This window comes from Lepisosteus oculatus, chromosome 9 (genome assembly GCF_040954835.1).
Source record: "Lepisosteus oculatus isolate fLepOcu1 chromosome 9, fLepOcu1.hap2, whole genome shotgun sequence".
Taxonomy (NCBI): Eukaryota; Metazoa; Chordata; class Actinopteri; order Semionotiformes; family Lepisosteidae; genus Lepisosteus; species Lepisosteus oculatus.
The window spans coordinates 17,294,261-17,356,376 of record NC_090704.1 but is presented as its reverse complement, the minus strand read 5'-3'; the positions used below and the strand labels follow the sequence as shown (position 1 = coordinate 17,356,376).

Below are 62,116 nucleotides of genomic sequence, written 5' to 3'. Positions count from 1 at the left end.
CTAGTGTACTGAAAGGTAGCTCTTCTTATGTACCATAGCAAATAAATACTGTATATGCCAGAAAATTTTAAATTTATTATATACTGCAGCGAACGACCCTGCGGCTCTGGAGGCTGCAGACAGAGTACTCAGTTTAAACAAAAGGGGTTTATTGCCCTTTAGATTACAGTATGTGTGCTAGTCACTAGGGGAGAGAGAGTGGTGTCCCGCAGTCTCCGGTAGCAATACATGGCGAAATAGAAGATTTATATAATATGATACATGTGTACTGTATACAGATGCAGTCAGGGTCAAGGTTGAGAGGGAAAAGGGAAAATCCAATACAGGTGGGAGCGGAATGCTACACTACATAAATGTGAACACTAGGTGGAGATGTACGATTTCTGTCGTTCTTATATAGTTCCAGTAATAATAATAATAATAATAATAATAATAATAATAATAATAATAATAATAATAATAATTGCTTACACTTAATTTTGCTTCTTTTCAGCCATTCTTTTTGGATCATTGTCTTGCTGCATGACCCAACTACATTTCAGCTTCAGCTTACGGACAGATGACTGGACATTCTCCTTAAGAATTTTCTAATACAAAGCAGAATTCACGGTTCCTTCAATTATGGCAAGTAATCCAGGTCCTGAGGCAGCAAGGCATCCCCACTCCATCACACTACCGACACCATGTTTGACTGTTGGTATGACGTTCTTACTGTGGAATATTGTGTTTGCTTTACGCCAGACATAATGGGACCCATGTCATCCAAAAAGTTCCACTTTTGACTTATCTGTCCATAGAACACTCTCCCAAAAGGCTTGGGGATCATCCAGGTGCTTCTTGGCAAATGAGAGACAAGCATTTATGTTCTTCTTGGTTAGCAGTGGTTTCTGCCTTGCTGCTTTCCCATGAAGCCCATTTTTGCCCAGTCTCTTTCTAATTGTGGAGTGATGAAAACTGACCTTAGCTGAGGCAAGAGAAGCCAGCAGTTCTTTGAATGTTTTTTTAGGATCCTTTGTGATTTCCTGAATGATTTTACACTGCGCCTTTGGAGAAATTTTGGCAGGCTAGCCACTCCTAAGAAGATTCACAACTGTTCCAAGTGTTCTCCATTTGGAGTTTACGGCTCTCACTGTGAGTCCCAGAGACTTTGTAACCCTTTCCACACTGATAGATATCAACAACTTTTTTCTGATTTCTTCAGGAATTTCCTGTGGTCGTGGCATAAGGTGCTTGTTGAATCTTTGTGCTGGCAACTTGACTCTGTTAGTAAGGGTCAAAATAAGTGAGGTTTATATTGAGCAGGGCTGGCTGTAATCAAGCCTGGCTGTATTCAATCAGCTGACTCTAAATTATCATTTTAATTGGGTTGATTTAACTAAGGGGGCAAGTACTTTTTCACACAGTGCCAGTTGGTGTAGGATAACTTCAGTGTCAAAAATGTGCAATAATAGAGGAAATCAATAAGGGGGCAAATACGGCACCGTACCTACACACTACATACTTATGCACTTCCATTTTACTCATTTAATGTATTGGTACTGTGTTTGCAATCTTATTCTTTTGGCATCTATTGAGTCAATCTTTAATGTGAATTGCAGGTTGTGAATGCTTATCACCTGAGAGTTCCTGTAACAGGAAATTAAAGCCTTCAGCTTTATCAGGTGGACAATCGCAGTTACCTGTTGGACTTTAAGAGCATTGACGGTAAGGAAAACAAAGGTACTGCTCATCTTCAGCTATGTCATGCTAATAAATCACACTGGAGACATGTTTATACACAAAGTAGTATGGCATTTGCAGTGCTTCACATACTTCTGAATATTATCTTAGCTATGTCCCTCTGTGCAGCTCAACCAGAAAGGCACTTAAGCTGTAGACTGAGTGTTTTCACTTGTCCACAAGGGATTTCACAGCCCGAATAACTCTGAGGGAAGTGTGGGATTAGTCAGTCGGGGTTCTCGGCTCTTGGTGGAACAGCACCTCCTGTAGCTTGAGTGCAGGAATGCAGTGCTGTCAGCGAGGGATGATCCTCTCTCTAATTGGCACCGAACCTCCTGAACTGTGGTGCCTGTGACATTAAAACACAAGTGGCTCGAAGCTGAGCAGGTCAGCTGACATTTCTTCCCCTCTGCATGTGCAAGAATGGTAACTGTGAGCTGACACTTGGAAAAGCACAATTCGCCATTCAAATTCATTTAGGATTAATAATAATAATAATAATAATAATTGGTTACACTTATATAGCGCTTTTCTGGACACTCCACTCAAAGCGCTTTACAGGTAATGGGGACTCCCCTCCACCACCACCAATGTGCAGCATCCACCAGTAGAAGGTAAAATGTCCAACAGCCCAACTGCTTCCAAAATACTAAGATAACACAACAGAAGTCAACAATAGGTTCTTGTTTGTCTGTTGAAGATTGAATTGATTCTCAGTGTTGTTTAGCAAAAAATCATAATCACTTTCAACATCCACTTATCCAGTTTAGGGTCACAGATATACCCTGGATGGAACATCAGTCTATCACAGAGGACACAAAGATGCAGAGCTATTTTCACACCATTTTTTATAGAACAATCAGTTTATTATTAATTTGATTAAATTAGTTAAAGGACAAGATTTGTACTAATGTGCTCTTCTGATTTGTTACCTCTATTGTAAATTGTTTTGTGATGTCCTAACAGGAAAGGCACAATATAAAAATTATTAAATTGTGCATTTTAATTAAAACTTTCCAAATGAAACTAAAAATTAACTTAGGCTGTGAGCAGGTCAGCTCTGTGTAATATCTGAGGTACTGTTTACTCTGAGAGGCAGAGAGATGTGACCTTAACTGAAATTTTACAGCCACCTTGCCACTTGAAGAAGCAGGAGAAGGTCCTGTCCACCAGCTAGATTGAAGACTTCATTTGAGTCTTGTCAGAAGTACTGTATACTGCTGTGCAGCATTGTTTGTAAATTTCTGGTAACTGTACTTCTATCATTATCATTATTCATTTTTGTTAGTAATGTTGATGCTGTTGTCCATGTGTTCAAGTACATATATTATAGTAAATTCAGTACAATTTGGTCCAAGTACAGTTAAAGTTATCCATAGACAGACATCTTGTAAAATGCTACGATGACCTGGTCTAAATTGATTCACCTTTAATATCTAGTAAAGTATTCACCACATTGCACAGAAATTAAATTAATATGTTAATTGATTAGTTGGAAGGTACAAACAAGTAAGAAAATTCATAGTTTATTGTCCAACCAAGGTTATTTTATGCTTGTATTTTTAAAACTTTCTAAAAATACACCATTACCCTGACATTGATAATGTTAAGTATTTGTACAAATGTATTTTTAGTAGGTGATCCGCAGGTGAAATAGCTACTACCGAACAAGGTAAATGGGCTAAATGGACTGTTCTTATTAGCCACTATCCAGGTATTGATTTTTATGTTTGCTTATTGCAAATGTTATTGTCCCCATTTAATCACAAAGCATTTGTAGCATTTATTTTACTTTACTTGCAATGATTACTTTACAACAAACAAAAATGGATAAATCTGTTTAAATATATCATTAGAAAAGATGTTTTGCTGAATAATTCACCTGAGTGCTTACCATCTTACATTCTTTTCCTCTTGTGAAACAGCTTATTGGAAAAGAAAGATAATCCACAACAAATTCCTCTTAAATGAGTGTGGTTAATTTCTTAGAAGTCTGTTTTTTCTTTTCATGATCTTTTTTTTAAACTTAATTTCCATACCTGTTAACTTAAACTTAATTTTAGTTGAATTTTGATGTTTTCATTGATGCAATGCAAGAAGTAATATATCAAAGATTACTTGCATGTGTCGGATGTAAAACTTATTGTTGACATTAGATGGCACCTTTGTCCTACTTGTAAATTGGAGCCCACATTGCTAAATAAACTAAAGTGCCAAACTTAACACAGTACAGCACTGTGTTATTCTGATAAACTATTTAAATGCATAGAAAAACATGTGCTGAAGCAGTATTTACTTTCTTAAGTAAGTACTTTTTGATTGTATTAAGCTATTTATGTCAGTAACAGTGTTCCAGTGAATAAGAGAGTAAAGAACATAACACTTCTTAGAAAAAGAAGTTCCTCTGTCTAAAATTATTCCTACAGTATGTGACAGGCAGCACATATCCTTTATTCTATTGAAGTTTACATAAGGTTTGCAAATGACAGGGGCCCATTGACCTTGTTTCGTTTTTTAAAAGATAAGTGACACAAGGTTCCCTTCCAGTTGTTTATTGAAAGAAGCTTAGGTACCAGCTTTGACAACAAGGCTGGGGAGCTGGTTCCATAGTTCTGAAAAATAAGGTTTTCAATCAGACAGAATGTAACTATTACCTCATGGGAAAATGCCAAGTCACATACAAAGTTATCCAATTGGATCTTAAGACCTTCTTTTTCTGCATGGTTGAGCTATTTTTGCTTTATCACTGCTTTACTTCCATGTTTTGCTCAGAGTTGTGAATTCTATTAGACACAGCAGAAATCGTATGCAAAAAGCTGGCTCACCCCTCTACTGGGCTGCTGAGTTGCTCCTTTCTTTCCATACCTTAGCATGGAATTAGCATCTCCTTCTGCCCTTACTGTGGTTGCTGCGATCAGAGTGATTGTAGCAGTGTCTCTGATTTTTCTTGTACATACTGCAAAGGTCTCTGGTATTCCTGTAAGTTTCTTTAGTGCTGAGACTGCTTTGCTTTGTTTTAATGTCCCTCTCTTTTATTTCTTCAGTACCATGTGAGTACTAAGGGAACTTTTTAGATCCATAGTTATATGTGCTACATATAGCATTATCCGTGTCCTCCTCTTATCCTCCAGTCCATGGGCTTTCCATCCTCATAATCATTGGAGATACAAACTCCTGGCTGAGGGTGGTCTTGACTTTTACCTCTGCTGCCAAAGTCCAGATTATGCCTATAGCATTCTGGTTTCCAAGCATATGTTGCTTTTTTTAAACAAACAAGAAGGAGACAAGTTCACAAGATAGAATATGTTAGTTAGATGTCTGCCATCTGATCACACACCAGTAACCACCCCAGTGGCAAAACTTCAGCTGCTCCCCATTTAGTGAATAAAAGCTCTAAGACACACCAGCTGCCCTGTCCATCAATTTGAAGGATACATGCTTCCTTGTTACCATTGTAGAACATCGTTGGTGCTATTGGTCTCAACAATCCTGTCAACCCTTCATATTTACCAGGCAATGACTTCTGACTCTCCAACTGCTGTGCTCTGATTGGGTTACCAATTCAGTCATAGCATTAATGGTTAAATGTTTCAGAATGCACCCTTTTGGACACCGAAACAGTTCTTTGTGTCCTTTATGTTGTGGACACCAGGTGTAGCGACATTCAAACACTACTTTTTAAGTGGTTTATCAATGTTATCCATGTGGTTTTTGAGAATTGTTTCTTTTGCTATTCTGGTGGCCTGTGGGCTTACCTTGCTAAGACTTTATGGACTTTATCTGTCACGGATGTCCAAAGGGACTAACCGTGGGGAGTAGGAGAGCAGGAAAAGACCCATATGCGTAGCGGCGAGACGGGAAAAAGGCTCAGGCTCATTAGTGCAAAGAGTTCAGGAATGCCGTATAGAAACCTATGCCCTCAGGGAGCGGACGTGGGGCACCCTGGTGCTAGGCGGGTCTCAGGACATCCGAACGTCAATGCTGAGCGAGGACAGAGTGCAAGACCCGGAAATATATAGCCCAAGGGAAAGAGAGGGACCGGAAGGACAGCAGACCAGGGACAGGACAGAGAAGGAGGGCCCTCTGGCTGCAGAGGGCGTGACATTATCTTTAGCCTGGGCCTTCTGTCATGGGACATCTATTGAAGACTTCTGCCTACGTGTGACGTTGGTTATGCCTCCATATATATCCACTTCTGTTGAATAAATGTGACAGTTGCGGTCCAACTCCCTCTGGGACTTAGGGCCTTGTATTCTGTAACGAAATTTCTTTTTGAAAAATTTTCACCATGGGCAATAGTTCCTTGGGTTTTTATTCTGACACCAAATCAAATCAAATCAAAGTTTATTTATCAAATGCACAACAATACAACATGCAGCAGTGGTTGCTGGCAATAAAATGTCTTTTCTACGTGTTCAGTGGGGGGGGGGGGGGGGGTAAAAATCACAAAATTTACAAAGGTTAAAAATGGTTACATAATAATAATACATAATAGTACAATAGAAATTGAATAAAATAAACTCAGACAATACTCAATATGAATAGAGCTGCTATGTGTCCATGGTGTATGCAATCTATGTACAGTATGTGTATGTCCAAGTAGTGCAGTATGATGAATAGAATGAAAACTGTATGTCCATGTAGCCATTACAGGTGATTTGCTAAAGGAGCTGCAGGTGTCACGATCGCAAACCCCTCCTCTTAAGGGCGCTCCAGCCCTTCAGTGTTTTCTCCCATTACCTGCACTTGTTCCCTATTTCCGTTCCCCCTTAAAAGCCAGACGCAGACTTTACTCCTGGTTCCTCATTGAATTCCGTTTCATGAGAGCCCGGGGTCCTGCTGCGTCTGGCTCCGTTATGCTTTTAACTTTCTGTTCCTGATTCCCCTCGCCGGTTCCGACCCGGTTCCTGTTCCCCCTGGATGGATCGCCTGGCCATGGACTTCTACCTTTGTTTCTGATTACCCGTTTGGATTTCCTATATGGATTGTTTGCCCCGGACCCACTTCCCCTGGACACCTGCACTCCTTGGACATGCCCTCTTGTCTACATCCCTTCTCCTGCATGATTTTATTCCTACTGTGTCTTCACCAAGATCTTCACCAGATCGTGTCGTCTGCATAGGGCCCGGAAAGAACTGCTGCCTGACAGCAGGTTGGCTATTTACCAGCCTTATTGCCTGGAGGTAGAAGCTGTCCCGTAATCTGTTGGACCTTGACTGAATGTTTCGGTAATGTTTAGCGGACAGTAGTAGGGAAAACAGTTTGTGACTGGGATGACTGGGGTCCTTGAGAATGGACCAGGACATCTTCAGACATCTAGCAGAGTAGATGTCACGGGTGTTTGGTAGCTCACAGCCGGTAATGAGCTGCACTGACTTCACCACCCTCTGCAGTACTTTGCGATCCTGGGCAGAGCAGTTCCCATTCCAGGCAGTGATGCAACCAGTCAGGATGCTCTCAAAAGTGCACCTGTAGAAGCTGGCCTGGATATGTGATGGCATGCCATACCAAACGTCTTTTGCCTGTGGAGAAAGAATAGGCGCTGCCGTGCTGTTTTGACCATGATGTTGGTGTGGTGGGTCCAGGTTAAGTCCTCTGTAATGTTAACTCCCAGGAACTTAAAACTGCTGACCCTCTTCACTGCAGTCCCATTGATATAGGCATCACCATGCCATGATTATGGGTCTAGAGGAGCATTGCTGTCTTGTAGGCTGATCTTGTTAGGTCTCAGAAGTTAAGCAAGAATGAAACTGGTCTGTAATGTGGTGATACAGCCCTAAGGAAAAAGACATTGCTGTTGTAAGTGGTTTTGTTTGTACACAAGTTGTTGACACTCTTCCCTCTGGACCAGAATTTCCAAATCCCAATGCTCTGCTGTGGTGACCAATACCCTAGTGTTGCTACTGACAGCACTGTGCTGTACCAGCTACAATCCTTCAGATGAGATATTAACCTAACATCCTGCCTAATTGGTCATCAGTGATTTGATGATGTCAGTGTTAATGCTGAGTCCTAAGTAAATTCAGTGTTTATACAATCTAGTATTCATAAATTCTCCCTCAGTGAAGTAGCTTCTCACTTTCTGACCTAATTTGCTAGGTAGTGCACAGTGGCTGCATTTGTCACCCAAATGTGTACTTAACTCCAGTGGTAGATGTGTATCCTCCTATATGTCAAGTGCCTTGGAATCTATTGGGCTAGAAAGTGTTGTTGCTATGATAATGATGATGACAACAGTAACCTTGCATTTTGTTTGAATGCTCTCTTAAAATTTAATGAACCAGGGTTCCCCAAACAACCGTGGTGTTAGACTTTACTATGACTATGCACCATAATATAAATGTAGCTCAGTATGCATAACTGAGGTGCTAAATTCTTTTACCCTGAGAATGACACTGAACTCAATATTCACCATATAACTTACATGTTAACAGCTTTTCTCCTTGCAGGCTAGAAAAGACAGAAATTATTTTTCTTTTGTGTTTGAGACCTAAACAAATATATTTATTCAGAAGATATATTAATTCGTTATTAATCAGAAAAAATAGTTCTAGAACAATTAGAATAGTTGTGTTCAGGAAAAAAGCAGAAAAACGTAAGTCCCAATGTTATACTGTATGTATGGCTAATAAGGCAAAAAAACAGCCGCAGGTACTCACTTTCAAAGTATTTTAGTATAAAAATAATTATTATTATTAATAATTGCTTACACTTAGCAGCCATAGTGCGCCAGAACGCTCACCACACATCAGCTATCAGTGGGTGTTTTCAAAACATTTTATTTTTTACATACAATATGTCACAGTTTAAGTTCCCTATATTCTGATAACAGATTTGAAAAAGTTATAATTAATAAAAATATGCATGCTCTTTTAAATTTAAATACGAACGTTTTAAAAAGTAGAATTTATTTTCTGCTATCTATAGAAATAGTTTTCATCATTAAAAAATAACATGGTATTGATGACTGAACCGCATCCGCATTTTGGCCGCTGGGAGTGCTGTTACAGTATATAATCCCATGAAAACTTGGAATTTCTTCTCCAAGTTGGACTCCTTGTAAATGTGGAGGCAATTACTAAAGGGGGCCGAGTTAGTTTTGGGTTACTAAGTGCGGGGGGGAAGTAGGAGGAAGAAGGATTCATAAAACAGAAGGCGATCAGCATGCAGTTCAGAGTGCTCCGCTCGGTTCAAACCATTTGTACGGACGAGAGTTGCACAGAATCCCCCATTCATTATAATCTAGAAGTAGTCCACTTTTTTCTTGTTTCTTACAGCGACGGGGACGTATCGAAGAAGCCTGCAACAGCTCAAGCTTCTTAGGTTTCTTCATTTTTTCTTAAAACGGGACATTGGTGTTGAATAAAATAAGGAGCTTAAACAAACGGAAAACACATCGGTCCATAACTAAGGTAAACTTTGCTGGTAGAAGTACAGTTACTGTAAGTTAGAGAGTTTTTTAGAACTTCACACGACGAGTTTTCGTTGTTGAAAAGTAGATTTAGGGCTGACTCGCTGTACACATACTAGAGTGCGATTCCCGTATTTTTGTCTTGGATTTTAAATAAAGAGAAAGTTTTCTCAAATGCAAAACTACATGTACGAAAAAGCAATGGCACCAGAGACCAGGAACGGAGGAACAGCTACGTTAAATAATAACAATAACGGCAAAGACAACAGCAAGAGGAAATTGCTAATCTGCATGGACATCTTCTGTTTGATTTTGGGTGAGTATAACATTAGTGTTGTCATGTATTTTGAAAAAAAAATACTGTTAATATGCCACAATTTTAGTTTGGATTTCGCGTATACAGTACAGGAAAAACCCATTCAGAACAATAATACAGTACTGTAAATTAAGTTTGTCGTGTTATGATTTTTTTGTTTGTTTAAAGTAAATCCTATGTTATAATACGACTCTCAAACACAAGTGATCGTAAAATAGTGAGTTGACATTTATATATTTAATACTAGTTTTTCCAAAAGTGAATTTAAAATGCATCATTTGTTATGATTGGACGTGTTAAAGCTCAACTCTTGTGTGAGACTTTTTAAGTAATTTGTTAGGAATTTAGTTGTAGTTGCACTGCTGAAAGGACTGCTATAGTATTTTTTTAACGAGGTTGCACAAATGTGTGTTGTCTAGGTAAATTTGTCAAACTAAAGTAAGGTAGTTTGGCTAGTGTTAATATAGGTTATAAACTCAAGACATTACTGATGCATTACTACATCAGAGGTGAACTGTATGCAGAACACATCTTAACAATTGTGTTTCTGGAGATTCTTGGGATCACTATTTCTGGAGATTCTTGGGATCACTATTTTATTTGATGGAATCCGAATGTTTACGCAGATAAACGGCGGCAGTTTTGAGCACTTCAAATTAGCATGGTCTGGGGTAAATTTCTCTAGTTTATCAGAACTAACAGAAGTATACCGCCGTTTAATTTTATCTATCCTGTAGCCTAAGAGGTGCCATCTCCGTCCGGCATTCTGACGGCGAGTTACATTAAACATGACTTTTTTTTTAGTCGATAGCTCGATTTTCATTATATCCCCAGCCTCAAGCTATCTTATTATGAAGAAAATTACTTTCCACTCTTAACTCATGATATCATGTTTCAGGTGGTTGAAGAGATTATTTTTATTTAGTTCAAAGAACTAAAAAATATCATTTTAATTGACGTGATTTCGGGTTAGGCTCATTGTATTCGGAATGTTTGTATTATCAAAAACACGAGTTAACTCAGATGTTTGAAAATGCCTAATTTGTGCATTTAGTGGAGTTTCTTACATAGATAGCTTTAACACAAAATAGACATGATTTCATAATTAACGTTGATTGTGCGTTGTTAGGTTTCGCTAAAAAAAAGCTCGATTTCTTTTTTTGGTAATATTTTGTTCATATGTTCAGAGTAATAGCGTGTAATCAACAGTTTGCTTGGTGACCATTATTGAAAACCTTATCCCCCATACCGTAGCACTACCTTCAGGTTACATATTTAGTCTTCAAGTTCTAAAATATATGTCTCTTTTAAGTTGAGTCAGCACAACTCACATAATGTTTAATTTACCTTTTCTTTATAGGAAATTACCTTTAATTTATAGGAAGCTTTTTTAGCATTTAAATGAGGCACAGTTGCCTTTTCATTCAGGTTAATGTATAGTATGATAGCGCTACTAGCTAGTTGTAGTTGTCCTTATTTGTTGCATAGTAATACATTACATACACTGAGCATGTGAACAACAACGTTGTTGGTAATTGTGCTTGTGATTAATGATTGGCTTTGAAAAAGTAATCCATGACTACTATCCAATTTACACTGTACAAATTGTGGAAGAACAACCTAATTTGAATTGATACAATAAAAGCCTAAGAGTACCTAAACATGTGTAGTACTGTAGTGTGGACTCGAAAATATTATTATTCCTAAACACTTATTTGATTAAATCTACCTTTACGTAGATTAACTCATGGTTGACATTTTCCATATGTCCAGTCTTCATACCCAAGCACCAGGCACTCTATGATTAAGATAGTGCTAATGACAGTAACACTGAATAATTCAAGGCCAAGAGCTGATGACAGCTTCATTCTCTGCAGATAACTCATCACATATGAGCAATCCAGTTACTCTTTCACTTAAACCTATAGAAAAGCACAAGTAAAGTGACAGAAGCAATTTTTTTTATTTGTATTGAATTAAAAAGTAGGTGTGTAATTGTAACGGGTGAGTCAAATCTATTGAATTCAGCTTCAAGCTCTACAAAATGCCTCACATATATTTTTTCTCACTCACTTTAAAAATCATTTCCATTTCAGGAATTTGTTTTTAAGGTCATGGAACTTTATAAGTGAGCAGGTGTAGCTGTGGACATGTTGAAAGCTTACCCAATGTGTTTTCAGGTTAACATGATCTAAATCCCTTCATTTGATTGGCATTCAGATAACTGGTGTAGTGTTTAAAAAAGCTACCAGGTGGTTATAAAAGCATGAGATATCCCACATTAGAAACATATTTTTCTTTTGCTAGAAAATGTAATTTGAAAGCCCATCTGTTCATTTCATAGACCTTGTCTAAGGTGTTATTTTAATAGTGTTTATATGTGTGTCTAAGGTGCTTGTGCAAAGCAAATTGGAATATTTCAAGAAATTCTAGGTTGATATTAGATTCTTATTTTTTCCTAATAATTGAAAAGAATGTGATGTAAATCATACATCAAAGTAAAAAAAAAAGTATGCAACTATGCTCAACATGGAGAATCTGTCTTGTTTTGTAATATTCACTGGAAAAAAAGCACTCTGGGTTATTTGGGTAATAATCCTATATTATGACCAATACAGTTGAAGAGCAATTGATTTTAATTTGTTTTATGTAGTGAGATCAAAATACTGCCCTGTCCAAGATACTGCCTGAATGTTTCATCTCTTTATATAAGCTGGGCATCTGGTCCTCATTACTGAGAGCTGATGTTTCATAATGCAGAAAGTTACAGCTTTCTGCTTAAGTTCTTTTGTGAGGGGGGCACTGCAGAATGACATATTAGTTTATTTTGCCAGTTTTTTGTTTTGTAGCAGCTGAGCGAGTGTTTCTGAAATCACTGTGCAATTTAAAGAAGTATATACCTTTTAGCATATCTTTAATTTCCCAATAGAATATTGTTACAGTTTTAAAAAAGGCCATGTTTTGAAGGAACCTTAACTGATAAATCTCACCTTAAATGACAAAGTGCTCATCTGTTTTCATAACACTTCACAGTAGGCAATTCATAACACCATAGGCAATTTCGTATTGTCTACTAAATTTAACAAAATTTAAATTTGTTAAATTAGGTAGAGTTTACAATTAAACTTTAAAGTGTGTTTATAAAATCTGCTGGAAAGCAGACTATTTCAGACTTTAGTTAAATTATCTGGTAAATGATAAAGCCAACACAAGGCCAACAGGCAAAAATTTAATATTTTTCAAGAATGAGGTTATGTGAGGTTAAATGAGGTTAAATATTTCAGCTGGGAAAAGTGTTTTTTTTTATATATCGGGTTGGAATGTGTAATACAGTGAAATTATGTAGTGACATAATGAGTATTATTTGGCATCTTTGATCTCTGCGGACAAGATGTTCAGGATACACAGCATTATTGCTGTTGCCTCTTATTAAATTATTGTTTATGTTAGTTTGGTACTCTGTTATGTTCTTCATTAATTTTAACATAAATCTCTGCTGAATAACACTTTTTGAAATCTGTTACATTGGCTTCATTTGTAAAAGCATAATGGGACATGAGCTTCTACAAAGAAGTGAGATAAGCTTATGCAAAAAACAGTACAAAACTGGCATTAAACTAGTGGGAAGGTAAGGTCTGTGATTGTGGCCTCTGCTCCATACAGGATGTTTGTGACGGAAAGATGATCTCATAGGTCTAATTACAAAAGACTTTTCAGGAAACAGCAATTCTATAATTGACATTCACCTATGAAACATTTGTCTGGATAAAGAAAGGCACTAGAACAAAGAACCTGGAAAGCATTCAAGGTTAGTCTCTTAAAACTGGACAGTGACTCTGCCTCACAGCTTAAAGTGAGACTGCAAAGGAACAACTAATAGGTCTTCTCCTGGATTTAACCTATTACTTGTTCCTTTGCAGTCTATGCATGCTGACGCACCTACCCACCTGAACTACTTAAAGTGAGACTGTCCACCCAACCTTGATTATATATATATATTTTTACGTTTAGCATTAATCCTTTTAAAACATCTGAGATATCAGAAGCCTGTGCTTATCATTTGCAGAACTCAGATGTCTTTTGGGTGAAATCCAAATAATATTTTTTAGTTAACAGTTCTCCAGCAGATATTAAAGTTGAAATCGGTTTTGAAGCAGCTGCATTTACAGCGCAGGTTTTCGTTGGAATAAAATCATGTGAATAGGGTATGAGGTGAACTGAAGAAAAATGAAAATAGCTTTCTGTCACATAAGAGCATAACACATCCAGCTTAACTCTCTTCAAATTGTGTGCTAACTAAAATTCCTGCAAGAAAGTTTCTAAATGGAATTTCCCAGTACAGGTAATATATCAGTGTAGTACGTTATATTGCATTGTGTTTCTATTTATATACTCAATACCGTCACAGTCAAGTACTCTTAGGAAGCAGAAAAGATTAAGAAAAAGCAGAGTACATGGAAATGTCTTAATCAGATCATTTTGTTTTACTTTTCCTTTTTACTTCTGAATGTCTCTGACTGCCCTCAATTCTAAATGTTTTCCAAAATTTCTAACATTCCTTGTCTCCAATGCCAAATAGTACTGTTGATGTGACATCTGGTATAATTTTGAAATGTGTGTATGGGGGGGGTGGGGGGGTGGACTGGGTTAAAACAAGTCTAGTTTGGATTGAGGTGTGGCTCAAAGTGCTCTGAAATGCAATACTGCACTGTCTGACCCACTGCCGTGCCACTCGTGTTTAATTTGTGAATAATTCCCTGGACCCCTGGTGCCCTACATATTTTCAAGTGGGAGTTCAAAGGCCTTGGAAAAAGTTTATTGCTTACTTACAGTAACTGCTTGATTTGTCCACCATGTCTCTTAGTGGGGCTAAATACTGAGCTGTGCATTTGTAAGATGCCTTCTGTACAGAAAATAACTACTTTAGTCTTTTGGCATGAAATAGAGTATTCTTTGTCACTTAGGCTAGCAGTGATATACAGAACACTTAAAATAAATGTTACTGGCAACTGACATTTGGAAATTGATCTTTTGCATGAGGAGAGTTTTTTAAGTATACTCAGACATTGTATTTCTACATAGGTATGGTGACACAAAATAGAAAATGAAAGAAACTTTTTAGCGAAACTGCTATTTGAAATTTTCAGCTAGTATTTTTAATGTAAGCTGTAATAAGTAAAGGTTTGAAATACAGTTTTGTGGGGGTTCACTCACAGGTATGAGAGGGAATGTAGAAGTAAAATGATCAGCTATATTTTAAAGGTATTGGTAGCTTTTCTCACTGCCTATTGGAAGATAGAGCTTATGAGCGAGAAGCTTACAGTAATCACTACAGAAACTGCAGTGGTGGGAAATTTGGTTTCATAGCAGATAGTAAAATAAGTATTGCCATTCCTTTCAGGTATGGTAACCAGCCTATGCCTAAACTTCAATTCTCTCAGAAAGTCATGGACACAGAACTTTATGCGGCCTTACTTATAAACTTGTGTTTTGTGTGTATATTCAAGTGGCAGTGTAGTGTTGATAGCTACATTTTAAAAAAGTTTTCCATAAGGCATTTATCCAATAAACTGCATGGAAACTACAACAGCTTTACTGTGTTTTCTCCAGTGTACCGATCTTGAGACATTGTGTTTGTTCTTATGTTAAGGATTAAATGGGTAGAGTTCCTTTATTCACAAAGTTAGCTGGTAATGACTGTACTCAATAATATGGCTGTGTTCACATGCATTACATAAACAGCGTGTTGGTTTAAAATTCCTTTTGGTTTTGTGGCTGGCTACAAAATGACTAAATTATATACCTATGAGGTTTCTGAGGGATAAAGTTACTTAACATGCTAATTATAAGGGGGCATATACAGTAGTCTTACAGAATTCCTGTATTCTTCCTGGTATTTTGACTTGTTGTGTATTTTGCTTGCATAGTGTGTGGTGTGGTGTTTGGTTAAGTATGTGTCCCACGGTGCTCCTTTGTATTGAGTCAGCAAAGGAATGGGCACCAGGAGCAAGAGAGCAGGCTGTCAGATGAAATAGTTTTCGTGATAAAAAACAGTTACATGCCTGTTTGTTAGGGATTTGAATACTTAATTACTGAGGTCCCCTTTTATGGTATAAGAGGGTTAGTTTGCCTGCTAAAGGCTTGAAATGTGGAGCAGTGGGCCCGAATGCTATTGCATCCAAGAGCTGCTTATTTGCAGCTCTCCTGTGACGTCCTATAACTCTTGCTAATGGAAAAGAGGAAAGAGACTGTCAGCTTTCAGGAAAAACCTGGCAGTCCCAGGAAAGACCATGGGTTTGTTTGTTTCCATAGGCAAGGTCAAATATACTATATATACTGTATATGTAAAGTGTACCACAGCTATGACTATAATTATTTAAACTATAAAGTTGGAAATGTGGATTTTAATTTAAAATGAACTCTAAATTTTTCCATGTAGAAAAAATGTACATGCCAGAACTGAATTTATTATTATAAATACTGTTGTAATTGTGATGTTAATATTAAGGTGTTTTTTGTCAATTACTGTATTTGATATTGACATTCTTAAACCTTTCTTAATAATACTGTGGATTCAAACAGTGTACTATAATATCCTAAATCTGCTGAATGCTTTTCGTAAACTTTCACTTTATGATTGCTTAAAAACAGACACTGAATCCTTTTTACAAAAAAATGCATTTCACCTAGGAATTATAGTGCTTTCTGTTAGATGTTGCGATTAAACGTCACTGACCTCTGATCACTGACCCATGCTCAATGTCTGCTTTTTATTAACAAAGAGGTTCTGGATGCCCAGTGCTCCTTGTCTTTGCTTTTGTGCTGATTCCATCTATAATGTTCCATACAAGGGACTCTCCCAGGTAGGTCCACAGTCCTTGACTGATTAGTTTGTATCTGAGAAAGAGCTTTCCACAAACATTTCCCTTAGAAAGGCATCCCTAAATTGACAGTGGTGGCAAAGCCAAGTGTGGATTTCACAGTGAATAAGAGCAGAATTGGAAATTCCATGTATATCAAAGGTAAATATTTTACTATGGCAGGAAAACAAGTGATTTCTGTTTCAGAGCAGTTTGATACTTTTCTGAATTATTGAGCCTTGCATATATCCTTGCAAATTTACTCAAAATCAGAGTAACACAAATACAATATCAAATGCTTGATGTTTACATTCTAGAGCTCAACTAACCCATGAGACATAGTCAATGAGTGAAAAACATTATGCAGTAATTATAATTAATTAGTAATTATAATAATTAAAGGAATTGTATATAAATGAATCTTTGCACACTCTGCACATAAATCTCAGATTGTTCCAAGACAAGTAAATATAATCAGTGAACCCTTCAGTTCTACTGTATATCATCATATTCTTTCTTCAAACTAACTGGTAAAACAGAACATAGTCAGTGGCCCATACTCCCTTTTAATCAAGGTCTGTTTTCTTGCATTACTTGACTCAGCATCCTTTCAATCAGTCCACTGTCTCGTCCTGTTTGGATCCCAGGGGTGTCATTCTGTATCCTCAACAATAGCTTATAGAGGCGGAGAGAGGCTCGCTGACAGGCACAATGCCTCCTTTTGTGGCGTCAGAAGGCCCTGAATGACTTTCATTTGCAAGTGCAAATGGTCCCATGTGGCTTTGCTGGTGTTGCTGTACTTAAAACCTTTGTCCTGAGCTGCACTTTTCTGTGCTGTTTCTCTGTTGGTAACATATGTACTAGTCCACGTTTGATTCCTGCGAGTTTTGGAATCCCCTTGTTACAGCAGCATAAATTAGTTAAGCTTTTTTAGAAAATTCCTATTGGTAAGTGTGGTGGCATCACGAATAAAATAAGAGTAGTAAATATTGAGTTTTAATTTCGTTTTACACAAGCAACACATGTTTAAACCCTTTTGGTTGTATACACTCTTTGCCTGTTATTGCCTTTGAAACCATGTTTTTGCATGTTTCTGTGCTGCACCACTTGACGACTACACTTGACGGGTCACCCCAGTAATTGCATTTCCCTTACTCTATAATGGTCCCAATTAGGTTAGCAGTGCTTCAGACAATGGGACCCATCAACAGTTTCCACACACATAAAGGCAGGACATCCCTTGCCGGCAAAAGTTTTTCTTGCTTTAGTAGCCTGGGTGTGTCTGCATGATCACAGCCCCAGACATGATCAGTCAACAGTTTTTAGGGTTGCTGGCTAAACTGTGGTTCAAGGGAGTTTACCACAAGAAGGAAATGGTGGAAGTATTTAAGAGATTGCTTCCCACCTTAATAAAGATCACAGTCCCTGTGTGAGCAGTTTCAAGACTCCCACTGCTGTCCATTTTGCAGTTTTGCAGAGTTTTTCCTCTTCGTTTTGCACAATAAAGCCTTAATTGGGACCTGCAGGTCACAGGGGATCAGGCACATGAGACATGTTTACTAAGGAATATTTATAAGGCATAATCATCGCTAGTTGCGTAGTGCTTTTAAATTAGATGTCGTTATTTTGGCAGTGTATAGTATCTAATGTATGTAGTAGCAATGTATAGTATGATGTGTATATAAGCTGTTCTTTCTAGTGCTGGAGCCTTTTCAGTCTGCTTAACAAATCCCATTATGGATATATTACTGATTTAACTGTTTTTAAGTAGTGTCTCAGATGTCCTTCTTTTTAGGAAATTATTTATAAGCGAGATGGTGTGACTAAAATATAAGTTATAAAAAATATTTTAAGCGTTCTTTGTTGAAAAACAGTGTCCGTAGTGATCATTCTTCCTTCAGTACAAATTAGTTCTCATATGCATTACAAAATAAACAGGGGAAAACATGTAGAAATTTCCATTGATAATATTTAAGCCCCCAAAAAAGAGAGAAATTGTTAAAATTGATAAATATGTCTTTGTTTTTTTATTGTAATGGATTGAAAAAGAAATGAAGGGGTCTTGGAAGAGAAGCTTTTCATTCATTGTGATAAGGAATCTATTTTAATATTACTTTCCTTCTTTGGCATATGAGAATGTGCTTTATAGACTGGAATTTGTTGTTTATTTACTTGTGGAAAAATATTTGTTGAAATGGTGCAGTGTTTCTCTATCCTGGTTGATGTAATACGGAATTTCAGAGTAAGGATCATGCCTACACAAGAAACTACCCATGCCAGTGGAGACAACTTTTACTGCAGTTATAGTTTATCACATTTAATCAGTTAATTGAATATAGTGCCGTTCTTTTAGTTAACCAGAAGCTGATAATATATTTTGGTTAATATAGATTTGCACATCATTTTTGTCATATTTAAATTAGCACATCTTTCAGATAAATAGTTTATAGCTTTCAGCTAAAACAGAAACTGACTAAAGTGTAATTTTCATTAAAATAAGATCGCATTTTTAGTTTCATTTAATGTGCTGCATTGAATTCTTCCAGTTATAAAGTGGACAGTGCACTTAAATGACAGGGAGTCAGTTCAGTATTAAGTGCAGTTATGCTAATCTCTATACATTATTCAAAACTTTGTTAAAATACATCACTAACCAGAAATCCATTACTTTAAACCTAAGTTACATGGACTTCTGGGAAAAGGGGGAGCTTGGCACTTTGAAGCTAGGTGATTTATTGGCTTCCAAACAGATGAGAAGCATGCTTGTCTGTGTTCTCACATTGGATACCCGTGTCTATAGTTTAGCTGCTGGGAGCTATTTACCATCCTCAAACTCTCCTATAACAGTGTCTGTCTCTGGAGGTTGTGAACCTTCCTCTGTCATTAAAAAAGTACATCAGTGGCTCTCTGCCCAAGCATTCATTTTTCAGGACTTTTGTTTCATTCACAGATCTTAAAAAACGTGAGCCAGATGTCTCCCCTCTTATCTACATTGTGTCTGTCTCTCGTTTGGCAGTCTACTCCAGTGCGTCTTGGTCCCTTTCAACCTTTAGCTGCAGGGATGATAACTGAGTAGGGTGCTTTGCACTTCGTATCCAAGCCCTCATTATGATCTGCCCTCCATCACGTTGATTACACTGAAAACAGCTGAGAGAAATGGGTGGTGATATCATCAAACATCTCTAGTCCTGATGATATGCTGCTTATCCTGTGGAGTCAAAGCCAAACACATGCAAATAGTGATACTGGTTTGCTTAAATCTTAAAATTAAACAAAGGAGAGATTTGTGCACTTTCTATGTGCTAATGGTGTACATTTGAAGCTGTGTTTGGGTATTGTTTCCACTTCATATACTTCACTTCTCAAACCTTTAAATGAATAAAAGAGAATTCTTTAGAAAGATATTGGTGGATTGGCAACTGCATAGCATGTTTGCTATTATCACTTATTATAGCTGGGCAGCAGTGGTTCTGCTTGAAGTTATCCAGGCAGCTTTTGAAAGGAAACCTTTGACTTGGTATAAGGAGTATGAGATTATTCAGTACATTTGTGGAAAGGCAACCATTGAAACACTAAAAGACTCATGGAACAGAATTCTTTTTTAATTACAAATAAAGAAACAAATAGTGGCATTCAAAATCTTAATACAACCAAAGTCTTTACGTGCAGAAATGAAAAATTCAAATCACCCAAGGAACAATAAGGAATACACAACAGCTCACATCCAAAACATTTGAATTGTTTTGAAAAAAAAAATGTTTACAACCTTTTAGTAAATCCGAACTGCAGTGAGAAGGACAATGTTTTTTTTCCTCAGTCTGCAGTTGTGTTCCTGTTTTCCTCTTTTAATTCACTGTGAAATCAACTGGCTTCACAGTCTGTACTGGATTACGGTATGACAGATGCTTTAATTCTGTGGTCAAGTGACGTGACTCTAACATATATCTTTTAGCAGTAATCCAGTCAGTTCGGTGGAGTACAACATGATATGCACACAGTTAAATTGAAAATATCATCTTTCTTAGAACATTTTGAAATTTAAAACTATCTTCGTATGTTTATGCTTATTTTTGTATCATCTTGCATCAGTGGAATTAGTAGGATTTCAATGTCTTATAGCTCTGGTGCAGTTAAGGAGCTTCTCTAAGATCTGCTGCTTTTGTGGTTATATTTTTCCTTGATGGGCTCATTAGCATTCCCTCCCCCCTTTCTCCTCTGAGCAGTCACATGAAAAGGATTTCTTATATGCTTATGGTGATTTTCTGTTCCTCATAAAAAAGTTAATGTTTAATACCAAAAGATTCAGGTTGCATTTTGCATTCTCAGGAGACCAGATAAATTTAAGGCCAGGCCATCAAAGTTGCAGACTGAGGTGGTGGAGGGTATGATCAGAACTGGTAATATCGTCATTAAAATCTGTCTTATTCTTAAACTTCAGATTATTTGTTTCTTAGATTCTGTTTTTTATGAGTTGCTATAACTCCAGGCATTTTGTGATTTGTGATAAATGGAGCATTTGCAGTCTCTTCTCCAGATCTTTGCAAAGCCCCCCTCTTCTCCCATCAACCCCTTGTTTTTTATGAAGTCTAGTTTGTGAAATAAAGCAGTATTCCCAGGCAAGCTGTTGCACTGCAGCTCTGTAGTTGGAAGTGATTATGTTGCAGCACTCAAAGTGCCTTGGGTGTATCACACAGGGGCGGGCATTTCAGAGAGGTTAAGGGTTCAAATGAAGGATACAGAAATCAAGCTAGGGAGACTGAACAAAGACATCTTCCAGTATGTTTAAAATTAAACTGAAATTACAGCTGAAGATATCAGTGTAGCAGCTATGACCACTACCTGGTACACTACCCAGATAAATCAATATCACAATAATAATGTGCATAGGATCACACAGTGTTCCATTTACAGTGCTTTCTTGTCTTGTTGAAAGTGTATTTTGAGCTTTAGTTTGCTTTTACTCTGTGGTGCTAGCTAAAGTATTAAGGTAAATGAAGTTAATTCCATGCTGAAAGGTAAAAAGTATTTAAAATGCACAAGAGTTTGTCAGTGGGGTGTGAAACTAATCTCTGCTTCTTCATTTGCAGGCTGCACACTGCTTCAGTTCAATGCTCTAACCTCCTACAAGTCCATACTGCAAGCATCTTTGCAATATGGACTTGTTGGGTACAGAGTCTTCTGTCAAATTTATCATATTATACTCATGAGTCAAGATTGTGGTTGTATTATTTTTGACGGTATATTACTTTTGCAAACAAATACTGTTAACAAAGAGTATATGTAAATTATGTGCTCTACAACTGCTTTACACATCCTTCTGTTGGCGAGTGGGAGTTTTAGGGAGAGGAGCTGCATTTATGTCTATTAAAAATTCTCTGAGTAAGCACATGTTTTCATGAGTGGACTGGCCCCATATCCTGTTTAATGTATTGAGAGAAGCAAAAAGGAAGGGATTGGCAATATCCCTGCAGCCTGCTGACATCAGCAGCCTTCATAGACAAAGCTATCTGAACAGGACTGGCTGACAATATGAGCTCTGGGAGAGCAGAATGTAAGGTGAGTTCAGACGGTGCACAGACCTAAGTTGAATTTGTTAGCATGAGAGCCCCCCCACAAAATGCAGTAGTACGTAACACTAAAGTCCTATTTTCCACCATGGGCAAACTGCCTACTCCATCAAAAAAAAATACAAAAAATTAATTGCATTGACAATTTTCCTATTTTTAAGGGTTCCCGTTTTAGGCTTATTTTCACTGTTAATATACATATTTTTGGATTTTTGTTTATTTTTTAGCATTGCCATTTCCTATAAACCCAAAAACCACTTACTTGTCACATTGCTGTAATGTTTACTGAGGCATCTGGGAGGGAGCTTATGTACACACTATATTTTCCAAGAATGTCCAGTGTAGACATGCTCATTTCTGAGCTCTAATGCTGGTTGTGGTTCATATTAATCTTGACATGGAGGTGGACATCTTGCATGGTAGTGAGGTATTTTTCTGTATGGCTCCTGCAATTAACCAGGACATGACAACACCGTTTTGTTTTTGTTTATATGTATTTATTTTGCAACGCTCTGGGTTTATTTACCTATGAAAACATCATTTTAACACTTGTGGCCTCCTGGTGGGCAAACAAAATGCAAAGACTACCTTTGGTTAATTGCCATGGAGTAGAGGGATTTCACGCATAGTAAGACTGATAATGGTTTTTGTATGCATTTGTTTTTTGCTTTCACAGACACGTGTGTTTTTTCTTTCTTTTAGTCTAGTTTGGTAAATGATCATCTTTAAAAGTTTGTATCCAATGCATGGCTTGCATTTGTGCACCAAAAAGTCATTCCTCAATGCTGGTTTTCAGTTTCATTCCCGTTACACATTTCAGCATAGAGCCGCAGCCTCGTCTTTTGAAGCCAGTGGCCCCAGCCCTGTCAAGTCACTTGCACACTGTCCCGCTGAGGGGAAGACCAAGACCCTTAATAAAGTTCTTTAACACCTACCCACATTTTGGCCAGAGGTGAAAGGCCAGGGTCACAGCAGCATTAGTCTCAGTGTTAGGGTCCACTCTTATCATTTTTCCATTCATTGCCATAATCTCAACATGGATTCCAAGGGATAATCTTTCTGAGGAGCCTGTCTCACTGACGTGTGGAATGTGACATGTGACATATGTTTATAACATGGATCAGATGATAGGGCACCCATCAGAGAGTGTCAGCTCAGTTTAACACACTCCAGTACTGGCTAATTAGGAATCCAATGCAACTTGTACGTGCAAAAAGGCACTTGTGTCCCCATATGTAAAACAACACTGTCCACAAACAAGGATTTCTTCAAATATATCAAATTCGAACAAGTCATAGGTTTATTCCATGCAAAAAAAAAAGAGAATGGAATGGAATTTCAGCATGGAATAAACCTATTGTCCTTTGCAGATACCTGCCTGAACTACTATCAAATTCGAATATGTGCTGAAGAGCAATTTTAACATTAACTGCCATAATGTTCACACTGTTTACATGTTGTAAATCATTGATTATTGTAGAAAACTACAGGATTTTAAAACATTTAATTAAATTTCCACTCCTGGAGAACTATTGAACTGCTTTGTTTTGTTTACTTCTGTAAAACTGTTCTGTGATGTGGTGCAGATCCATCATCCAGAGATTATAATTAAAAACGAAATGGCAACATTGTGCTGAAAAAAGTGTAAACTGTGAAAAAATATCCATTGAGTTTCACTAGGCATTAATTTTGTACAATTTGTGTTCAATGCAGATGCTGCTATTAACTTTACTGATGATATTTCACGTGTCATTGTAGGCACTTTGAGCTTTATTACTGTGAACACACCGTCTTGAGCGTTTCAGTGTTTCTGTGCAGCCACCCGTGAAGAAGACACAAACCTGACCCCCACATCACTTCTCTGGCTGTGGTTGGGCCTCCTAGTGATATGATAATTACTAGCTCCCTCTTCTCTAAAAGCTGCTTTATAGAGTTAGAAACATTTACTAATTAATGTACACTTCCCTGCTTCAATTCCCATAGCTACTGTCTTTGTTCATTTGCAGCGTATTGGTGTGTTTAGCATTCTGACAAACACACCAGGAACTTGGCACCCTGCCACTCATTCTGAGCAGAAGAATTCCTGGTGCTTATCTGCATTGGACACTGGCCTCCAATCTAAGGCAGAGATTGCTTATGATAAATGTAATTAATGGAGAAAAAAACAGCCATCCTGGTTTCAATAGTGATTAGAATTACTGCTTTTATTACATATATAATACAGTTTTATGTTTCAAAATCTTAGTTTTAACATGCAAACATTTCTATTTATACATAGTAAAATTTTTACTTTTGCTACTTTCAGGTGGATTTATTAATTTTAATGACTAATATACGTCTAAAAATATATTCCAGTTTCTTTCTGCATGTAGTTAAATGAGTTGTTAATGAGTCAAATATAACTCTTTGCATTTTCCTTGTAAAGGGAAATGTATGTATGTTTAGCATACCATGCAACTAATATCATTTCCGCTCTGAGGTTGATACCCTTTCAAATAGGTGTCTAATATTATATTTCTTGGCAAAGTCCTGCTTTGTACCAGCTGGTTAATGCATTTGTAGATGAACCCTGTAATAGCATCTAATGGTCTGAATTGACATTTTATATATGACACTAGTTAGTAAATAACACAAGCATATTTTAAAAAGAGTGAGCCCTCTTTTTTTAAGAGTTTCTCTCAGTCAGCCTGGAATCTGACTCTTACCCTGAGTACAATTTGTAACCAAGGTGACAAAGTGACAAAGGCAAAAAACTGTTGTGTGTGTATGTCAGAGGGCAACGGCAAATGCTGCGGTGATTGACTGGAAGAGTGAAGATTTATGAAGTCTGTCATGGAGCATCTGAGGATGAAAGCAAGATGAGGATGGGGATAGCTTTTCCCCTGTATTCCTGGAGCCAGTTAAAAGTCATAAAGAAAAAAGTCACTTGGGGGTCCAAAGTTGTGGGGTCCCAAAAAAATTAATTAAACGGGGTCAAACATTCACCCTCTAAAAAAATATTTTATAATAATACCCAGTTACACGTTGTTTAGTCAAGCTAATGGTCTGTGATAGATTTAAGTAAGCAGTTATTAACTGCATATTCTGATATTTATTTAGTTTGCCCACGATTTTTCAAATTAATTTTACTTCAGTACCTCTGTTTAACTTTCAAGAACATAAGTTCTGGGACTCTGTGCTCCCTGTGTTGGGGAGGTATTGCTGTGATTTAGTGAGTGAATTGACAGTTGCAGGTTTTTCACACTCGAAAGAAGCGGCAGGTTCTCAGGGCTGGGCACACCTCTCTCGCTGGTGACCCTCCACATCTGGCCATGGTTGCAACATTTTAAACACCCCGCCCCCCACCCAAGCATCCCCCACACACACACAATTCTGCAAGGGTCCTGGGAGGTCAGTGCTTGATCCCTGACCCGATTAATCTGTCATTGTGTGGTCAGGCTGGAGGTGAGCAGGCTCTGTGGGTTAATGGACTGACAGCCAAACTCCTGAATGTTGTTTTTCTGCTGTGGCATGTTTTGCTTCATATCATGCTTTTTTTCTAAAAGCGAGAAGAGAAAATCAAAGGCGAAAGAGGATATCCTTTGATTGGTTTAAAAGAGAAAATATCCCTGCTCCTTCCTCGCATAACCCACACTCACACAACCTAGCACACACACAAAAAGCAAGTGCCTGCCCATTTTAATAAGGACGCCAGGCCTTCAGTGCAAGATTATGATTTTAATCCACAACATCAAAAAAGTCAGTAGAAACAAGTTGGTAACAATCAATAGCCTTAGATAAGGTAGGAATTAATAAGTGAGACTTTTAATAGTTATAACCAAGCAGAAATGTTGACAGAACATTAATTCTTTGGCTTTTTACTGTAATATGTGCCATCTGTGTAAAGCAAAATTACTTGCAAAATATTGTGACCTAATTTATCATCAATTCATCATCACCCAAGTATTTAGGATTGAAAAGAGTTGCTGCTTTAGAAGAGTGGTACAAAGATACTCAGTGCAGCTGCTGGAACCAACTATGGATTTACTCAAGATTTGTGAACTGATAAGCAAGAAGCAACTGAACAAGTAGAATGCACCAAAACAAATCTGTTTTGAAACTCAGCTTGTGTACAAGAGCAGAATGCTGCTCTGAAAGTGTTATTGATTTCAGTTTACTTATGAACTGCAGAACTGTGGATACCCTGGTTATTGCTATGTAACATGGATCAATCTCTGCCTAAAGGCTTTGTACGATAAACACTGTTTGTTCCCATTATGTGTGTAGTCTCTCCCTATATTGACTCTGAAAATCAGTTTTTATCTGCTTGTTTCACTGGCCAGGAATAGCATGGTTCCTTTTTGGTCAAAGCAAAGTGTACATTGTGTTGCAATATCTGATAAGCAAATAGAGAAAATATTTAGTTGTTATGGTATAAATAAGTACACCACATGGTAAAAGTGGTTTCACTGTACTTATTTGGCATTAATTTATCCACAGCAAACAGTGGTCAGTTGTTTGTCTTTATAATTTAATTGAGCTGCCTGCTTTGAAAGCACCACAGGCAGATGAATGTGCTTATGCAAAGTTAACCCAGTACCCTTGAGAGAGCTGAGCTTTGAGCTTGTCCCAGTTTAAAGACTTGGACCAGCAATCTTGTTTGCAGTATTTATTTTGACCTAAATATAATAGAGATGTTGCTGTTTACTTTAGAGGTGCTCATGTACTTGTGAAAGTAGGTGTGAGAGGATTAATTGATTTGATTAACAGTCTGAAAGCTCTGGGGCTGGGATGGGGTGGATAAACAGGAATTTTAAATTCACAAAACCATTTATCTGGATTAAACTATAACGGTAAGGACTGTGTTTTATCATTTTTGCCGATGTCTGTTTATAAGGTCAGGCAATTGTTTTTTGACATAATGTCAAGTCAGAATGGCAATAAAAGTGGCCTAGCTTTTCATCACTAAGAAAATTAAATATAAGTATCAACAAGTTTGCATGGAAACTCTTTTGCTTTGTTCTCCCCCATCTTCATACTTTTGAATGCATGCTTACTTATATGCCTAGCTGGCCTCACCCCAACCTCTGTTCCCATTCATCTACTTGGTTTTCCCAATCCATTTACATTTGTGGTTTGTACATGTTTGTGTGAGTGAGTGGTTTTGTTTCTGTAAATTACACAAAGAAACTTGTTGTTTTCTCTTTGGAAGGAGAAAAAATCTCAACATACCAGCCTGCTCTCATGGCAATGCCATAGAAGATAGAACAATGTTCCCTGGCATTGTAGCGTCTGTGCACTGGGGAGTGGGGAGAAACACACTGGGGCTTTTGTAGAAAGGGAGCTACAATGCGGTAAAGAAGGCAGTCCATTCCCCAAGATTGTCGGGCTCAACTTTAACAGTCTTTTCACTCTTTGTTCAGCAGCTGTGCTCCCCATTGTTGTGAGAGGTCTCGTTATGGAAGTAGGAGTTGGCCTTTATTTCAATCTTAAAGAGCTCACATCCACTGTGAGCCACTTTCATTGTTGCTTATTCTGTCACTCTTCACCACTAGAGCCTCATTCTCAGGCCATCATTAATTCATTTAGCTCCTTACAATGTGGTTTTAAAAAAAATCAAGGGAAAAAAATAAGATTCTGAAGGTTGGAACCCAGCATTGCATCTCAAAAATTCATTAAACCAAGGCTTCTTTCAGATCTCTAATTTGCATCATAATCCGTTGGCATATATTTGTCTCTTGTCATCTAAATATCTTAAATGCAGATGCCCAGGGACTGTTAGGTGAGGAGTCTGTGTTTACTATCTAGCTTCTCAGAGTGGCCACCTGTGTGAATTTTTTTAGTTTTTAAAGATTTTTTTTTTCTCTACTAAAAGCTAGACAGGTTGCAGATCTGGCAAAGAAATGTACAAACCCCTTTAATTGGCTTATCCAATAAGCAGGCTTTTCCATCTTTTAACAGCTAAAAAAGAGGTCCAAAATGAATAGTGTTTTTGCAGTTCTTTTGCTTTACCTCTTAGTGCATCTGTTTTTGCTTTGAAATGCGGGGCATTGCTTGAATGTGTTTGCAAATGAGGAATCAACTCTGAGCCCAAGACCTGTCAATAACAAAAGTGACTGCATGGTTGGTATTAAAATGCCATGTCTTACCTCAGGATCAGCCTGCAGTCTTCATGTTACACCCATTTTATGAAAAGGTACATGGCACTCAAAGCCTGCAACAGGTCAGACAGTTTTACAGCTCTTCCTATAAATTTCCATGGTTTCCTGGTTTAGATTTTGTTACAAAATCCTGTCTAGTAGTCTTTATTTTTCCAGGTGGCCGCCTTCTGTTCTAGGTGAGACTTGTGGCTATAGACATATGTATATTGCAGAGTATGAAGGAAGAAAGGAAATGTTAACCAGCTGTTAATCTTGAAATGATTTTAAAAAACAGAGCTAATTTCATGTTTATCTAAATACCTGAGGAAGTACCAAACCCATCCATTACAAAGCAATCCTAGAGAGATTGTGTTTCAATTACAGAATCAAATCACAAGGCTTACAGTGTTAGAGTGTGCTACTGCCATCAACACAATAAGACTTCTTTTAATAGTCATTTTTAGCATAACAAAAGAGAGAGATTTGACATAACACTGCACATTGTGCATTACCAGGCTGTTTTGCTCTTTTCATGAGCAAATGTTTAAAGTTAAAAACATACATGTGTATATGTCAGTCAGTTAAATTAAAAGCTGTGATGTGACGTGAAGTCCCAAAATCTGATATTTTATTTACTTGTCTAAGATTGGTTGGAACTAGACAGAAACCCCAGTTTTGGCAGTCAGTTCCATTATGGAAAAATGTGGTATGCTTGTTACTGTAAGTGTGACTGGTGCACATGTCTGTTTGCTTTTAAAAAGGGTCATCACATATAGAGTAATGTCTTACTAAATACATTTGCATAATGTACAATTTTCTGTGAAACATCACACACTAGCCAGTAGTTTAGGTAATGAGGGTGGTCTTGTTTTTCTATGCTGTTCATTGTGAACTGAACATGAAGTGTGTTTTTTATTGTGCTCTTTCAGTGTTCTGTATTTTCACTAATCAAAGTGAAAGACAACATGTAGGAGAAATACTGAATGTAAAGGAATAAATTTTCACCTATGCATTTCTTCACCTTTAATCTCAAAGTTCAACTCTTTCTAAAGAGCATTTGAAATGCAGAAATCTCTCTGCACTCATTTTTGCACCTTCAGCCCCTCATTCAGTCTGTCTAGGCCTCTTCAGTGTCAGGCCTGTTTATTTTACTGTGCAGGTGAAGCTGGGATCTAAGATCCCGTGGCAGAGGCTTGGGTTGGCTCTATTACAATCCACATGTGAAACAGCAGCCCCTTGAAACGATTATTTTTACCAATGTGTTGGGTGGCTTATGAAAACCTGCCTTTGTTTTTCTTAGTCTTAATAAGCACTCACTACTGAAGGTATAGAGTTTCAAAGAAGTGACCACAGTATAGACCTCATGTTTGCATTGCTTTGATTTTAAAAAAAAAATATAAAGATTGAACATTGGTGACAGCTGCTGTATATCTTACAGGATGTTCAGTATTAGTTTACATTTTTATATTTGTTTTACAAAAATGCTCTCATACACCTTTCTTTTGGACTTTGTATAAAGTGATATGTACTGTTTTTGTGTGTATTCAGAAGACATTTCAGCTACAAAAATGCACTGTAACAAATCTCAAGCACTCACACTGGAGCAGCATGTCCTAGAGTAGAAGTTATCGAACTGGGGGAAAATTATATCATCAGTCTTTGGTGACACCAAAGGAACCTGTTTTGGAGTGTTGTTAATTTATTTTTCCAAGTATGTACTTTCCTGAAGCCCGCAACTAAATAAGAGTTTAATGTTTCCTGATTTATGGTCACTACAGCATTCTGGCACCTCTTGAGAAATAATTACTCGACATATTTGAGCCCTGCAAGTGTTATACACTATAAATAGGGGAAAAGAGAAAACAATTTTCACTTTCTCCATCTCCCCTCATATTGCAATTTCAGTGTTTGGAGACAAGAAATTGAAAAACTGCAACAAATAGCCACAAAACATAGCTGAGGGGTGGCAAAGCTGCAGTGACGTCTGAGCACAAATATTTGTTTGTTGACACAGAGATTGTCTAGCCTGCTCTTGGTTTTTGCTCTTTCCAAAACGAGCATTTAGGTTAATTAACATCACTCGTTAGAGGTACGGTGGAATTCAACTGCTGTGTGAGCCAGAGTAGCATTTTTATTTATTAGTTGTATCTGAAGGATAACATTTTTGGCAAATATAATGTTTTTCTATGCTTTGGTTTAGTAATGAAAATAAATCTAGAATGGGTGTATTTTAGAAATTCTAGAATGTACAGTATTGCCCAAGTATTTCCATTTTGTTAAATTATCTGCCATTTTGTTAGACTTGCATTTAAAAATGCTTTATTCTTTTTTTTCTTTGGCATTTAATATACACCTTTTAAAATGGTTTGTAGACTGGGCACTTGTAGATGATAATTCACATAATAAATATGAAATATTTTCTTATAATTGCTGTGAAAATTAATATTCCCACATCTGAAAGTACTTATTAACATGTATAGGTATACATCAAAGATTCTTTTCAGTGCCTTGATTGAAATATGACCTCTCGTATGTAAACAGGGCCCATGTTGACAACCTCATGGACAAAATAGTGGAATTTTAATGGTGACGTGCAGCAGGCAGTGCAAGGACTATTACATTGTATTTAATTATTAAAGGTAGTGAGTGAGAGCTTCATTCAGTGAAACTGGTACTACCAACAACTGAAAGATCAAAGAAAGAAAACCCTCTCCGCAATTGCTTCTATGTGACAGGTAGTGAACCAGTAGAGAATTTAAGAATAACATATTTGCATGCACAGGACCTGATTCTTCTTCAGACAGCACATAACACATTAAGTACTTTTTTAGAATTGTATAATGTTAGCATGCCCAGAGGGGTTGGGCAGCCAGTTGACCTTGGACCCATTAGAGTTTTTTTTCTCCTTACAGAGGAGTTTTTGATTCCTCTCTGTTGTCTTCTGGGTTTTCTTTTTCTCTTTTTGTGTTGTAATGTTATCTATTTTCACGCTGCTTTGTTAAGTGCCTTGGGGCAACCTTGTTGTGAAAGGCGCTATATAAAAATAAATTAAATTGAATTGACAGTCTGAATTGCAGTGTAGCTGCACTGAAGCCATTGCTGAAAAGAGGAACAAAAACAAAAAGGCTGAAGCAAAGGTTTCGGAGCAGCTCCGTGCCCATTGACATGTATCTGGACCCATGGACTATTTTGTGTGTGTTCATCTTACATTTCTTGAAAATGTTTAGATTGGTGGCAGTCTGTACAATAGAGTAGGCTTTAGCAGCTAAAGCTTTGATATCCGTGCTCTTGTCATGTGAGTTGTACTTCTCGTACCCCATGTTTAAAATTCTACAGTGATATCAGTTTTGTAGGCCTTGAAGCAGTGTGGAACTGTTGCTGTCTACGTCATGTCCCCGGAGAACTTACCGCCCTTAATCAACTTCTTCACATTCCAGTGCAGCTTCCAATTAACTAATCAGACACACCTTCTTCCACCGGCCTACTTAAACCAACCTGACCCACCACTCCTTGCTCAGTTTTGGGTTTTTACCTAGCTAGAGCTGTATTGTTCCCTGTTTAACAAGATTTCTAGGTTTTTGGTTCTGACCCCTGGCTTTGTCTCTGACTTCTTCTGGATCTTGACTTGGTTATTGTGGATTTAGTGGTTTTTGACCCTGGCCTGACCTCCTGACCCATGTTTTTGGATAAAGTCCTGCTGGTACCTTTGAGTTCAGAGGATTCTGCTTAGGGTCCTTCTTCCACATTGTAACAGGTGGCATTGTAGCACGCCAGTATAGTACTGTATTAGTTAACATTTTGGTTTTATACAAAACCTGTTTGTTAATAATGTGTTATTTATGCTATTGACCCACTTCCCAAAATTATTTTCCAGTACTGTGTATTGTTTCAAACATACTGTATTCATACAATGTGTGTACAGTATACAGCGTGTAGAGTATACAGTAATTTAAAAAAAAAAATTGAATTGCATACATTTTCTGCAGAAACACACCTTGATCACTTTTTGCCACATTGAAAGCTGATTTTATTTGGGTTTTATTTCTTTTCAGGGAGGATATTGTTAACAGTCTTGCATCTTAAATGCAATTTAATGCATTTTTATTCTGCTTTGATTCCATCAACATGTAACACCTCTCACAAAAGATAGATATGTGTTGTTTTTGCTGAGTGAGCTGTGAAACAATTCCTCTGGCAACAAGAAAGGACTTAAATGGCTCTTACCTCTGAGGTAGGTATCGACTGATTCCGAGGTGGTCTGGGATGAGTCATTCCCTCAGCTGATGTGGTGTTGTCTGTTTGCACAGTCATGCTGCCATCGATAGTGCTGAACAAGGCGGGCGTCCAGCCCTTCCAGAGGGGCTTCTTCTGTGATGATGACAGCATCAAGTACAGCTTTAAGAGAAGCACCATACCTTCTCCGGTGCTGCTGGCAGCGGGCATGATTCTGCCAGTCGCTTCTGTAAGTTTTCAACAGTGCAGCTAATTTGGACAAATGGGCACGGATGTTTTGCCTGTTATGGAAACAACATGGAATAGCCTTTTGACTTAAAAGTCAAAGGCATTGTTAGATTAACATTAAATTGGCGATTCCTGTTTTCCTGAATGTCTTAAGTATCACATTTGAGCAAATTTAGCAGCTTCCAAATGAAAAAATGTCTGGCAGATTAGAAGACATTGAGGAGGTGGGGGTGCGCAAAACATTCTTGTCCCAGTTGCTCCTGATGGTTGTGCTGTTTTTTCTGTGGTCCTGTGTTTTGTCCTTGTTACTGATGGAACTTTGTTCTTGTGTCTCCTCTTCCACTTGTCTTGCTAGCTGGCCTGCCCTTCCTGATTATTGAAACTAGCACTATCACGCCATACCACCGAGGGTTTTACTGCGACGACGAGTCTATCAAGTACCCGTACAAAAACGGAGACACCATAAGTGATGCTGTGCTTTGTGCCGCCGGCATTCTTATTGCCATCCTTTCTGTAAGTCTTTTTCTCAATGTATTTCACAGCTTTTTGTTTCAAAATCTGCACTATCCTTTGTCTTTTCTGCACAAGGGAATGCGCAAAACAATCCCAATTTAAAGTAAATTGAGCAACAATGCTCAGGAGCTCCAATTTCAGATTTTTTAAAAAAATGAGATACGTTGTTTCAGAGACAAAAGTGGGTAAAACAGAAATGGCATTGCCCATCCTGTATGCTCTACTGGAAAGTCCTCTCCATGGACTCAAGAGAAATCTTAACGTCAAATGCAGCAATAAAGCACAGCCCAGAATTCTAAGTCAGTTTTTAGAAATGTTTCTTGAGAAAGCAGAGCAGGTAAAAACCAGAATACAAATTTTACATTCTGCAGAAAACAAAATTAACAATATTTCAACTTCATTTAAAAAAAAAAAAGTTAATGAAAAAGTGACCTTAAGTGTTTTCTAGTTTTCAGGGTGGTGGGGACAAGCTTTGCTTGTGCTTTTGGCTTTTCATTTGTTTTGTATTTGGTGTTGTGTGTGCTTGACCTGCATGCATCCGCTAATGAATTCCTTTCCTGTTTCCTTTTGTGGAACATATGAAGTACTCGCAACATACCTCCTCTGCCATTTAGCACACCCACAAATGACTAGTAGTTTTGCGCATGTGTAGATCCACTGCTTTATAAAAGGTAATATTCATACTTTTGTTGGATTTTTGACAAAGCTAGCTGATTATTTAAATTAAAAAAAACAACATTTTTGTTGTAACCTTTTTCATCTGTAAGGCCTCATATATGTTTAACCCAAGTGATGGATACATCAAGCTAATTTTAAACAGCCTTGTATTGACAGATGTAGTACAAGACCCTGCAATTTATAAACTCTAAAACTGATTTGTGATATTTGTTTTCCAAATGTATCTTTTTATTAAAAATATAATATGCAGGAAAATCTGTGCAGAATTTATCCTAGGCAGTCCTTTGAAATTGAGTACTTTCAGGTTTGGAAATCACAACATTCTTTATAATGTTTAAATAGTGGAAACCCATAGATTTTAGAATGGCATTATACATTTGTTGTTGAGAAGTTATCTTATGTGGGAATTGTTTGGTTCTAAATTTTGTGATACAGGACTGTGGTTTTATGGGTTTCATGGCAAGGGAGCTAGAAAGGCTGTATAATTATGGTCAATGTATCGGATGTAACTAGGATAGTACTTGTTTGATGGACATGAAACAAACCGTATAAATTAAAAGCAAGAACATATACTTGGAGATACTTATCAAATGTTTTGGGTTTCATATGGATTGGCCAAGAAAAATGTCACCTTGGCTATTTAGTGGTGTTAAGCTGTGGGCTGGTGATTGAGTAAAAGCCTTGCAGGGTTTTTATGGAATCTGCATAAATGTAAAGACACTTCTGACCAAATGCTTTAAAGAAGTGTGTGCCTGAACACTAAAAGTCCTATATTCACTTTATTATAAATAATGTTCTTTAACTTCTAGTCCTCACTCAGAAAGGTACATGATAGAGCTCTTGTTTTACTTTTTAACAAAACCGATCAGTAGTAGTTAGATAAAGTAAAATCTCCCACCGATTCCAGCCATCCATATGCGACCCTGTAGGCCCACAAGGTTTCTATGGTGAATAATCTGTCATTAGTATGGGTTTCAAGCAAATGAAAACAAACATATCTCCAAATTGAAAGTTCTGATGCAGCCTCCTGCTGCTCATTTGGGGAAAACTGTCTACTCAGTGCTTCTTTTATTAAAAACAGGAATTCAGGGAGCTTGTTTTGTTCTGCTCAGAGCTCTTACTCTTGAGGCTCACAAGCCAGCTCTGGGAACAGCTGCAGTAGGTTAAAAGTCGCCCTTGTGCTGTGTTATCGCAGTCCCTTGGTACTCTTTCTATATGAGGTTTTGTTAATGCACAGCTGTCTCTCTGCCAGTGAGCGGCACCACTTACCTGTACCAGTCTAATGGTGGCCACACAGATTTAGAGAGCTGAAAAAAATGACATGAGACAGGATTAAAAATCCAATTTTGCCAACTTTGGAGTGTAGTATGCTCAATTCTAGGAATCTTTTTCATTGGAAGTAAAAGCAGGAAAACCTGCAGAAAGGGTCCTAGTATACAGTACTGCTTTGTTAGGGTTTGTCTGTCCCTAAGGTAATATTCCAAGTGATATCTCTGATTGGCACTTACAGTAGTTGTTCAGAACAGGGCTAAGATTGGTTAAGGGTCTTATTTGTGTCTTTTGCTTAAACAGTGTTGCTCAGTGTTCGTGCTGTTGCAAATCCTGCTTGGGCTACATCACATTAGCCGATTATGAAAACTGATATTTTGACTTCTTGAACTAGTAATAGTTAGATTTTTCACTCCTACAGCAGATATTCAGTTAAACTTTCCTATTTCTCTCTCTCTCCCGTTCTGTACATTGAGATGCCCACTGTTTAGTGTCTCATTTAAAAGCCAGTAGTGATTTATGATTATACATGTCGAGTGGCGCATTGTGTATTTGAAAGCATTCAATGAACCTTTACTGCCTTTTATGACTGGCAGTATCTCTCGGATATATACCCAGCAATATATACCCTTTATCCTCTAGTTCTGGTATCAGTCCTAAACTGGTTTCTTCTCTCAGATATAATTTTAAATTTGATATTTTTATGTTCTCCAAACTACCAGCTAATCTTTGACACAAAGCACCCTGTGTTTTAAGAAGCATACATTTATTAACTTCCATTTGCTGTCTTCATGTAACTGTAGTATAGAAGAGTTTCAATAAGGGCAGGGCAGGCCATTGTCATATGTCTTTGTTTGCATGTTTCTCAATGCGCGAGCTTCCATTGTGTTCATCTACATAAACCTCCATGAATGCCGCCTTTAAAAGCATTTGAGAGTGTTAATCAAAACAGAAGTGCCTTCAGCTATAGCCCTTTGCAAACCTCTCTTTTTAGATCATCACTGGGGAGTGCTACAGGATTCACTACCTGAATGAGGGATCCAAGTCCTTCATCAGTAACCCCTATGTTTCCACCCTCTACAAGCAAGTGGGGGTCTTCATCTTCGGCTGTGCTGTCAGCCAGTCCTTCACCGACATTGCCAAAGTGTCTGTGGGTCGCATGCGTCCTCACTTCCTTGCTGTGTGCGAGCCGGATTTTTCTCGTATTAACTGCTCCGATGGGTACATCACTGACTACTTCTGCAAAGGAGAAGAGAGCCGGGTACAGGAAGCAAGGTGGGATCTGATGCAGTCGTACATGCCATGACTGTCTATTATGAAATTGCAGCAAATAATTACATACACAATCTTGATGATTTGTTAAAGGAAGAAAAATTGTATTTTTTATGCTATATCTAGCAATATCATATTTAAAGTGAATAGCAAAAAAGATTCCACCATTTTAAGAGAGCTTAAATAATGAGCTCTATACACCACATTTAAAAGGAATCAACTCAAACGGTTTCCATCAAATAAAGTCACACTTTATTTTTTTTAATTTTCATTTTTGTTTTCTTCCAGGAAATCCTTCTTCTCTGGCCATGCCTCCTTCTCCATGTATACCATGCTGTATTTGGCAGTGAGTATCTCTGCTTTTTCACACAGCCACTTCACTTTTAATCTTTTAATTCTTCTAAACTTCTGTCTGGCGTCTTGCTGTAGCACTTAGATCCATGGACTGCTTATTGCTGTAAAAGTGCTTAATGCACCTATATCAGTTAGTGAAAGCATTTATGCACCTTCTGTTTGTTTTTCTAATTTATATGTGAGGGCAATAGGAAATGTGTATGTTTTAGACAGGTCTCAAGAGGATCACACATACAACATTGCAATAAACAAAGTACATTACCTAGCTTTGTGAAAGAGAGTCAGGTACACAGATATTAACTGAGCTTTAGTTCAGTTAACGCTCATGAGGGGTAAATTTAAAATTATAAGTCATCTGTTCAGAATAGTTTATAGACTACGTATTAACTGTTTTTCATTTGAGTGTTCTAATTGAAGAGTAGTCTTGCTTTAGCTCCAGCATGAAATTAATTGCTAGACATTTTGACAGATCACAGATTGGAGTGTAATTGATTACTAAATTTATTTGAAAATAAATGTAATGTAGTTAGTGTAGCAGTAGTTGAAAATTCCTGCTAATGTGCTTTACCTGTCCTGCAGGCTTTCGTGATTGCTCTTTGACTTTACTTTTAACTGTCTGGTATTAAGAATTCAATACTTCTAAGATCTAAAAAATTGGTTCTGGGTTGCCTGAGCAAATTTTATTAACTCCATTTTATTTAATATTATTCTAACTTTAGAAATGCAGGTTAGAGTCATTGGAAATTCCTCCTTCAGGTCACAGTTTAAATATATTTTCTTCTCTCACTGTTATTCTCACAAGACACCCTCATCTGGATTCTGGTGTTGCTGCTGTGATAGAGAGGATGTTTGAAAGCAGTTGTGGCCAGCTGTCTATTCTAAATACTGATTGTAGAGAAGAGCATTAAATGTGAACTATTAGCTAACCCAATACTAAAAGAAAGCATGTTGCCATGGAAACATGAAGCCTATCTCAAAAGCACAGACTGTAAAGCACAACTATACAATAGATGGCACATCAGTCCATTTCAGAAATCACATAATTTTTGGAAGGAGAGAGAAAACGGGTAGAACTGCAGTCCAGAATCAAACCCAAGACCCAGGGGCTGTGAGGCAGCAGTGCTAGCCACTATTAGTGTAATTAGTTTAATAATCAAACTTCTGCAGCTAGGAATACCATCTTATATTAATGATATGAGGGGTTTTAAGTTATATTATAACTATTATATATGATAAGAATATGTAATTTGTATGTTAAGTTATAGTGTACTTAACGCTATCCAGACAAGCAATCTCATTTGGTAGGCATAAAATGATTAAAAGCAACAGCATTGTAACACTGTAAAGAGCTTTTGTGGATACATTTAGACCACTTTGACTGAAAGGATAAAAGGAACAGGTTATTGTTAGGGTCAAAGAAGGCTATTAAAACTCACAAAGAAAAATTATCTCCTCAAATATGTGATTTACAAGTTCCTCCCAAGAAAATAGGTCACTACTCCCTTAGCGCCTTTCTGGCTGAAACATTTCAAGCCTGTAATACCTCAGAACTCTGTCTTTGCTGGGTTTTTTACAAACCCATTTTCTGGCTTAGGAATGTAAGCTTTTTCTTTGAGGACAGGACTTAACTTTGTGGAAATTAACCATTGTTTCCAAGCAGGCCCTTTACAATGCTGATTGTAGACTCCAGGGTAATTTATACCATAAAGGTATTATTATTCTCTTGGTGCCTGTTGATGGGCTTTCTGTTGTCAGCAGTAGCTGGGGTCTTGGCAGATGGAGCAAGATGCTCACATCCATTTGGACTCTGAATGGTAAAAGCTAAGTAGTCTGTAACTGCTCCAAACTGGTGCCGTGATCAACAGATAGAATCTGCTCATCCTTAAATTCTGTTTCTGCAGCTCTTAATCAGTGTTAAGAAATTTGTTTTCTTTATTCTTTGCTCCCAGACAGGACTTTTCCTCCTTCAGTGAAGATGGAGGAAGGTTTTGAAACCTGCCTAGAGTAGTTGACAAGTCTTTTTAGGGGGCTCAGTGTGAATGAACATATTGTGAATCAAAGCTTTCAAGCAGAACGTCAAGCCTCCTCTTGTTGCACTCTGCTTTACTTTGAAGGCAGGCTTCCACTTCAGTTCCTCCTGTAAAGATGCTTTGTAGTTTCATTTCCAAGTTGAGAGTCTTACTTTCCACTGAATTATTAAGCATAATCCTCTTTGATGAAAAGTCTGGTCCCTCCCTCTTTTTTGTTCTTTAGTTGAAAAGCTTATACTAGAACAAATGAAGTAAGACATTATTCCAATAAATGCAGATGTCCTCTAAAGCAGACACTTTTTTATGCAGGCCCATGTTACGTCTATGGGAATCCCCTTACTTATTACTTTAAATAAGGGTTTACAGTAACCATGATAAGAGTGATGTCACCTCGCTGTGGTAAGTGAGAAATGTATAATGGGTATTTCCCAGCCCTCGAGTAACCTCCAGACAGACAGTTCACCATTACAGCAGATGTCTTTTTGGTTTGGCTGTGGTGTCTTGAAAGTGCCTTGACCACATAGTGATATGTGAGCCTTTGCCAGTCTTTCCAAATAGCTGTTTGGAGGGAGAAGCTTAATATATTGAATAACAAGGCAGTGAAGTGCTTCACATGCAGAAAAAAGAAAAGCAGTGTAACAAACAGAAAAGCAGAGCAGCTTAGAAATAAAGAATAAGTTCACCATATGGATGTTCCCTTGTTTGTCGTGTCCTCATCTGTGGTAGTCTGTTCCTGTAAGAGCTTGGAAGCATAACTGTTGTGGGCTTGCTTAACAATTGAATGGTGGTGTTCTATTTCAAAACTGTAGCCCATACAGATGGCAGCTCAGATTGAAGTGCTTTCTTAGTTGGATAACTGAGGGAATGCCAATCTCAAGGTGTGGTTAGGTGTAAGGTTATCCATGTTACCTTACCTGTAGCAATTAATGTTGTCTTTGACCTAACTGGATGAATGTTTTCTAAAATGCAGAAAAAGATATATGAGGTATGGGCTGTTAAACACCAGTGTGCTTCTATCCCAATGGAGTCTAAGGTCTTATTTCTTCAATATTAGCACTGCAGTCAGTTATCTTGTGGCACAACAGCTTAAGCGGACTGTCTGAAAAAGAAAAGATACATAAGACTTGAGCTTCAGTATTCACAGAAGCTACAGTTTTTCAGTTTTTTTCAGACATGGTTTTGTGATCTCTGGAAAAGCGGAAGCCTCTCTACAGATTTTTGAAGAAGTCATGCAGGCACTTCTGTTTGCAAGGTGTGAAAAGTATTTTCTTGTGTCTTAAATAGACAGAGAACAAAGCAGTTTTCTGTCCACATCAATCTACAGAATCATCTGTGGAGGATGAAGGAGAGTAGGACTGGAGCTGGGTGTGGAGTCATAGTAGAACACTTTGTACACTACCTGAAGCTGTTGAGATAGGCTGAAGGAGATGGCACACTTTGCATTAATATGATACTATTTAGTGCAGTTTCAGAGAGTGCCTTTTGAAAAGATTTATGGAAACATTTTTGTTATCAGCAGCTAAATGCCAGGCTGTGTTGCTCCCCCTCTGAGTGTATGCAAAGAGAAGCACACACTCGGTGAAGTGACTGAAAAATCAACAGAACATTACTGTGTTGTGAAGGATGTAGGGTTGCCAGAGTGCAAAACAATTCCATAGTGACTGATATTTCAGAAATGTCCACTTCACACATAGGGCTGTCTCTATAAAAAAAGAGCAACGTTTGTACAGCCTATACTTTTTTTGCTGTGGCCATTTGTTTTTGCAAGAAGCGTGACAGATGTTGAAGATTTATGTACCCAGTTTATAAAGGTTTTAGTTTATGAATGGTAAATGCAGTTCTAAGCAGCATAGTACTGTACCTAGTAAGCTGCAAAGCAGGGTGGTTTTAGAATTCGGTCATATGCAGTTTTTGATCACATATACATAAGAATATACTTGATATACATATATATAAGTGTTCAAACCAGAGCAACAAAAGCGCGATCAATTATTATTTCTTGACATTTGTCGTTTCTCTCCCTAGTCTATGCAAACAAGCAATATTGATACATTGTTTCTGAACATGTTCATTGTGAGGAAAATAACCATTCCAGTTACTCAGCTAGATTTCAATTTGTTCAAGTAAAAAGAGGCAGTGGGTGCTACACACTTCACTGCAGGTTGCAGGCATGATTGTCATCTTTTTGCTCTGTTTGTCCCTGTAATAGTAATGACTACAGTCGGGCAGCGAGGGAGATGGAGGTAATCACATAACTGATTGTGCCTGCAATGGGGCTTTTTGTTCTTCTTTTGACAGCACACCATAATCACATACGGTCGGCAATGGACTTTTAAGTAGATTGATTGCAAAGATCAACCAAGAAAACCAAGTCTTGGTTAAATCCCTTTAGCTAAGGAGCTCAGCCGATTCCTAATACACCTTAGAATAAATGTATTTGATAGCAAAATATTTAATTTATTAAATATTGTGGAATTGAAGTCAGATGAATAACTGATCTGGTCTGTTTTTTTAAAGGTTATCTTTGCTCATCGAATAGATTATTTGTCTATTTTTCTTTAAAAAGCAATATTAATATCAAATTCAGCTTTTCTCTGTGCATCATCTTAAAGCTCACTTCAAACTCAGCCAAGTGAGTCACACAAATATTGCTCAAATCAAAGCTCTACAACCTCATTGTGTTTGGGTTGCGCAACATTGATTTTCAGATGTAATGTGAATTTGAGGATTGTTTTTCTCCTTTTTTCTATGGGAATTTCAGTAACATAATTGTCTTTGGAGCGAGTGTACCCGTAATCATAACCTAAGTTGTGAGACAATTTAAACTAGGACACTCTGATGAAAGAAGCTGCTTTTATATGATGCCAGCTCGAACTTTAATACATGGAGGCTTGATTTATGGATTGGAGCGTAAATTGTGGTTACACATGAGACATTTAGAGACGTCCTTCTGTCCAGCTGAGCTGTCCTTGAGCAGGGAGACATCATCATGTACACTATAATGATAAGTAAACCATCATTGATAGAGAAGATTTTGAGATCTAGAAAAAATAGATTTTTTTAAAGTGGCCTACTTGGAAAAGGCAGATGGAGGAGGGAATATAAGAATACATTTGTAGACAATGATTAAGTGAACAGTAATATTAATTTTCTTTGTATTCCAACCAGATGCTACCCTGAATCATTTCAAGTCTGGGAGCTTAGGCTACTGTGGTTCCAGCATGCTGGCACAAGTTTTATATTCAGTAAACTCATTTACATTGCACAACTGTCATGTTTACTGATTACAAGCATGCTGAAGGTGATTTGGAATAACACCGCTAAATCAGCCACAGAATCTTTTAAAATTGATTAAACCTTTTTTTTTCTGTTAGGGAACATTTATGGATATGGTTTGAGTTAACAAATTATAGTTGTCTCCTTGTGTATTCCAGGAATTTAGTCTTGCTCTCAGTTTAAAAGAAATTAGCTGGCATCCTAAGTTTTGTCTGCACTGTAGTCTGTACTTACTTTCCCGGACAGAGGTGGAAGTTCCCTTATAGAACTGTAAACAAACGAGTATCATTAGGTTTCTTGGGAAAACGAGAAGTTATCAGATCCTCATCTGACGTCACTAGGGGTTGAGTTCTGTGGGATTGCCTTGTGTCTCTGTCCCCACATTGTGCTGACAAAAGGATTGTCATTATATAGTTTTATTTCTCTTTTTTATAGTGGGTTTATTACACAGCTGTATATATTATGGAACAAGTAATAGGTTTATTCCATGCTGGAAAGAGAAGAAAGAAAATACAAACGTTTCGGCCGTGGAGCCTTCTTCAGGTTTTTTCTTCTTTCTTCTCTTTTCAGCATGGAATAAACCTATTACTTGTTCCTTTGCAGCCTACGCATGCTGACCCAGCTACCCATCTGTATATATTATGTACAATTCTTCATCGAAACAATGGTAACAATATCTCTCCTGTATCCTTTGCTCCAGGCTTGTTGCTTTAAGCAAAGATTGTGTGCATCTTCACGGAAACAAAATATTGAACTGTTTCTTTTTGCTGTTAAGTAAATGGTCATTATTTAAAACACTAGGCATTTGAATTGGATTAAGCATACCTAGTTTACTAAGTCTATCCAGTATATTTAATACATAAAAACAGAACACTCTTTCCAGGTACAAAAGGTATGTACTTGGATAACAGTAGAATACAGGTTAGTAGCAGACTATAGACTGTACCTCGGAACACTGAGATTAGAACTTTGAGTTGTGAATTTTCCCTGCATGTCTTTGATGTTTGCACTACAAACTTTGTATGCTTACTTCCTCTTTACTGTGCATTCTGCATTCAGTCCATTATGTGAAGTATTTTGTATATGTTTGCGCTTTTCAAAATTCACTCTCTGGACCTGTGGATATTGCTGTGTTCAAATACCCTGTACATGTTCTTCCCATCTCCCTGACCCACTTGTCTGTGTGTTGCAAATGTCTTGTAGTTCTATCTCCAGTCTCGGTTCACCTGGAGAGGTGCTCGCCTTCTGCGTCCTCTGCTGCAGTTCACCTTGATTATGATGGCATTCTACACTGGCCTGTCCCGGGTCTCCGACCACAAGCACCATCCCACCGATGTCCTGGCAGGGTTTGTGCAAGGCGCCCTGGTGGCTTACTGCATAGTGAGTACTTAGATTCATTAAGTACAGCCTCATCAGTTTCACTCCCACACTGTGCATTTGTGCAGATGACTCACTTCATAGAGATTTGCACTAGCACCACAAAAGATCCCTCTCAGACCCAGTCTTTGGACTTTGGCACAAATTTGTCCCTATTCAAGTTGATGGTAGAGACATGTTACTTTCATGGGAAATAGACTCTTAACTACAAACTATTTTGGTCTGCATATAAATGAAATATGAGTCCTCAGAGATGTAAGACTTCAGTGAGAAGCTATGTCACTTTTTTAATAGAATAAAAGAACATTATGTTACCAATTGCTTAATGACTGAAGCTGAGAATTAACCATAAAATATACTGGCATCAACTCGAGAGTCTTTGTTGTCCATCGAATCTTAAATTCAACTGAGTTTAGAAAATATAGTTTGTAATAATAAGCTACAGATTGCTTGAAAAAAATTTGGAATAAATGAGGAACACTCAAAAAATCTCAACAGTGTCCATTTGCAGAATGTGCAGGTTGTATAATGAAAGTTCCTCCAGCCACTGCCATAATGCAAACTCTGCTGTCACTAAGGGCAACCTGTTAAAATAATACAGATTCTACTGTGTGTGAAGTACAAAAAAAGCCATTAGTGTTTTAGTCCTTGTCTCCTCTGTTGTTTTGATTGTTTCACTTTACAATTTCAGTGAGTTTGCTTAAGGTATTAGGGGGGTCTTTTTTAAGCCCAGACCGTAAACAAGCTCAGCTGCAGTTCACAGAGGCCCACTTTTCTCTTGGGGGGTAGGCAAAACAATTACGAAAATTGTTTGCTTCATACTAAGTGCTTTCATAGAGTTCTATAGACATCTCCCTGTATGGCAGCCAAACTTGGCACAGCCACTGTCACTGTCAGGATGTTTTCTGAGGGCTCTTGGCCGCCACAAAACCTTGGGCTCTGATACTGGGTACACAAGAATCTGGAGGGATGTCTTTCATCAATGAAATCGCTGCCGACAGGGTCCTTTCTCTGTATCGGTGAAAGACCTTGTAGCTCAGTTGTGTGCTTTAGAAAGGTTGGTACTGCTTCTGAATGGTATTTAGGCGAGTGTCATATGTGCCAAACAACTTGGCAGTTATGGTCTCAGAAGCATAGACTTTTAATGCAGGAATGTGTGGTGCCATGGTAAGGGCTCATTACTGACATATTTGAATCTAATATTTTAATGTGATCCAAAACTCAGTCTCCTAAATATTTATGTTCCCGTGTCCTTTAATGACCACTTGAAGAAGTGATGCCAGACATTTCATACAATTTTAAACATCAGCCAGAGAGGGCTCTTTCGAGTGGCAGTACACAGATTTGTTTCTTTTCAAGCTTGGTGATAAACATGTTATTAATGTTCTTTCACTAAGCTGCTGTAATTACAGGGCTCTGTAATATTGTTTTGGTAAATTGTTTCCTTTAGTTTAAGATTTTATGAAGTTCTTGGGTGACTGTAACTACTTCTTTACTACAGTGTTTGTCACACTGTATGCAGAAGTGCCTTCTTTAGGAATAAATAAAGGAGGGAAGCGGAAGGACAGAATTGCCAGTGGAGTGACAACATTCTACTAGGCTAGGTTTGGCAGTGGATTCCAGTGGTTGTATCATAAATTTACTTTCTGTTTTATCTGGTCCTCCATTCCCATTGACCCAGTTAACTACACACTATAACACTTACTGTGTGCAATTAAAATATATTTAATAACTGATGATCAGAAGTGGTCTTTGGAGGAATTGCTGTTGGAGAAAGGAAACACCAGTCTCAAAACTGATCATACTTGGACTATGATCATGCCAGATCTTTAAAATAATCAGTAGATTGGGATTATTCCTCACCTAAAAAAGTGGACCTTGTTGTTTTTGCTAATGATTATGCTGATTGCATAGCTCTTTGTGGTAAAATTCCCCTTCATCAGCCTAGTAGATAACATAGGCAGTCCCATTTTTCTGTTTATCATCCATTATTGTGTATTCCAACCCCAAAACTTCAATTCTTTCTCCAGAGCTTGATCCCTTATTTTATGGTCTCTACTGCCTTGTGCATAAAAAAAAACTCACATTCTCAATAATTAAAGTAATTAAGAAATGAGGCTTTAGCAAAAGTGTAGTATTTAATATAGTCATCAAAAAACATGGAAGACAAGTTAAATTGTATCATAATCTAAGGGTATGGAGCTCCTGTCCTGTTGGGCCAATTAGTCCATTTAATATAGTGTCTGTGAAGATTTGTGAACTTAAACCATTCTGCTGGTAAATGTATAAGCTTCTTCTTATGGCACTATTTTCAAGACCTGCAACTTAAGTAAAGCTAATGGCAGCTTAGTGAAGTAAGGCATTCTTTCAGGACTTTTTTTTACGTTACAAAGGGTTCATATATTTTTGGTCGTACCTGCATGTTTTCTGCAGTGAATGGCATCTTTTTCATAGATTCTGGGCAGATGGCACTTTGTTCATAACATGGAGGGGCAGAGGTGGACAGGGACTGAGCTAGCCATGAATGGCTTTTCCTGCAGCTCCCTGCACAAGGCCACTGGCAAGGAAACAGCTATGAGATAATGGTCTGAAGCTTCTCTTCCTTTGTCTTAATACTAAAGGATTTAGCTTTTAGCAAGAAAATCCAGACCTTGTATATCCCATAATTCCTTAGGAGGGCAAGGGTCATTGTCAATATCCTGCGCTAAGTAAGGGTTTCTCCCAAGATCAGACTGCCAGTTAAGCACTTTAAGGCTTGGTATGTTAGAGAAAAGGGTGCCCTTAAGATATCCTATCTGTAGTGCTTGAATGATTACAAGCCTCTCAATCAGACTACCTTTTTTCACTACAGACAATTGATTCACAATGCAAACAATAGACTCCAGCAGTATGTCAGGGGCTATTACTGAAACAAATGTTTATAATCATTTTAAGATCACTCACACTTAATTTGACCCTTCACATATTTCACATTTGCCTTCTCTGTCCTAATCCACCAGTGTTTCAGGAGAGTGTTGCTTTCACTGTACTTCCTCGTTATAAAATTGACTGTTTACAAGACCTTGCATACTGTTGATGGTTGCATGGGGCAAAAGCAGATTCATTCAACGAAGAGAACCACTGTGGCTTTCTCATGTTCTTCTCTCAAGTGTGAAATTGAAGAGCCCAGAAAGGGAGAAAGACAGACAGCCCTGTCAGTTATGGTTGACTCGGAAGAATAACACAGAAAATGCTAATGCCGAAAGTTTTTAACTTGAGATCCCTTAACTTGGCAGCTCTGATGAGCATTTTTCAATCATGGGAGGTTTTCGTTTACCATATTGAAAGCATTATCTGAGATGTTTAAATATTTTTAAATGTCTATTTTCTTCATCTTCATTAAGGGAGGCAGACTTGTAAGCTCACTTTATCTTACTGGAGTTTTCACAAGTGTCCTAAATTCCCATTCCTTAAACTCAGGTTCCCTTTTTGACACTTTTAACTAAAACCAAACAGGGATTTAGAGCCAGTCATTCCCATTGTAATTTCCTGCCTGACTCAACCATTTTGTGAGTCAGATGCCACAAAACCTGGTTTTTAAAGGGTTCCATCTGTAAGCCATTCCTCATCTAACTCTGATGTTCATCAGCAGGAGACTTTTTTTGGGTTCACAAAACACTGCCATACATTAGTTCTCCTCCCTTCATTAGTGACAGTGTACATAAAAAATTGAATGGTCTGTGAGTGTTGGAGATCCTGCTTCTCGGTGAAACATTAAACTTCATTGTTAAAATCTGAGTTTTCTCACAGAAAAAAGTGCTCTTCAATTCCAATGTTTACATATTATGGATAAAAATCACTTCTCCAATACGTTCTGTATAATCAGTACCTTATTAAATTATGGTAACAGTACAGTACACCCACCAAATGCTTAATACAAAGAAAGTAGAGTTCTTGAAAACATAAGCCCTCTGTTAAGTGTAGGATTTATGATTTGAATACTGAACTCAAACAAATTAAATGCAGCATAGATCCATTTTTTTCTTAGACATGTAGCTGCTCATTATTAAATCACAGACATTAAACTATATTGACAGAGCAGTTTTGGAGCAACAGCCTTTGCTAAGATACTGTCTCATCCACCTCCATTCCATGACTTTCTTCTGGAATTGCTCCAGCAGGATTGCTGTGGCTCTGCAGTGAGATGAGGAGCTCCAACTCGGATTGTTTTTGCTGTCAGTGCAGTCCCAATACAGTGGGCTTCCTTGAAGGAAGGGGACAACTTTAATTTTTTCCCCATAGGGACACAGCAAATCCTACAACAATAAATATTATTTGACAGCTGCAGTTGTAAGGCCTATAGTGTATAAGGCCTACTGTATATAGCCAGGCTGTCATGTGATTACACGGGAGCTCATCATATCCTGAGTTACAGAAGACATTATTCTACAGCAATTTAGAGAAATAATTAGCAGAAATTAAGGACTAAATTGCTCTCTGGTTGGAGGTTTGGTGATGATTCATATACAAATGCCTCTCTTGAAGCTGGAATGGAGGCCCCTCTTAGTCATTTCATAATGAGAAGACCTAATTTTGTTCCTAATGGCATTACGTAAGGGTGGAAAAGGTCACCAGGAATATAGCATGACTTAATCATGGTCTCCAAGCATTTGTTTCAGAGTCCTATCTAAGAGAAAAAAATGCTTATATTAAAGCTGTTATTGTATGTAAAAAAAACTACTTTTTCAATTTCTGTGGATATAGAACAGTAGTTCTCTTTGTCAGGCAGTTGGTAGGAATGTTACGAAGTTGTGGCAGAATATCAGAAAAGGAAGAATCGAAATACACAGCATGCAGGATAGTGTCTTAGAGTGCCCTGACAGCTGGCTTCTCAGTAGCAGGGGCTGTTCATGGATATGTCCAGCACAGTCTTCTGTTCAGAACAGGAAAGATAATTCCTTTTTTAGCTTTCACTGGTGACTGGCGAGGGTCGTGACTTGCCATAGTGTGTAGCTATGAAACAGGAAACATGACGGGCAGATTTATGCCTACACTTCATTTTGACAAAAATAGTTATTGTTTCCTCTCTGCTTTCTTGCATTGTAAACTATTCACTCCAGGCATGCAGAATCGACAGGCCTATCAATCCAGACTGAAATACATTTCAGCTGTTATCAGCAGCTGAGCAGCACCATGGATCTAGAGAGGTTACGCTGCCCAGTCTCCCACACGTCCTTTGTGACCTTCTCAGGGTCCCTGTAGAGCGTCAGCTTTCTGTCTTCAGCTCTTTTGTCAGTCTTTGATAAGTTTCCTTTCATGAAAAAGATGTAACCTTTCACACACAAAAACTAGTCGCTGAGCTTCTTCTGATGTTCTTATATTCATGTATCACAGATGACAAAAATCTGCAAAGATTAAAAATGCATAAATCTAAATAATTTACATACTTTATGCACCGAATATGCACATTTAAGTATTTTATTATAGTGCATTGCTTAGAATGTTTTGAATGCTGTATGATATATTTTAGCATATGTAGAGACTTGTGTTGTAGAATGCTAATGTTGTATATAAAGACATTACATTGTGTTGAAGACCAAAATATTACATATATTATGTAAGTTGATGGCCTTTACTGTTCAATAATTGATTTTTCTGGAAGGCATTTAATATCCATAGTGCCAGTCCCATAGATTTAAACAGGGAAAGAGCTAGGACACACCCTATTAGGATATGTGGGTGGGTCCAAACTGAAGTGTCACCTGGGACTCTTTCTGAAAGCTGGCTCAAGCGTGTACAAAGCTGAGAAGTAAGGTATTGTGGGTTAGTGCTGGGCGATAATTCGATAACGATAATTATCGCAATACAGTTTTCCTCGATTATAACTTTAACAAAAGTTCGATAAATGTTCGATATATATGTTTATGCTCTGCGCATGATATGCACATGTGCACAAAATACTGCGCGAGTGCGCGGGCGTGTTGGAGACCAGGCAGCTGACGTGGTGTCGTTTACCCACACGGTGGTTGCTGACAGGATTGTAGTTTGAGTTGAGAAATGAGCGACACTGAAGCACATGGAGTTATAATGGGTAATTTGGAGATATTTTGGCTTTTTACGATCAGACATAAAACAGAGACTTTGCAGTCTGTCTGAGCCATCGTCTATGCGTGTTTTATCACACTGCAGTATTTAATTTTTCTATTAAGATATTTATTTTGTACATTTTACTCATGCATATTTTGACATAAAAAGACTTGAATACTCTCTACCTTTGTTTAATGTTTCTTCTGTTTGGCAAGTGTTTGTTGTGTTCTTAAAATAAAGATTTGCTTAATTTATCAATTAATTTTCACTCAGGAGAAAAAATCTGCCTTTAAACTTGAAAGAAATAATGATTTTACATTTATCGTGATAATTATCAATATCAACTGATAAGAAAAGTTTTTATCGTGATAATGTTTTTGGCCATATCGCCCAGCCCTATTGTGGGTGCAACACCAATTGCTGCAGCTCTTGCATCACTGACAGAACAGGGTAGAGGAATCTCAAAGGAGAACTGCATGAGGTGAGACATTGGATCCCAAAGGGACTGTTACAATTTAATATCAATTATTTTTGGCTATTAAACCGTTTTTTGTTTAAGGACGTATAAAGCTAGTAAAGGCTTTTATTTTATTTACTTCCTATTCCTTGATCTCTTCTATCCGTTCCTCACACCAGTGCTGAGCAAGCTTGAAAATGTCAATGAATATTATATTTTTATGTGTGATACCCTCATATATTTTCAGTTGGTTATGTAACACTACATTAGTAAGTACACAAATAATCACAGATGAAGAAAGCCAGACTTTAAGATACTTAAGGTATCTTGAGTATCTGGAGGGAAGCTGTAAAGTGTTCTTGACAATAGCTGTTTCCATGGGCCTGTTTCCTTTCAGACACTCCCAGGTAACCTGCCCTCAATATCCTCTCCAGCTATGACGTCATTGAGTATTCAGGAAAGGCTCTCTTTTTGTGTCTCTTCCTCTCGTGTCCTACTCCCACGGCAAAAGAGCGCTAACTCAGAGGAAACCGAGTGACTTCACACCCTCAGGCAGTAGTGGGAGGGAAATTTAATTTTGAAAAAAGGAAAAAAAGTGACTAATATTGTATTTCCCACAATTAATGGGTGTCCTTATTAATGGCTATGTGAGTGTTCTGTAATATCCGGGCAAATTAAGTATGAATTGTAACATTGAAATGATAGTCAGTATGAACAACACTCTTACCACTTCCTTTGATGGATTGCTTAGTAGTCTGATAATACCAAGCGATTCCTAATGAATTGCATTTTTATCTAAACTGGTGTTCTAATGAACTTGTTTAGACTGTTATATGCCTGAGGAAGAGACCATTAGCCGTCTGTATTTTTAGAGTAGCATTCTTTTCCATGTCTTAAAATATCATATGATTGACAAGTGTAGCATGTCATTTTCTTCTACGTAAGTGTATTCAACAGCAAACAGAATCTGACATGTCTGCTTTTTGAAAGAACATCAATATTCATTCCATATACTGTACAGTGCATTGGTTAATTGTTTTCTTGTCAACATCTCTGTGCTAAAAAGCGTGAGAGCTGATTTGAACAGTTGCCAACCCTCAGACATTTATATATAGCCTTCAAAACACAAGTCACATTGGAATTGCACTTTCTCAGCTAAAAGGAGCACTACATATTTGGATGCTTTTTGATATCTGTTTTACTAAATGTGTTATTTTTGGGATTCATGTGTTATTTTTTTAAAGAGTAATGAGTATAAAAAGGTACTAATTAAACTTTAGAGTAAATTGTTTCTTTTTAAAACCATTGTCTGTAGCTGGTACCCACATAGCCTGATCTCAAAGCTCTTTCTTGTTTGTTTTCTTTAAGGTGTTTTATGTGTCGGATCTCTTCAAGCCCAAGATAAAGACCACCACCCCACCACCATCTCCCATTAAAAAAGAACTGCTTCCTTCAGCAGACATAATTGAACGTAACAACCATCACAACATGGTGTGAGCAAGCAGCGGAACAGTTTAAACAATGAAGAACAGACCTGTGACAGGTGAACAGCATCACAATGCTGCTTCTCTTTCTCATCTGACAGTAGAATGTAGGGAAGAGAGACTTTTTTTTTACTTCTTCTGTTTTTACCCACAAGTCAAGCAAAAAGGACTGAAAATGGAGAGTTTTGAGACCATTGCTTCCAGTTCGCATGCAAAGAACTTTCTCTGAGATTGTAGGAGTTACTACAAATATACCGACATGAAGTGTAGCTGTGAAGATATGCAGCTGGTTAAAGTCAGAGTTCACCATTTTGTATTATCTCTGTGGCCTTGGTATTGGACAACAAATTCCTTATGTATAGGAATGTTTTTTTTCTGCAATTTACTAGCAATGATATATTAACAATATAAAATAATTTATAGAACTATATTCAAACTCATTGTCAACTAGTCTAGGAGCAATAATTATTAGAAAGCCTGTTGATATTTTTGTATGACACCAAGGAGATTCTAGCCTTAGAATACAAAGTGAGGGAAGGATCATTCTGATGGATAAGCTTGGCTCATGTCTGTCCCTTACTGGAATCCTCCGGTTACTTCAAGCATAGTAGTGCAGAGTCTGCAGTATGAGCTTATGTTTAACATTTGGTGATTTAATCTTTTGTAAAGGCATCAAGCTTGCTCAAAGTATTCAATATACCAATTCAACTCCATGGGATGTTGCAAAAGTCATTAAAGCATGGAAGGGGTGGGAAAAACAATCTAGATTATCAGATGCCTGTTAAAAACGTATTTTTTATATATTTTTTTGCTTTGAAGGCAATGTGAAATGGATGTTTTATCATCACTGCCTCCCATCACCAGCCGTACTGTAAAAGCATGGCTGTGCCATGCTGAGCTGTGATGGTGGTAGGGTTTTCAGTACCAGGTGGGTGGGTGTTAGGGGGGAGTTGGGGTTAGGGAAATGGGGATCAGTTGTGACCGTCCTTGGGGTTGACTCCCAGGGAGTGCCGGCACATTGGCGTCAGGGCTTCCTGCTGGCTGGGAAGTGTTGACACAGTCGCACGTAAACAGAACTATACATTCCAGGAGTACAGCAGACAAGCCCCCACACGCAGCTTCAGTAATAAGGCCTGGCTGTTCCAATATGCGCAATGAATCATGACGTCTGCCTTCACCTGTGATGCATGGAGCATGTTTCACAACAACATCAAAGCCAAGCCAAGGGTTTAGGATTTATTAAAAATATTTTCTCATATATATATATCTTTCTAGTATATTCTTACTGTAAAGATACATATGTGCTGTGGGTTTTATTCTGAATTTTATTAGCAATCAGTGCATCTTATCATTTGTGAAAAAAGGTTACTAAATGACTAGGGAATGTTAACTGCAAATAAAGCATACAGTATTCTCAATGAACACAATAACATTACAAGAATCTCTGAACTGTTGCACATCCTTTTCATTGTATAGTCCGTCCTATCATTTCAATCATAACAAGCTCTGTTTATTTTTTTATAAATATATAAATAATGTATAGAACACTTAAAGTAACTATGTAAAATATTTTCTGAAACTTTCAGATATTATATCCACTATGAATAAGTGTCATGACCTGTGTTATTTACAAAGTGCTGCTTAAAAAAAGCATTGACCTATTTTGTATGTAGTTAACTAAAATATTGTAGAATTGTAATAGATTTTTTTTAATAAAGGTTAAAAAAGCTACACCTACAATTGTATTAAAATTACTTGTAGTATTTTTGTATTGACTTTTTGTACAAAACAAATATTAGCAAATAAAGTTTGTTTCTGCAAAATGTATTTGGATGTAATACATGTGCTTTTAAATAAAAAAAAAAGTTCAGTATCAACGAATAAGTACTGTAACTGCAATGTATTCACTGAGACAATAGTTTCTTTGACAGAACAAATGTTTCTCCACAGGGAAGAGCACCAAGCAGTGTGAAGTGATTTCATCTAATCTTTCACTTTGTGTTACACTACTCCAATCCTGAAAAGGCCAGAAGGTTTCTGGTTTTATTTCTACCTTAATTACCTAATTGAACTCATTATGTGCTTAATTGGATAAATTGAAGTCTTTCCTTGTTCTTCTTTAAAAGGTGGAGAATTTAAAGAGACCTGTAAAACCTGCTGGGAAACAGCCCTTGGGAACTTGAGTTGGGCTGCCTTACTGTAGACAAGCAATCTCCGTTTTGACTGATCATGATTTTGAACTCGATGCCCAAACATTTAGTAATCCTTAGTGAGTAGTCCCTTCAGTCTCTCAGATCAGCAGCACTATCTTAAACAAGACATGTTTTCAACATGGTTCTGAAATAGCTGATGACCCCACCCTACTATAATTCCAGGATTGCTTTCAGGTGGTGCTGTGATGAGGTAATACTGTAGTGTGTGGGATGGAACTCCACATTCCACTGGTCCAACCAGTATTTAATAAGATTAGTCCTGATGGGAGTAGTGGTAAAAGTGTGCCTTCAGCTTATGCCAGTCACACATTGCCTGCCACTTTCAGTGTGATTCATAATAGTTTAGCCAGCAAGTGTATAATAACTTAGAAAAAGCTCATTAAATATTTAGGATACACTGAAAGCCCCAAAATCAGCAAGTGCAGATTGCTGTCTGTGATGTTTCATTTTTCATTGATAAAAAGGAATTCTTGCTAATTGATTATACATTGAAATACTGTTTATTGGCAGCTGTTTAGAGCGGATTACAGGTCACGTTGATGGAAACTGATCTTTCAGTAGAAGGCTAATTAATATTCTATCATTAAGATGAATATCTAACCACTCATTATGAGAAAGCTGGAAGGGACCCAGCCACCTGGAGCTTGTCCTGGAAGCACAGGGAACAAGGTTGGACTCCACCCTAGATGGGATACCAACCATCACAGGCCAGTCATATACACCAGATAAGCTCAGGGTGGCTTTAGACAATGAAAGAAAACCCATGCGACCACACAGAAGGCTGTAACTCTGCAGCACTAATTGCCATATAACGGATTTTCCTTTGTTAGCTGGTATCATTTTGTTAACATGTTAGAACTGTAGTCTAGAACAGAGATTCTCAATCCTGGATGACCACACACCTGGTGGTTTTTTTTCCAGTTCAGCTTAAATACTTAATTGAAGCCTTAATTGAACATGCAAGGTGTTTGATTTGAACTTTTGTTTCTACTCACGACTGTGATTTTATGTTACTTAATAAATGCAGTAGTTCAAAAACATCATCTAACACCTGAAAAGTAATCAATTCAAATGAATTCCATTATGAAGTCAGTTAAGGATTCAAGGATTATGTAACACAGCTTGACTGGAACGAAAACCAGAAGGTGTGTGTGGGGGTCTCCAGGACCAGAAATTGGAACCGGGCCTCTGGTCTAGCATCCAGAAAGAGTTATACCAGCAGTGAGATTGTGCTTTAAAAAAATAAGAAACTTCAAAGATCCAGCCTTATGACAATTTGCTGTATACATTGATGGGGGTGCATGTGATTTATTTTAGTAATGAAGAAACGACACCAGCACAAACGGTCACGGTTTTTGACAACAATCAACAACAGGTTTTTGTAAACAGTGTCCCTTGCAGTCGTGGAACACATGACCTGTTCAGATGTTATCTGGTTGCTAAAGCACCATCACAGGGAATCTGGACTGTTTCCCTGAGATCTGACAGCTATAGGCCAACACACTGCAGGCCGATTCCTTCAATGATTCAAATTCTCAGCTTTATTGCCTTGATATGTTTACAGTATCTTGGCACTGGAGAGATGAAGCTGAACATTACTTTGCTTTGACAGTGCCCTACGCTTGCCCTTGCTGTTGCAGAAGGGATAGTGAGATTAGTTCCTAATGCTCGCATTGCATGTCAAAAACTTTCCCTGGACAAAAACATTCCTGCCCAGTATAATGCTCCCTGTTTACATCCTCAGTAATATAGTGTTGTATCATTTCCTTAAAATACAATCATATTTCAAACAGGGTACAATGGTCACACAATGGTTAACATTGCTGCCTCATAGCTCTGGTGCCCTGGGTAAAATTCCAGACCTGGAGTGCTATCTGTGTGAAATTTGTATGTTCTGCCTGTGTTTGCCTAGGTTTCCTTAAGGTGCTCCTGTTTCCTCCAACAGTCCAAAGACCTACTGGTAGGTTAACTTCCCCTTGTGTAACTGTGCACGTTTCTGTTTGTGCCGTGTGAAGGACTGGCACCTGTTTATGGTGTGCCCTGCCTTGTGCCCATTGCTTACAAAGATAGGCTCCAGCTCCTCTGTGACCCTGATTTAGATGAAGTAATTAAAAAAATGGATGTATGGACATTTACACATCTCTTTGCACTCTTATCTGAATCTAGATTGCAGAATTGCAAAACTTTTTTTTTTACTCGAAAGCATCTGTACTAATTCACAGGTAGCTTTGCTTCTGCTTCCCTCTACACAGTAAAAGCCAAGTCTCAAAATTATAAGTGATAGATTTCTAGTAGTTACTGTATATTGTGTGGAGGTGAGCAAAGTGTGTTTTAGAGCAACTGGCTTAGGTAACTTATTTATTATCTTTGAGCTTTGAATACAACATTTTGGCTGTGGAGCCTTCTTCAGGTTTGATAAAGAGAGGAAAGTCATTGAATGATATACATGTATGCCCGTACAGGCTTAATTCTCCATCTCTAACAAGATAATTATCTAATTTATCCATCTTTTTGTGTCACTAACCAAAATCCAACCATACATTTTTTGGGAAATAATTTAGTCCATGTATTGCTTGCTCAAAGCCCATATAAGACAATGTTTTACTAGAACTGCTTTTGTGCTAATTAAAATCTGTCCTTTCACCTAGTGTAGTTTTATTTGTTTTCCCGTGTCCCCTGGGAGGGTGCTTGCAGAATATTCCCAGAGAGGATGAAGGAGCCAACCCTTCTTCCTCTCATTATCATTGGACTTCCAACCAAGGCTTCACCTCTTGAAAGGTCTGCATTGCAGAGATAAGAGCAGCACTTTGAGAAGTGTTTTTTCACTTATTCCCAGGCATTTTAACTGGACCACACATACCAAAATACTTTATTACAAAAAGCATCAAATGTTTCTTTTGGACTTCAAAATCTTTCTAAAAATATTTATTTTTAGAAAGTAGACCGTAAGAAGTAGCTTACTTTACATTTGGTGAAAACAATTTTTAGAAAGATAAAAAATGTTTTCACACGGGGTGACATTAGACTGAATCGTGTCAGATTCTCCACAAATTGTTTGTAACTCTCTCATGCTGAATTGTGTTAACATAAACCTACACCATGTTGATAATTACTAAAATGAGTGTGAAAAACACAAAAAGTGGTAAAATACAAGAACATCCGTTTCAAATTTTGTTTTTATTGTTCTGTTCTTGATGTTGCTTTAATGTACAGTACACACAATCTGTCAACCAAGCCTTTAAAATAATGTATTAAAGATTAAACTCACAAACCTAAGGCAGTAAGTTCCAAGGTTCTCTGAAAAAGTGTACATTCAGGTTACTTTTTACCATTTCAGAGTATTCAGTTTCTCTCCATTTTCAATATGTTGCGCGCCCATTGACATCTGTTAAAAAGAGTCTGGTTGGGGAGCTGTGTCAGTTTGCAAGCTGTAAATTAACAAGTAGAGGTTAATTTCATACTGAAATGTAGAAATAAAGATGAAAGCTCAGCACACTGTTTTTTCAAGTTGGTCGCTGCATCAACATGTGTAAGCTGCAAATGAACAAGTAAAGGTTTATTCCATGCTGAAAAGAGAAGAAAAGAAACACAACTGTGGAGCCTTCTTGGGGTGCAACACCCAAATGATACCCAAAGCTGAAATGTTGTTTCTGTTCTTCTCTTTTCTGCATGGAATAAACTTTTACAGTGTTTTTTCTTCTTTCAACTTTTCAGTGTGGAATTAACCTGTATGTGTATGCGTTAATCTTTCAGAGACTTAAATATTTATGCTGTTAAAATATATTGAAAAGCATTAAAAACAGAACTGGTTATATTTGTAGCATTTTATTGCCACTGAGTAATATTTCTTTTACACCTGGAATGGATCAAACGACAAGAGGAGACACAAAAATTACAGGTTAACAGATGCAGCAAGGTCCAAAGGTACAGAGTTTTATTTATGGACACCCCTCTTCACTCCCAATATTAAATATGCACTTTTTCACTCTGTATAAAACAATTATGAAGCCTAGCCATGGGCACCTGTGAAATACCACTTCTATATGAAAATAAACTGTTTGTCTTATAAAATAAGATGGTTGTCTTTAATGAAGTGCAATTTCCATGTCTCCCTTTTGAGTGTGCAAAAGTGTATTGATAAAGCTGCTATTTCCCTTATTTATGTGCAAGTGTTTCTCAGTTGTAAACTGAGATGGTGCTTTTTATTTTCAATGAAAGTACACTAAAAGTGGTATACAGTTGGCAGTAATAGGGATGTTTTTTGAGCACCTCTAATGTAGCTCAATGCCAAGTGGTGGGTGAGATCATTTTCACAGCACTAAGCTGCAAATAACACACAGTCACTGGTTATTGCATTTCAGGTGTGACTTGGGATATTTCATCATTCAAGAATGCAAGTAAAGATTCTGCTAAAATTATTTTGGTGATAAGTTATATACAGTATATGATATGTTTAATGTGTTATAATATGTGATATGATTATATATTTGATATGTTGAAATATTAGTAGAATTATATTCATGAACAAATAGCTTAACCCTTTATAAATAATTAATTTACTATTTTGATGTGGCTTTTTTTAAATAAGTACAGGTGTGATCACAATGAGGTTTTGACTTGAAGAGATCCTGAATGAAAGACACTGTATGTTTGATATAAATGTTCAGAGACCGGAAAATTGAGAGTAATGCAGAAATAGTATAAACCAAACCTTTTTCTAGTGCTGGTCACCAGTTATTGTTTGTGAGAGCCCTGCTGTGAGTTTTAATGGAAAGGTAGAAACTTTGTTTTAAGCTGTGCAACTCTTTTTTATTATCCAGTGCTTAGTGTCACATACAAAAATAATATGAAAACAATGCAGAAAATATTCTCATTGCCCAATACAAACACAAGTTAATTAAAAGTCTGGTTAAAACAATCAAGTTTATGTTTTGTTTAGTGAACAAGGACTTTTGTACATGCACATCTAATTTAGTTCAATCACAGAGTGTGCAAACCATCTTTGGTAAAATCACATTATTTGATTTATCTTTAAGTACTTAATAAAGGTATATTTGAAAAAATAATTCCACTTTGTTCTCTCAACAGAGTACAGACATCTACAGTTATTAAATTAATATATTATCAAGAAGAAATCCAAATGTACGTATAGTTCTGTATTATTGACAGCTACAATTTTCAATACTTTACTTTCTAAATCTTACAAGTGCTTTGCAAAAGTATTCACCCCTTTTGTGACTTTTTCACATTTTATTGTTACAGCATGGAACTGTGAGGTATTTAACTAAGCATGTTTGCCACACATCAACACAAATTACTCTATAATGTCAAAAAGTGAAAAAAATAATCAACACATTGTATTTTAAAAATAAAAAACAGAAAATAATTAAATGCATAAGTATTCACCTCCTTGCCTTGACACACCTAAATTACCTCTGAAGTAACCAACTCTCTTCTCCAAGTCACATAAGCACTTGACTGGAGTCCACCTGTGTGCAGCTGAGGTGTTTCACATGATTTCAGAATAAATATACTTGTGTCTGGGAGCTTCCCCACTTAGTGCATTTCCAAGGAAACACTACACCATGAAGACCAAAGAACATTCCAAGCAGATCTGAGACAAGATTCTTGAAAAATACCAGTCAGGGCAAGGATATAAGAACATTTCCAAGGCATTGAATATACCTCGAAGCACAGAAAAGTCCATCATTAAAAAGGTGAGAAAATATGGAACAACTGTGAATCTGCCCAGAACTGGCTGTCCTCCAAAACTGAGTGTCCAGGCAAGAACAGCCATAGTAAGGGAGGCTACCAAGAAGCCTACAGCAACTCTAAAGGAGTTAGTCCTCCATGAAGATTCTATGGTCCGATGACACCAAAATTGAACTTTATGTTTGGCGCAAACATAGCACAGCACATCACACTGAGAACACCATCCCTACAGTGAAGCATGGTGGTGGCAGCATCATGCTTTGGGGATGCTTCTCTGCGGCAAGGTCTGGAAAACCTATAAGGATAGAAGGAAGAATGGATGTAGCTAAGTACAGAAAAATCCTGGAGGAAAACATGCTGCAATCCGCAAGAGCACTGGGACTTGGAAGATGATTCCTCTTCCAACAGGACAATGACCCGAAACATACAGCAAAAGCCACACTGGAGTGGCTTAAAACCAAAAAGGTTAATGTCCTGGAGTGGTCCAGTCAAAACCCAGATCTCAATCCAATTGAGCATCTGTGGAATGACTTAAAAATTGCTGTTCACAAACGGTCCCCATCCAACTTGATGTAGCTTGAGCCAAAAATGTTTTGTTAAAAAAAGTTAAATACATCATGGTTCCATGCTGTAACACAATACAATGTGAACAAGTCCAAGGGGGGTGAATACTTTTACAAGGCACTGTACATAAAGAGACTTTCTGATAAATGCAAAAGAGAAAAAATGAAAAATAGTACTGTAGAAAATGAGAACTATAAAATGAAGTTCCTTAATCATAAAATAAGGATATGAACATAAAATAAGGATATTTTAAATTCATTTAAAAACTGTATAAAAATAATTCAGAGGACAAGAAAGCTAATGTAAATGTAGTTTACTCCGCAGTGAGTGGTGCTGGAGATAAATTCAGGCTAGATTGAAGCCCAGAGCTAAGGGAGGGTTTGGTCATGCAGTTCATCAAGCTCAGACCCTCTTTTCACTTTCACAGACCTCTTGCAGAAGGAAAGAGGCAGAGCTGGGCACTGCACTTCCTTAAGGGAAATTGTAGACATTCCATGCAGACCGTGCAAAGCAGAGTGGTTCCCTAAGCCTACACAGTTTGCATTTGGGAAGATGTCTTGACAGAGGTAGCAATTAGTGGAAAATTAACAAGAAGAGGAAGTGATATTTCTTTAAGCCTAACACAGATTATACCTTCACTAGGAAACTGCTCACATTCCCAGAGCACTGCTGCAGACACTCAGATAGTTCAGACAGTCTGTCCTTACCCTGTATTGAACAAAGATGTCTTTTTGTTGGCATATTTATACTGTAATATCATTGGATTTCTTTTTGAATGACTGCACGTTTTTTTAAAACCGTTGTGTGCAGGTGTTGAGACATTGTTTGAAAAGCCTTGTGTTTTTGCAAACATCCTTTCATGTTCTTACTGTTGAAATGCTTATACAGTGGTGTGAAAAAGTGTTTGCCCCCTTCCTGATTTCTTATTTTTTTGCATGTTTGTCACACTGAAATGTTTCAGATCGTCAAACAAATTGAAATATTAGACAAAGATAACACAAGTAAACACAAAATGCAGTTTTTAAATGAAGATTTTTATTATTAAGATATTTATTATTTAAAAAAATCCAAACCTACATGGCCCTGTGTGAAAAAGTGATTGCCCCCTAAACCTAATAACTGGTTGGGCCACCCTTAGCAGCAACAACTGCAATCAAGCGTTTGCGATAACTGGCAATGAGTCTTTTACAGCACTGTGGAGGAATGTTGGCCCACTCATCTTTGCAGAATTGTTGTAATTCAGCCACATTGGAGGGTTTTCGGGCCTTAACCGCTTTTTTAAGGTCATGCCACAACATCTCAATCGGATTCAGGTCAGGACTTTGACTAGGCCACTCCCAAGTCTTCATTTTGTTTTTCTTAAGCCATTCAGAGGTGGACTTGCTGGTGTGTTTTGGATCATTATCCTGCTGCAGAACCCAAGTGCGCTTCAGCTTGAGGTCACGAACAGATGGCCGGACATTCTCCTTCAGGATTTTTTGGTAGACAGCAGAATTCATGGTTCCATTTACCACAGCAAGTCTTCCAGGTCCTGAAGCAGCAAAACAGCCCCAGACCATCACACTACCACCACCATATTTTACTGTTGGTATGATGTTCCTTTTCTGAAATGCTGTGTTACTTTTATGCCAGATGTAATGGGACACACGCCTTCGAAAAAGTTCAACTTTTGTCTCATCAGTCCACAGAGTATTTTCCCAAAAGTCTTGGGGATCATCAAGATGTTTTCTGGCCATACTGAGATGAGCCTTTATGTTCTTTTTGCTCAGCAGTGGTTTTCGTCTTGGAACTCTGCCATGCAGGCCATTTTTGCCCAGTCTCTTTCTTATGGTGGAGTCATGAACACTGACCTTAACTGAGGCAAGTGAAGCCTGTAGTTCTTTGGATGTCGTTGTGGGTTTTTTGTGACCTCTTGGATGAGTCGTCGCTGCACTCTTGGGGTAATTTTGGTCGGCCGGCCACTCCTGGGAAGGTTCACCACTGTTCCATGTTTTCGCCATTTGTGGATAATGGCTCTCACTGTGGTTTGCTAGAGTCCCGAAGCTTTAGAAATGGCTTTATAACCTTTTCCAGACTGATAAATCTCAATTATTCTGTTTCTCATTTGTTCCTGAATTTCTTTGGATCACAGCATGATGTCTAGCTTTTGAGGATCTTTTGGTCTACTTCACTTTGTCAGGCAGGTCCTATTTAAGTGATTTCTTGATTGAGAACAGGTGTGGCAGTAATCAGGCCTGGGTGTGGCTAGAGAAATTGAACTCAGCTTTACAAAGATGTGATAAACCACAGTTGATTTATGTTTTAACAGGGGGGGCAATCACTTTTTCACACAGGACCATGTAGGTTTGGATTTTTTTTCCCTTAATAATAAAAACCTTCATTTAAAAACCGCATTTTG

The 62,116-nt window shown here is 37.7% G+C and overlaps 1 protein-coding gene across 2 annotated transcripts; it reads left to right on the top strand.

The window, feature by feature from the left end:
• The first annotated feature begins 8,829 nt into the window (after positions 1-8,829).
• Positions 8,830-53,097, top strand: plpp3 (phospholipid phosphatase 3). Of its 2 annotated transcripts, none has more exons than XM_015355794.2 (6): positions 8,830-9,446; positions 32,300-32,454; positions 35,908-36,188; positions 36,474-36,531; positions 43,049-43,225; positions 51,114-53,097. In XM_015355794.2, exons 1-6 carry the CDS (start codon positions 9,305-9,307, stop codon positions 51,240-51,242), a joined length of 942 nt encoding a protein of 313 aa, XP_015211280.1. In that variant the 5' UTR covers positions 8,830-9,304; the 3' UTR covers positions 51,243-53,097. The 2 variants fall into 2 exon arrangements, with proteins under 2 accessions (XP_015211280.1, XP_006635062.1); XM_006634999.3 differs by lacking the exon at positions 32,300-32,454 and adding an exon at positions 32,809-32,966 and having other exon boundaries at positions 8,833-9,446; positions 51,114-53,096.
• Positions 53,098-62,116: the final 9,019 nt, after the last annotated feature.

Bases quoted from the DNA above. Each gene is read 5' to 3' on its own strand.
- plpp3 (XM_006634999.3), top strand. From the start codon at position 9,305: ATGCAAAACTACATGTACGAAAAAGCAATGGCACCAGAGACCAGGAAC. The intron at 9,447-32,808 runs GTGAGTATAACA...TTGTCTTGCTAG, and splicing joins CATCTTCTGTTTGATTTTGG to CTGGCCTGCCCTTCCTGATT. The intron at 32,967-35,907 runs GTAAGTCTTTTT...CTCTCTTTTTAG, and splicing joins TTCTTATTGCCATCCTTTCT to ATCATCACTGGGGAGTGCTA.